Source organism: Emydura macquarii, unplaced genomic scaffold (assembly GCF_026122565.2).
Source record: "Emydura macquarii macquarii isolate MOO-44397 ecotype Brisbane River unplaced genomic scaffold, CSIRO-AGI_Emac_v2 contig_2768, whole genome shotgun sequence".
Classification (NCBI taxonomy): domain Eukaryota; kingdom Metazoa; phylum Chordata; order Testudines; family Chelidae; genus Emydura; species Emydura macquarii.
The window spans coordinates 16,112,392-16,174,994 of record NW_027132905.1 but is presented as its reverse complement, the minus strand read 5'-3'; the positions used below and the strand labels follow the sequence as shown (position 1 = coordinate 16,174,994).

The 62,603-nt window shown below is 40.4% G+C and overlaps 2 protein-coding genes across 4 annotated transcripts; both read left to right on the top strand.

Moving 5' to 3' along the window:
• The first annotated feature begins 3,655 nt into the window (after positions 1-3,655).
• CREBRF (CREB3 regulatory factor) lies at positions 3,656-45,445 on the top strand. Of its 2 annotated transcripts, none has more exons than XM_067566343.1 (9): positions 3,656-3,777; positions 15,082-15,270; positions 17,199-17,324; positions 18,314-19,379; positions 34,835-35,029; positions 37,512-37,701; positions 38,190-38,263; positions 38,564-38,686; positions 38,918-45,445. In XM_067566343.1, exons 2-9 carry the CDS (start codon positions 15,157-15,159, stop codon positions 39,031-39,033), a joined length of 2,004 nt encoding a protein of 667 aa, XP_067422444.1. In that variant the 5' UTR covers positions 3,656-3,777; positions 15,082-15,156; the 3' UTR covers positions 39,034-45,445. The 2 variants fall into 2 exon arrangements, with proteins under 2 accessions (XP_067422444.1, XP_067422446.1); XM_067566345.1 differs by having other exon boundaries at positions 3,672-3,777; positions 15,162-15,270.
• Positions 45,446-46,854: 1,409 nt separating this feature from the next.
• BNIP1 (BCL2 interacting protein 1) lies at positions 46,855-54,792 on the top strand. Of its 2 annotated transcripts, none has more exons than XM_067566724.1 (6): positions 46,855-47,440; positions 48,194-48,286; positions 49,074-49,165; positions 49,774-49,875; positions 50,658-50,776; positions 53,398-54,792. In XM_067566724.1, exons 1-6 carry the CDS (start codon positions 47,357-47,359, stop codon positions 53,592-53,594), a joined length of 687 nt encoding a protein of 228 aa, XP_067422825.1. In that variant the 5' UTR covers positions 46,855-47,356; the 3' UTR covers positions 53,595-54,792. The 2 variants fall into 2 exon arrangements, with proteins under 2 accessions (XP_067422825.1, XP_067422826.1); XM_067566725.1 differs by having other exon boundaries at positions 46,860-47,440; positions 49,052-49,165.
• The last annotated feature ends 7,811 nt before the right edge of the window (positions 54,793-62,603 follow it).

The following is a 62,603-nucleotide window of genomic DNA, read 5'->3' as shown; positions in this document are numbered from 1 at the left end:
AAGAATTGTTTGGAGTCAATCAACACATTTCATTTCAATTTTGACTTTAAAATTATTATATGATACAAAATTTAAAAAAGAAAAATCATTTCAAAACTAAAAATCAAAATGTTTTATTCTGAAAATGTCAAAATAGGACATTGTTGGAATTTTTTTCTATTTTTATTCTGAAATGAAATTCCATCAAAACTAAATCAATTTTGTGAAGTGTTTGACAGAACTACATATTCCTACAGAATGTCTCTTTCTCCAACCATTTCTACCACTCTACCAGATTTTGTTCTGTCTGCTGCTCTCTGCACTTTTCTGTCCTGTGCAATCCAGACCAGTGACAGGCTGTGTCACCCCTACTCTGTAACATTAGATGCCTCACAATGCTTTGCTGCTTGGGCTGCTCACAAACAGCATGTAGGTTCCACTCTGATTATCTGGTATAGCCACAGCCCTGATCTAGCAACTCTGAGTCCCCAACTACCTGTTAACAAACACCAGCCACACTCTGGCTTTCAGCAGCCTCGGTTACTACTAGCGGGGTGTACCTGACACACTCCCAGTCCCAGATTTCCCCCCTGTGTGTGTTTGGTACTGTGCAGCCCTCTCCTGGGTAGTCCAGATATTTTAGGTCCATTGTCTCTTTACAGGGATCAATGTATAACAATTTGCTACCATAGATGGAGTTATCCACACAGTTTAGTTTAAAGATAACACTGGATTAGTTTTAAAGAATAGAACAAGTATATTTAATTATAAAGAGATTTTAAGTGAGTACAAGTATAAGGCATTAAAGTCAGAATGTAATGAGAAATAAAGATAAAATGCTTTCTAAACTTAACAAACGAGACTTGGTTCAAAGTGACATTCTTACCACGTGCTCCCAGCAACAGGACAGAACAAATTTCAGGTCATGAACGGCTTCCAAAGTCCATAGACTTTCTTTTTTTATTTTATGTGGGAGAGAGAGATATGGATAGGGAGAGCATGGGATGTTTTTGCTCCTCACTTTTATAGTTCAGTCACCTTTTCAAATTGCACTTTCATGAGGGTTACCCCTAGATAAAGTTCATTCCTGCTGTAAGGACGGAGACTGGTGATGAGAGTTTCCATGCTGTTGTTTGCAAGGGCTGGTCTACACTACAGAGTTTTGTCCACAAAAGTCAGCTTTTGTTGACAAAACAGTGGAGGTGTACACAATGAAATGCTCCTTCTACTGTAATTCCCCTGCTATGCCAACATAATAAAACCACCTCAGTGAGAGGGGTAAAGCTTATGTCAGTGTAGTCAGGGTGATGCAGAGTAAGCGTAGACACTGCATTCTTTACGTTGGCTGTCATTCTTGCCAGTGGATCTGTGAAATTGGCAGGAAAGCTGAGCAGCTGGAGCCCAGTTGCCCCCTGCTGCCCTGTAGAGTTGAGTGGCTGGATCCTGCTTCGGTGAGAAGCCTTGGGTGGCTTCCCCTGGCTCCCATTGGTGAATGAGGAGGGGAGAAGCTCTGGGTGACTTCTGCTCCTGGCAGGGAATGGGGAGAAGTACAGCAGGGAACTGCCAGTGGAACTGAGAGATCAGGCTCTCAGCTTCCCACACTGCCCCTCTTAAGTCAGTGGAAGTGCTCCTGGTGAGGAGACACCAGCAACCCAAGGAGGACAGTGTGGACATTAGCCACCGCAGTAAATTAATATGGTGGCTGTAAATCAACCTAACATAGGTTGACTTATCTTTGTTTTAAAGGCCTTAAAGATGCAGATCTGTTTGTTCCTGGCCCATTTCATTTCCAAAGAACGGCCACTTGATAGGTGATTGCCCATCAGCTTTGGTGACATCTTGCTAGAGGTATCAACTTGTCCTTTGTCTTTGAGAAACAGGTTTACCCACTCCACAGACTTGTCTGGTAAACACACTTCAGTCATGATTTCACCTTATGTTCATAAACTTTACATATAATGTTGCTACATACACCATGATATGATTAACCAGCAAGCTATTAGTTTTCAAATAATACCTTTCAAGGCATATTTTGTACAAAGATTACTACAGTGCTGTGTAGGATGTGAATATATAGTCACACCAGCTCTACAGATGTCTGCTTCTCTCTGTGCTTCTTTCCCCTCATTGTCATCTATGCATGGAATGCTCTTCAGAACTGGTCTGCCAAACCACTAACCCCTCTTTGACATGTGATGAGGGAAAGGAATTTATTTATTATTAAACAGTAATTGTTTGCTCCATCATGCTGTGTATAAGCCTTTGCTGATATTATTGTATTGATGTAACTCTTCCACCCTCATTACTGATTAGTTACCCACCCCTCCATGTGACATTAGGTCCTGATCCAGCAAGAATAGGTAGGTAGACTGTTGCGCTCATGCACTGCACATTGCAGGACTGGGGCCATAGATTTTAAGAGCTTTAAGACAGGGACAATATCTTCCTGTTTTTACTGTGAGGCACCTAGCACATTCTGGGACAGTGTCAAATAAAAATTAAGAAGTATATTGGCCTATATTAATTAAGTGCAAAAGTAAACAGCAGTCTAAATAGAACAAAAGTAAGGTTTTCCAAATATGTTGGTTTTAATTTAAGGGGTAATTACTAACGTAGGGAAGGCTTTTTGAAGCTGACAGTTATCTTTTCACTATTCTTCCCATCTCATCTATTTAATAGACTCAGCTCTATATTCAAGAGAATGAAATTCATCAGTACTCACAAGCATCCACTTGCATCTAGGCAATAGGAAAAAAAATGAGTGAGCAGCCAGCACTGAGAACCAGAAATCGGATATGAGTGGATAAAGTGTATAATTTTGTCCATAGCTGAGTAGGAGTCTTTTTATTTGTAATTACTTGGAGAATGTACAATTTTTGGCTTAAAATAGTTTGGTCTCAAAGTCAGAGAGAAATGAATGGATGAAAAACTCTGAGGACTTGGTTTTGTTTGTTTAATGCCCATCTAGATTTAACCGGGTGGATGCCAGGAGAAAAATAACAAAAAACCCTCACTTATCACTGCAATGCACAACAGCTTCAGAGCCTTTCCTTACAGGCTCCAGCCGCTGCAGGAGCTTTAGCTCAGAAACACCACACAGAAACAAGGATAAAGAGAGTAGAAAATTTCAGCAAAGCTACAGAAATATGATTCTTAGGATTAAGATTTTCAACGACATAAAAATAACCCCCCTAGTAAAGTAACTCCCCGGAGCCCCCTAGCCCCGTGTACGGGGTGACTTGCCTCCGTAACGGCCAGAGCCCCCGAGCCCCGTGTATGGGGTGACTTGCCTCCGGTAACCGCCTTAGCCCCGTGCACAGAGTGACGCCCCCTCGCTCTAGTGACTCCCGTAGATCCCGCGGCCGCTGCTCCTTGGGGGGCAGGGGGGTGTAACTCCCCTAGGATGGACTATCTGTTGCTACCCTATATGGCGTATACGGTATTGGCAGGGGGAGCTAATCCCTCCCCCCTCACCCAATAGCACTCTAGCACTAGCTGACGTCCATTGCCCCGGCCCAGGTGCCTCTGACTTACCTCCGTCACATGACAGGGGAGTCCCTGCTATACAGCTTCTGATTGGTCCTGTGCATTGTGCTCAGTGATTGGCCTTCTTTCTGCTCCCCCCACTCCTCCCTTCCCACGTGAGGGGGGCGAGTCACGCGATTTCCGGGAACCCGTCAGGAAGAGACATAAACAAAACAAACCCTAAAGCAGCATGGAGGGTCCGGGCCGGAGCGGGACGGGCGGCGCCCCCAACTGAGACACCCTTCCTCCCCCGCTGGGTCGGGGGGACGCCAGGTGAGCGGTGGGCTGCTGCAGCAGCCTCTGGCAGCGAGGAGTCGGGGGGGGTGGAGGTAGCAGCAGCCCTTGGCAGGGCGGGGGCTATAAAGGCTGTTATCCTAGTAGACCATGGCAGCATACGGGCTGGGGGCAGCCGTGTGGAGGCTGGTGCAGCCCCTGCCGGGCGGTAAGGCTGTGTTTATTGCTCCCTTCATCTAGCAGAGGGGTACAGGGAGTGCATCCAGAGTATGTCAGGAGTGTCGCTGATACACACAAGGAGGGACTGAGGCCAGGACAACCCAAGATGCAAGAAGGGGTGTGTCTGCCGCTGATTCCTCCTTCTGAATTTGGAGAGGCGCATGGGGTGGGCGAGGTACCAGGCAGATAGAGATGTGGGGGGGCAGCAGAGGGACTTTGAGGATCCGACGCTTCCCCGTGCGCCTTCAATGGGGCGGTTGCTGTTAGTATGGTAGGAGCAGCCTCGTACTAGGCAGATGTCTGAGTTTCTCTGCTTCTGAGGTTTCTGGCCCGTTGGCAAGGTGCTAGTACTGCCGTAGTTTCTTATGCCTGTGATATGTTTTGAAATGAATGGCTGCAAGTTAGTAGCAGAAGGAGTTGAAAGAGACTGCAAATGAAAGAAGCAGCAGCAGCAGCATGTTGAGGGGCGTGCCCAGGGCTAGCACTGGACTGTCGGCTTCCATTCTTTCCAATCTACATCTGTCAGGAGGGGTGTGTGCCGTGGCAGGGGGAGCAGAGTCTGCACCATACAATCATAGGGATTAAAGCACCTTCTCTCCAGGGACATTGTGGGTTATGATAGTATGGGTGAAGGGGTTGCTTCGCTCTTAGTATATAAGGGATCAGTGCAAGTAGGGGAGATAGACTACAGTTGGCTCGGTGGGTTGGGTGGGGTGGGGGGGGGAGGAAATGGGTGAGGGAATTTCCCAGCTCAGCCCAGCCCTGTGACTTTATGTAACCAGTTTGGGGTTGTGGGTCGGGGGATCCGTGCGCTCATGGAGGAGTCATAGGCTTGTGACAGGCCTGGAAACCAGCTGCCATGCAGATCCGTCCTTATTTCCACTCCTGGAGGGGTATTTGGGGGGCGAGGCTAGCTGCCTGCGAGCCTCCTATCCCTCCCTTTCTCCTCCAGGAGAGAAGAGTGACTGCCTATGGGCACCCCAACGGGCGGTGGGGCGAGGGAACTCCCTCCATGCCTGGATGGTGGAGTTTGTGGGGGGTAAGTTCCCTTATCGCTTCCCTTCGACGTGAAGTAGCGCCCCCCCTCCCCTCCTTTCCTCTGGGAGTAGGGGGAGCGGCACAGCCTAGCTGAGGAGCCTCTGAAAGTGATTTGTTTACATGTTGCCTCACACTAACTTGAAAGAGCCGCTGGGCTTGTGAGTGGCGGCAGTTCGGGCCAATGGGTGCGGGATTGGGAGGTCGGCTGGCCAATTAGGTTGGGAAAGGGGTGGGGATATCTGTATCGTGGCTTAGGTTGCGCTCTGTGCTGGTTGGTGGGGCGGCCATGTTGGCTGGGAGGTGTGTTAGTGGGTCAGGAGGAGGGGGCGAGGCCCGGGCACAACAGGGTCCTAGAGGGGCAGCCCCCACAGAGCAAGGGAGGCAACGCATAGAGGGCTAGGCCGGAGGTGGGGAGTCAGGTGGGCTCAGCCAGGGGTGTTCTAGGAAGCTGCCTATCTGAGGTGGTGGGGAGAGGCACAGGTAGGGCTCCTGGACGATGTAGGAGGGGGAGCTGGCACTCCATGGAGGTGATAGGGCTCGAAGGTTGAGCTCCTGCTCTCTGAAGCTAAGGGGGTGTCAGGATGCACGTACTGAATGTAGTTTACAGAACTAATGAAACATCCCCTGCTGCTGTGACTACCCCACACATACCCAGACCAGTTCCCCTGCTTAGTCTTTGACCCAGGACAGACCTAATTTCTTTCCGGGGAGATGGACACAATGATGAGAAGTCCTGCGAGTGACTAATATTATTTGTTTGCATCAGAAAACTAAGGATAAAACATCTTCATTTATTGTTAAGGAGACAGATTCCCCGTAACTTGGTTCTTTAAAGTTATGGTCTCTTCATACTTAAATTCTCTGTCCTTCTCTCATGAGTCTTTTGACTTCTGGCTTTTGTAAATGAGGAATAATCATACACATTATTGATGCTCTACAAAAAACATTTGATCTAAAATTCAGAAAATGTCATAAACGGTTCACTAACTATTCTAGAAATGTGGAGTTTAATCCAGTATTAATCTGAATTACTTCCCTTTTCAGGAAAATTAAGGTGTTTAGCCAAGCATGAGATTTCTGATCATGTTTCCTTGCTTTCTTTTCTTATAAATAAGAAAATATTAACATTCCATGAGCTCATTCCTATAACTCAGGTCCCAGTCCTGTAAGGAGCTCTGCATTGATGGACGCAGGCACAAATAAGTGGATCTCCAAAGAGGTACACTTCTGCACCTACAAAGACCTTTGTTTACTTCAGTGGGTCTTTCAGCTGACATCTGCTTGTAGGGAGCTCTTTGTGTGATTAAGGCCTGTTTTGGTGAACTACTTTACTTTTCTGTCCCTTTGAGTTATGAGGCATATCCTAATCTCCTCTCTGTGATTTGACCGTTTCTTAATACAACTGTGCAGTGTGAATAGATGAGGCACATTGTATTATCTTAGAGGACTATTTTCGGTAACTGATCCGATAATTAGTGTTTTAATTTCAGGACCATAATTCTTCTAGCTTTTGTTCTGAACTAACCAATTAAAACAAATATTCCATTTTTCAAACTCCAGAACAAACTAGGTACTTTATTTAAAATTTCCAGCTGTGTGTACACTGAAATGTTAATTTCTGGATTGAAAGCACAGTGGGCCTGATTTGTTCACAGTGTAAATCAGGAGTAACTCCTTGAAGTCACACTGGTGCAAAACCAGTGTTAAGTGTGATCAGAATCATACAAAGTGTCTTTCAAGCTGTAAGAAACTTGAATTCAAAATAGAGTAATAAAAAAGTGGGCTGACATCTAAGCTGCGTATAGGAGGCAGCTTGCTTATGTGCACAGCTGAAATATCCTTGTGGGTTTTTAAAATTATAACACACTTCTTTTTTGTGGGGGAGGGTAAGAATAATAGATGTAGATACTGAAGGTTTTTTTTTGGGGGGGGGGGGGGAGGAGCAGGTGGGCTTAGTGCATCTGGTGCATATTCATTGTGAGTAGCCTTGATAAGGGGTGGCTTGATAACAGGTGGAAACATAGCTCAGATATTTTAAGTGATTGGTATATTGCCAGCTAACCTGGAATGGTTGGTGTTAAAGGAAAGTGGTTAATGATCACATGGCCTGTAAAACTCATTGCTTAATGTTATAAATCCTGGAGTGAGAAATGAATTAGAATTCTCATCACTTTTACAGTGCTGTGCAAACACAAGCTAACCTAAAAAGGATTGTTCTGTAATTGGTAGAGGCATTATTTAGTGGTCTGAGAAGTCCATCTCGGATACACCATGCCACTTAACCCTGTACCCCAGTTTTCCCAACTGTACAATGAAAAAATTATTTATCTTTATCAGAGGGATTCCTTGAGAATCAAGCATGTAAAGCCCTATGAGAGCTATTTATTTGAGGTAATAGGGAATAACCTAGTGGTTCCTAACCTGTGGCCTGCAGGGTCTTTCACAGTGGCCCGCTGCTTCCTTCCTGCTGGCTGCAGAAGGAAGCCGCCACCTAAGGACTCAGGCGGAGCGCGTTATCACGCAACTACAAGACTGGTGCAGGCTCCTTGCTACAGCTAAGAGAGCAAAATGCTCTGCCTGGGTCCTTAGGCACTGGGGTCACTGCTGAAGCCAGAGGGAAAGAAGCACTTATTTCCTGTCCCCCTGGCTGCAGAAGGGAGCCACTGCCTAGGGACCCAGTTGAAATGCACAGGGCTACAGGATGGGTGCAGTTTCCCTGCTGCAGCCAGGGGGATGGGAGATCAGCAAGGAGGCAGCCTCCTCACTGAACTCCTTCCGTCTGGCTGCAGTAGGGGGGAAGGGGCACTGCTGGTGGAGCAGCCAGCGCCTACCATGCTTGAGGAGGGGCAGGACTCTAAAAATCAGTGCCTTATGGTTTGGCCTGCACTTAGCAGACCACCCACCGTGACTTAGCTACCAGGCCATGTGCTTCAGTTTGTAGTGACAGTCACTCATCTATATTAGTGCTTTGTCTGTGATTGTGTGACATACTGTATTGTAGGTACAAAATAGTGAATGTAAAAATGAGCACAGTAATATCAAAATGTTTTCTTTAAATATGTAGTGATTTGTAGTCCTAAATGGTGTATACATCAATATATTTTTTATGAGTTGATAGACTGGTGGCCCTTCAGGGTTGTAAAAATGATATTTATGGCCCTTGAGCCAAAAAGGTTGGGAACCACTGGAATAACGAATATGCAGGATAATCCACCTAACGTATTGGTGCCAGGGGATGATTAATTTAATGCATTGCCTTAGGCTTCAGAAAGTAGCCTGTGCCATGATAACTCATTTTAAGAAAAAATAAACACTTCTTGTTTTGTTCACTTACATTTCCTATAGGTTTTTGGATGGGATGGGCAATTGATTATATTTTTATTAGTTGTTGTTTGTAAATGGATAAATTGACCATAGTTGCACACTTCTTGGCTATAAAATATGAGTTTGAAGCATTTTTTGTTGACACCAGTTGATATCAACAACTTTATTGTTTCCATAAATATAAAATATAATTCCACAATACACAAGGATTTAGAGTAAATTTAAATTTCCTTTCACCCAGGGGTTTTCTGAGCTTTTTAAGGATTTCTTCCTCCTTTGCACCCCTCAACACCAACTCAAAGACTCTGCCTCTACACACCCTGTACTGGCAGAAGAGTGGAATCAACTTCATATTCTACATCTCTACAGCATTGCTTATGCTAGGATACGCCTTCCAAAAGATCAGTTATATAATTACCTAGTTTTGTTTTGTTTTCATTTTCTCTCTTCATTGTTCTGTTTCTAACAGGGAATTCCCGTGATATGTAAGCAAAGGAAACCAGTTTAATCATCCATATTGATAACTCTTCTACTTTTACAGTAGTATTTTGGTAAAATCCATATACCAATTAATCCCTTTCACAAATAAAATTGATTTCTGAAAGTCTTAAAAGATCTTAGGAATTAATTGAAAGCTGTGAATAACTTGCCAGAGTGTAGCGCTTGAATGCAGATGAAAATACAAAACACTGCTTCACAGTTTCGCTAGATGCTATAATCCTACTTAATCTTCTGCAATTTTCCACTTGGGCTGGTGAGGGTTTTGGATTTTTTTTTTGGTGTTTTTTTTTTTTGTTTATTTGTTTTTAATAAGCTGTCCATGCAGCAGGTGTACAGAGGAAAGTGGTGATGGTTGTGCTAGAGTTTAAAGATAAATGTAGTGTAGTGATTAGAGCAGGGGTTATGAATCAAGATATCTGGATACTATCCCCAATTCTTCCACTGACTTGCAGTGACCTGGAGCAAATCATTTAACTTCCTTGTACTTCAAATTCCCTCTCCTTTTAGAAGAGGGAATAATTATGATTACCTTTTGAGATCCTTGGGTAAAGTGTTATTGCTTGAAATATGTTGCTATTAGCACTTATAGAAGGAAAACAGTAGGGTGGGCAGGCGGGGCTAAATGGTTTAAAAATATTCATTAGTCCTACATAGTCAGTTCAAACACCAGCTCTCCTTTGGCCACGCCAAAATGCGCAGAAAAGATAACATTTTATTACAACCGGGATAGGTAGTTGGAAGGTTTTTTTAGAATCTTAAGTACAATAGTATTGTTTGAAATCTCTTTGAAATACGACATGGAGTGGAAAAGCAATGATCAATTGTTGGTGTCTGTTAGGTTGCTTACGTAATATGCTGAAATGAAGCATCCCCAAGTAACCTTTGAGTTATTTGGCAGAAATCCTTGCATAAGGATGTGTGTTCAAACAAACCGTGAATTTAGTCTTTGTAATCTAGTACCATACTCCTCATGTTTGCTCTAGTTGGTTCTTGAAGTTATTAATAGTATAGATCACTTTTTAATGCAATTATAGCCCATTAAATCTTGTATAAAACACACTGGATGCCTGACTGCAGAGAAGGAGTTCTGTTTAATAGTACCACTTACAGGTCTTGAAGACCAGTCTGCTTGGGGCAAATAGAAATTTGACATGGGAGAGTAAACTCACTGGGTAGAGGGAGCAAAGCAGTTGGAGCTGCACTTTTCTTCTGAGGGAAAGAGGCAAGTCTGGAAGCAAAGTGATCCCAGCACCTACTATTCTAAGATGAAGATGGAAGTGGGAGAATTTGATAGCAGAACAGTTCAGGGAGGCAGCATTTTCTTAAAATGGGAGTAGATTGTAGCAGTAGACTGTCCTGAGTCATTGCTTACTTTTCAGAATGGGAGGAGAAGCCAAAAGGCAGAAGGCTCAGGTTGTGCTGCTGATGTTTTATCAGGAGCCTGGTGTTGGAGGAGGTGAGGGACGTGAGCCTCTGGACAGGTGCAGGTGGATACATATACAAGTTTGGCAGGGGGAAGTTTCAACATGTATTTATAGACCCATAGACTTTAAGGCCAGAAGGGACCATCATGATCATGTATTGTTGGAGGAAAAAATCCCCCCCCCCCTTCAAAAAAAGAGATTGGTCTTGGTGGTGGAGGAGAAAAATAGATGTGAGACATAAAATACAGGGGAAGAGGTATAGAACAGAACTTAATGTAGAGAGAGAAAAGGGTTCTCGGGGAGGTGGGATCTTGGGGGGTGAAAGTCACTACACTAAAAACAGTTATGAAGAGATATGTTGTCTGTGATATGAAACAAAGTAGAATAAACCCAGGAAGAGGAAAGAAGCTATAACAAAAACACAGGAGATAAATCCAGGTTTTTTGGGTTTTTTTTTAATTATTTAATAAAGATTGCTGTATTTAGCTCTAGCATTAACAATACACACACCTAGCACATACTGTTGTTCTTAAATTACATGGGCATAGTTTTGGGGGGTGTAACATCTCAGGCATTCTTCACCTCGGTTAGTTGGCTTATTAGTGTTTGGGGAACTTGAAACCATATTTCTTCATCTTCCAAGTCATGTATAAATATTAATATCAATAAAATATTGATTAGTATACATGGGAAATCATGACAGTATATTTTCTCCTCCCTTTCTTCTGGTATTAAAAATGCAACTTTAACATTAATAGCAGGTGAAACACTTTTCATGATAGTGAAAATGTAACTCTTTATGTAATGCACTTTAACTGTGTAACTAAGTGCTTAGCTTCTGTGATAATAGGCACTGTGCAAGTCATTAAGATAAAATATGTAGCTATACTTATTATTTTCAAACTGTACAAAATGTGCATCTAAAATCACAAACATGAAATAGCAGTCTTGCTTATAACTAACAAAAGTACAAAAATTCATATTGGAGATTGCGATAAACTATATATTGTAAAGCCATTCAGCTAGACTCTCTTGCAGTTGTTTGGAAGTTTGTCTTTCTCTCTGGTATTTCTTTTGAATAAATTTAATGCTGTTGAAAGGTGACAGATTAACAACCTGAGAGCATAAGATCTCTATTAAGAGATCAGATACAACTCAGGAAGTGGCAATGCAAGTGCTCCTGCACCATTACAGCAATGTAACAACCCTGAAATTGGAGGGTCCAGCTTGAAAGTTGTTTCTCTGGTTCATTTATCACTTCTATTAAGATCACCAGCAAGATGATCAATTAGAAAAGTGTGTTTATCTTCTAGGAACTGATTTTAGATTAATAACTCATTTCACAAACTCCACTGAACAGTTGTTGGTTGGTTATAATTTTATGGGCACAGCCCACCTGTGGCATGAGTGATTTAGAGGTGAAAGAATACCAGTGCCCAGTATTCTTTAATATTTATTTAAGGAATTAATAGAACTCCCTTAAAGGGCATGTGCTCCCTTACAACTCTACCAGTGTACTGATCTTCAGTATTATATTCCTATTGTAGGCCTTCCTGCAGTTCTTTCCATTCATTCGAATCTGTATTCAGTATACTGAATCTTGATCTGAAGCATTTCTAGTCTGGTCTGGTCTAGTGTGGTCTTAAGCAAAGACTGCTTATAATCATGAACAGTATAATGGATTTATGTTTATAAATGGGTCCTTTGAGATCCACAAACTCATTTTCCTTTCCAACCAGTTCAGATTTTAAACCCATGTTTTTGTAGACGTTGATTGGTATCGATTTCATCTACCAGCCTCAGAAAATGTTAAGTAAGATGAGTCCAGGGAATTCAGGAATGGAAAATAATAAAAGGTAGACCTTCTCTATAGTAAATGTGGAGAACACTAAGAGACTAAGAATCTCTCTAATAGGGTCATAAGCTTGGACCCCTCACTGTCTCTATCCGTGTAATTGTCTCCTCTCCAAAACTACCAGGAAAAAAAAAAGGTTGCCTGTAGAGCATGAGCTCTAAGTAAGATTGAAGTATTATTATAGAAGTGTTCTGATGAGATTCTGGACTAAGAAAAAAAAGAGAGCTATGAAAAACAGTGGTTATATGTCTCCATCAAACTCTTATAAATTTAAGTATGATGAGTTTGATGTGATCCTTTATAACTTTCATAACACTTGCAAATGCTGGAGATTCAGGAGCAGAGAAGCTTTTGGGAAGTGTCAGATGATTATTGAACCCATTGTCATAGAGCTTGAGCAAAATTCTGCCCTGACTTTATACTGTGTATATCTAAGGTAATGGGGTTGCATGGATTGTAAAAAGACAGAATTTGACTCTGACACTCCATAGACTTGCAGCTTCAGATATTATGGAGGCCCAAAATCATTAAGATGCTGGCATATTAAGTTTATAAAAGATAAGATTTATCCCGTTCAACATACAGAATTGCAAAGAGACCATGATGTGCAGATTGGTATTGAAAGATGAGATCCATTTCTTCCCCCTTTCCCCCAGCTGCAAGTATGGAAAGCAATGCTCCACAAAGAGTTCCCATACTTTTTTTTTTTTTTTTAATTTAAGTTAAAGTGCAAGGTTTTGCTCCTGGATTAGACTAATGAGAAAATTGATTTTTGTGACCTAATGTGAAATTTCACAGCACTGAGCAAGCTAGCTCTGTAGACGTCTCTTTTTTGTGTAGTTTTCAGTGCACTGAGACAGACAAGGGCTGCACTCTTGGTGCCTTGAGGCAATCTGCCAGAAAGTTTAAACATCAATTGACACAAAAATAAAAAAAAGGATTGTTGGAAATATGAGGACAGGAATAAAATCTTACCTCAGAAAGGACTAGTTCTTATTTGACATGTAGGCCCTAAAAGGGGTGGCTTCTTTGGAAGAATTTGTGTTGTCTTACTGAGGACCTGTCTTGCTTAGTTAAGGTTTGGGCTATGTGAAACTTCGTGAGTTTTTATATTTGTCTTTGCTGTTTATATTTGTGACTCTGCGATTTGAAAACCACTTTATTTTGCGGTGACACAAGATTTGTTTGCATTCCGTTTCACTTACCTTAAGATGCAAATGACTTTTTAAAAATACTAAACTCAATATACAAAATGTTAGACTAACTCTGTGTGAAGGAATAATTATTTAAAAATGAGAATAAACTTAAATAATCTGAGCAAAAGGCTTCACTTTTAGAAGGGAATTGTGTGCAAAATTAAAAAAGATTACATTCAAAGAAAGGAAGTATGTTTCAACTGATACACCTGCACTGTTTCAGGGTTGATAGCTGGGATTTCAGATTAATACTCATACAACACTGCTGCTGTCTGACTTATGTAGGCAGTGGACATCATTCCTTAAAGATACTTTCATGTTTTTGGAGGTGTGGAAAGGAAGGCCAATAAATATTTGGCCAAATTCGTCCCTGGTGTAACAGCCTTTGTCAGCGGAATTACAAGAATTAATCTGGCCAGTTAGTTCTGATCTATAAATCAGTCTCTCCTGCACTCATCATCATTTATCTTCTGAGTTTTTTGTCATGTTTGCACCAATTACTTTGCTTTTTCGTAACCTTGCTTCCTCATGCTGTTACTAATGCAGGATTGATCAGAAAGGGAAGCTGAAATGGAAGAGAGCCCTTATTTAGACATGCATTTGAACTATCTAAAGCAGGGGTGTCAAACTCATTTGCTATGGCGGGCCAGATTTGAATTAAATGTACTTCAAGTGGACCATGCATACCATAAATTGAAATACTAGGCACTTTTTTGGAGCGCTGTGCCTCGTGCACACAGCGCTCCATGCGCTGCTGCCAGAGTACACAGATCTTGTGGCAGCGCACGACGCCACGAGATCTTTCAGTGTTGTATCCCCTGGCGGCAGCGCAAACTGCCGTGAGATCTCGCAGCGTTGTATTCTTTGGTGGCATCGCGCAACACCACCAGAGAGTACAACGCCACGAGATATCGCGGCATCATGCGCTGCCGCCAGGGGCCAGACCAAAAAGGTTGGCAGGCTCTATCTGGCCCTTGCGCCAGATGTTTGACACCCCTGATCTAAAGGACTACAGAAGATGCTGAGTCAAGGAAATTGCTGTTGGATAAATTGGATCAAATTCAGCCCAGATACAGGCAAAAGTCAGTGGAAGAGTAACGAAATCGGCCCAAACTTTAAGCTCCAATAGGAAAGATTCCCTTTTTAATAGTGTGTGCGCCTGCTGCACTTCCCTTCTGCCACCAGATGTTACTGTATGAAAAATTGATTAAATCTTAGCTGGAGATGAATGGGGTGAACTTGTAAGAAAAGGAGGAATGCACTAAAACAGATATGCCCTCAATATCCACTTTAAAAAAGATGGTGACTACCTGATGATTAAATGAGTCTCATTCTAGAATGTATTGACTTTGTGATATTAAATCTATTAAGACTGTTGTTTGTATCAGCCTAAAAGTGTGCTGGGCACTTTCCAGACATGTGAAAAGACAGTCTCTAGCCTGTAGAGCTCACAGTCTAGGTAGAGGACATACAAACACAATGAGGCAAGAGGTAACAGAAAACAGTCTAAACTAGCAGCAAGGTTTGCACAAGTCTTGTTTGTTCCATGATTTCTCTAGCTTTTTCATTTAAACTAGGATAGGGGAGGAGAGGAGAACTAATTATTGTGGCGTGCTCCAGCAGAGGCCTATTCAGTTTTGAGGGGGATTTTGTTTTTGCTTCTTCAGAATTGATCATATTGGGGTACTAACTTTGTTGTTTGTGGGTTCTTTCTCCTTTTTGTGGCACTTAGCCTTTATTACACTACAAATTAACTTTTGGGGTTTGGTCTGTTCATTTTACACAGAAGTCTGCAAAGAGAGACGCGTTCCTGTGTATGAACTGAAGTTATTTTAGGGAAAACCTCTGTCTCTTTCATTGCATGAGTTATCTGCTGTCCACTGACACTGAAGCAAAGCTGGAAAGGAATCTACAAGTGAAGAAAACAAGAAGTTTGGAATTGGATTTGGGGGATCTGGGCTTGGAAATGCCTCAGGTAAGTCTGGTGTGTGTCATGGTTGATTTACTTATGTAAAGTATTCCCTTCATGCACATACGCTGCTGCACTTTTAAAAAAATATAGTTTAGCTCAAAAGAATCTTGTAATTTAAGAAGGAACCTTCAGAAGAAGAATATAAATTATAATAAGTGAGATGCCTTTCCCGATCTGCTGTAAACTAAAGCCCAGATGCTGGGTGGAGTCGAAACTTTCCCCCTTCTGGAGTTTGGCTTTATTTAATAATAAATTAATCAGCACTGGACAAACAAAACTAAAGCTCAAGTCTTCTCCTTAGGTTTGACTGCTTCTAGAGTTAACTCACGGCTTCTTAACGCATACCCTAGCTGCTCTTTCTAGAAAGCCACTTTTATCTCCCTTGTGTCTATGTGCTTATGAGCCACCTGTAGGGTGAGCCCGTGAAACACACTTACCATCTTCCAGCAAGATCATCCCTACTAGCAGATGAGTTTTCAGGCAAACATCACCAAATTATGACCTTTTAGTGTCATAATTCAGGAACCCTTTGTCCAGTCATTTCAAATTTTGTAGAAGAAATCTTGACTTCTGATTTTATCTGCCAGTTTGAGTCTAGCGACTTTTTTGTGGATTTTAGAGGGAGATCAAAAATCAGGTTCATAGCAGTAACTCATTTGCAAACTTAACTGCCATTGCTCCATAGTATTGTTTCAGTTAGTTTGCTTTTAAACTGGCTATTGGTTTTGACAGAGCATTATTCTCCCCCATGTTTTTGCGTGCACACACACAAATAGGGAGATAAATTAATTGGTCTGGTTCTCTGACAGTCTTGTATCCCACTGACATCTGAGGGAATACTACACTGCTATAATACATGTTTATCCTTGCTGCAGAAATTAGCATAGAAGTGCCAAAGAATTTCTTGGGCCCTGATGCTGGTTGAAGTGAGAACTGTGCTACTGCTGGTCATGTAGTCTTTGTCATAAAACAAAATTCAGCAAAATTGTCTTCCTGATAAGGATAGGTGCCTAGAACAGCTTTTATTAATGCAGTGATTTACATATCAGCCAACTCTAGCTGAGAGTGACTTTCAATAATGTAATGCTTCTTGCTCCTCAACTCCCAGGACTAATGAGTGATGTCTCATGATGACAGGGAGGAAACAGTAAAGCAGGATGAAAAAATAAGGAACTGGGGAAAAAAGCAGAAAGTACTCTTGTCACTTTTTATTTCTGTGGCCAGTAATCCTAACCTAATTGCAAAATATTTCTACACAAAGCTTCACCTATTCCTCCAGTAGATGTTCCATTACAAACCAATTGCAGAAATTGGTAAAATCATCAATCTGTACCCCAGACTGAAATAACTGAGAGGTACTAAAAGCTTCCAGGACTGGAATAGTAAGGCAGGATTAAGGCCCACTGGTGAAGCTAGAGTTGAAAAACTTAGATAGAACCTATTCACAAGAGTATTGACTTGAGCTTGGTGTATCAGTCTGTCAAGCACAAGCACTAAAATATCACTATTCTCACCAAACAACTGAGAATTTCAAATCAACAACAAAAAAAGAATAAATGAGCAACTATCTAGCAATTACGTGGTGGATACAAATTTTAGTGTCTCGTGCGTGAAAGCACTGGATATAGTTAACTGGCTGTTGCATCATAATTTCTCCTTTACAGAAATTATGTACTTGTTTATCTAAAAGTCTTCCAAATGCAAGTACAGAACAAGTTCAAAGCCTGTTAGTGCTAAATGACAAGTCCTGGGAAAACTTTATTTGTAATATGTTTTAGATTAAAAAAAATTGAAGTGATCTCTTTATGGAAGCACTGAGTCTTTATCTATGTTCAGTTGAGGTAAGTGGGTGTGGGGTGTGCATATAATATATGTATATATTTATATAACTTTTGTAGCTTGCTTAACAAAATCAAACAATTTTGTTGTAGCCCAGTGTGAGCGGAATGGACCCTCCTTTTGGAGATGCCTTTCGGAGCCACACATTTTCAGAACAGACTCTGATGAGCACAGATCTCTTGGCAAATAGTTCAGATCCAGACTTCATGTATGAACTGGTAAGTTACCTCTCCCCTCCTCCTCTCCCCCCCCCCCTCTCCTCCTCCCCCCCTCCCAATTGGGTAGCACCTTCCTTTCCCATGTAAAAGAGGGGATGGTCTATAGGGAACTGTTCAGGGAAAGCCAGCTGTCTTGATTATTCAGACTTAAGTCCCCAACCACCAGCCAACCAACTGTGATGTTTCACTTACAGGAGGCTGTTAAACCTATTCATCAGCAGAGGCTTTGGTATGTCTTGTGTTCATCTCAGATTGAGTAGATAGGTATATCACTGCTGGGGAATGTTGTTTGCAGACATAAGTCCTAAGCAGTATAGTCTCATCTAGGAAAGACATTACATCTCCCAAGTTGAGGATGAGAGAGGAACAGAACAAATGTGAACAAAGATTTGCTTATGTTTGAAATAACAAATTTTTCCTGTACCAGACACAAATGGACTAGGAAAAAAGATTGCTCAGATTCATTATTTAATTGATTTGGCTAGAAGAAGGTTTTTCAGGGTCAGGATGTCTCAGATTGGTAATGGCTGGTTTGTGGAGCCCTTCTTTTCTTGGTCACTGATTATAAATCTGATCCAGGTCATTAGGGAACTAAAGTAGTTTTCATCTGATGGCTCATTTATATGTGAAATGAATTGTTGGTCTTACTCGAGTTCCTAGAGGCCAGGTGTACACACTGCACAAAAACCTGTAACACAGTTGGCTGGTACCCTTGTTGGCAGTCTCAGCAGAGAGGCCCAGAATGGGTGGAGCAAGGAAACTATGCTCCCACCTTTCCCCTAAGAAGATTCTTCAGTGCAATGCTGAGCTACACTGGCTTGTGCTGTGCCTGGTTTTGGGATAAAAAGGCTTCATGTGCCATCAGGCTGATAAATTTTCACCAGCACTGAGTGTCCAGTTTGGGTTTGGTTTTTTTTTCAGTAGACCAGGGAGCTGGAGGGGAATATTTTCCTTAAATGTGCCTTGTTAACTTGTCTTATTGTACACAGGACAGAGAAATGGACTATCAGCAGAGCTCCAGAGACAACTTCCTTTCTATGGAGGACTGCAAAGATATTGAAAACCTGGAGTCTTTTACAGACATCCTGGATAATGAAGCTGCTTTCACCTCAAACTGGGAGCAGTGGGACACATACTGTGAAGACTTAACTAAGTACACCAAACTAACCAGCTGTGACATCTGGGGAACAAAAGAAGTGGATTACCTGGGCCTTGATGATTTCTCAAGCCCATACCAGGATGAAGAGGTGATAAGTAAAACTCCAACTCTGGCCCAGCTTAATAGTGAGGACTCTCAACCTGTCTCAGATTCACTTTATTACCCTGATTCACTCTTCAGTGTAAAACAAAACTCTTTAACTTCTCTGTTACCTGGGAAAAAGATCACAAGTAGAGCAGCAGCGCCAGTGTGTGCCTCAAAGAACATTCAGGCTGAGGCACCTTTGTCAGACTATGTTCAAAAGGCAAGCAAGCCCACTTCAAGCACACAAATCATGAAGACCAATGTGTACAACAGTGAGAAGGTGAACAGTCACGTTGAATGTAAAGACTATGTTAAAAAGGCAAAAGTAAAGATCAGTTCGTTACCACAAAGCAGACCAGTGTTGAGCCAGGCACATGCAGATGCGGCAAAGGAGAACACCTGCTATTGCGGAGCTGTAGCAAAGAGACAAGAGAGGAAAGGGATAGATTCCCTTCAGAGTCCGAGTACTCCTGTTTTGCCTTTTAAAGAGACTCAGGAGCTGCTCCTCAGCACACCCCAGGAAACACCAGGGCTAGTTGTGGGGGAAAGCAGCCTTTCTGCCAGCACATCTGTCTCAGATCCTTCACAGAAGAAAGAAGAGCACAATTATTCCCTCTTTGTCACAGACAGCTTGGGTGAGCAGCCAACCAAAGGAGACCCTGAAGAGGATGAGGAGGATGAGGAAGATATTGAAGACGAGGACCACGATGAGGGGTTTGGCAGTGAGCATGAACTATCTGAAAATGATGATGAGGAAGAAGACTATGAGGAAGACAAAGATGATGACATCAGTGATACTTTCTCTGAACCAGGTCTGTTACATTTTGTGGTGTATTAGAAGCTGGGCAACTCTGTATCTGCCAAGCAAGTATTGGGGGAAATATGCTTTGGAATGCTTTATAGATATAGATGGTAACACTTTACCCTTACATAGGACTTTCCACCCAAGGATTTCAAAGGCAAACATGAAGCCTCACAGCACCCCATAAGGTAGGTATTCTCCCCATTTCACAGAGTAGTTGAATGACTTACCCAAGATCTCACACAGTCAGTGGTAAAACCAGGAAGAGAATGTAGGGTTCTTGACTCCCAGCTCATTAGACACTACTACATGTATCTATCCATACCTTTCCTGGGATGTATTCAGTCAGTAAATTGATAGTGGGATACACAAAGCCTTACAGCTCTGCAAGAGGTTGCTTCTTTTAGTCTATCCGGAGAGTTTTTATCCCCCGTCAGTTGCCTTGGTAGCACATGTGAAATGAGTTGATAGTCTATCTAGATCCTATTGAACAATTGTCCATAATACACAGATCAGTCCTATAATTGTCCCTAATTGGCCTCCTTGTTGGCAAACTCAGAGACCAAGCATTCAGTGGGATTGTGGAGACAGAACTCTTCTCTAATCTGGCAGTAGAAAACAAAGAACTAACCCTCCTCTGGAAGGTGACAATGCTGTAACTATTACTATAAAGATAAAATATATGTGAAGATGCCTATAGCTGAGGGGTTTAGTTTTATTACAGTGTGTTTACATTTTACACAGTTTTCCAGTGTCAAATAGGCATTAACAGCTTGATAATATGTAACTTTGGGAGAAAACTCAAAAGGCAGTTTAAAATTGCCACTTTCAATCAGCAGTCTGAGTCAAGCATGTTTGTAAGGAGAAGTCATGAGTAGACCTTGTATAAAACAATGTATTGGATATTCAGTATGCTCTGTGTTACTTGTACGTGTACATTACAAGTCTTTTATTAACATCTTCTAAGCTTTCCCTCTTTGTTGCTTCTGTAGGAAATCCTCTCAACTTACTTTTCTGAAGCTTTGAGTGGCTTCTGTTATGCTTTTGTTTGGTATTACTTGATTGCTGTACTGTATAACTCCTGGCTCACTGCCACATTACTAGATTTCCCATGTTTAACAATATGTAATTTTAAACATTTCCTTTTTAATTGCTGGAATTTCAGTCAGTGACATTACATTAAACTTTCAAAAGCTTTTTCCGACAAGCAGTCCCTTCCACCTTCTATTAAATACAGCTGCTCCTACATGCAGCAGCACCGTAACTAAGAAACAAAAAATCCACTTGGCTGATAAAAGCTCACTGGAACTTTAAGTAAATAATGAAGGTCATATTTACTTTGTGTGGAATGAAAGGATTAAATCACCATATATTCTAATTTTGCCATATCAGGGTTTTGTGTTGCCTTTCTTTCTCCTTTTCTGTTGCTATAAGTACTACAAGAAGAGCCTGGAAACAAGCATAGAGCATGAAGACTTAACATTCTATTATACTAAAATCAAAGGTAGAAAGTTAAATTCAGCACAGATGTGCATTTCACTGAAAGGACAAAAAACATACTGTTTTTAGTGACCCCAGCATGTATATTTTCTACTTAGATTAACCATTCCTCCCTCACCCCAACTATATTTCTGTGGGTGTGAGAAGCACTGACTAATCTGAAACGATGAGAAATCAATAATCTACATGCTCCTTCATTATCCATTGTTTAAAGGACTTCCTAAAACTGGGTAGCCAATCTCTGTTGAGCAGCAACTGTTCTGAGATCTTATCCTCCTCACCTGGTAATTGCGAAGGCACATTTTATGTGAACTGCATCTGCAGCTGAAAAGAGAGAGAATCTAATATTTAAACAAAAAATGACACTTTGGGCCAGGGATTGGTGACTCCGTCTACTTAACTACACTCTCCCTTTGCCAGTCCACCATTGAGTTGCCCTACTGTAATGGAGGCAGGAGTTTAGTTAATGTATGTTAAGAGTGTTAGGAGTCCAGACTTCAGCAAAGGTCAGTTGACATTGCATGGGATTCCAGGTGGTTATCTAGGTTCTCTCAGACTAGCTAATGGAGGACCAACTGTCTTAAAAACACAATTCCTCTCTTCCTTTTCCATTATGCAGGTAATAGAGCTAGTGCACTAATTCCTAACTTGGTATATGTACCATTGTTGGGCATTCTAGGCTCTACTTCCCTGTAATACTGAGATTTGGTGCAGCACTACTCTCTCCTTCTTCCCATCTAGTTGTATTTAGGCTGTGATACACTATGGTATAGCCAAAGCTCCATGCTAGATGAGAATGTTCAGTAGAATAAGAGGAGGCACTGGCTGGTTCATCTGAGATCTCTCTGGTAAATTGCTTAGAAAGGCTGGGAACCGCTGATTTTGCAAGATGTCAGGGTGGATTGATTTAAATCACCAACTTCAGTCATAATATAAATCAGCAAGCAGGAAACCTTTACTCTTGTTCTGCATTTGTATTCCTTAGTTATTTTTCTGAAGAAAGTTTGATTCTTATTAATTGTAGACCAACATTTTTAATGGTTACCAGCAAGGCTGGCTTTAGGGGGTAGCAATCAGGGCAATTGCCTGGGCCCCCACACCAGAGAGCGCCCTGTGAAGCTACAGAGTCACTTTGGGTAAATGTAATACAAGTATTACAGTAATTTAATCTCTAAAAGTGGACATAAGTCACACTAAAACAGAGGCTTTCAAACTGTGGCATGTGCCCTCTAGCGGTGGTGCAGAGGAACTTGGGGTGGGGGGGGGCAGCGAGCAGCAACACCAGATGGCTCTGGCTTCGGCAGCCGGGGAGGGGGCGGCCCACTCCTTAGTTTCTGCCCTGAGTTACTGAGTCTAATGCCAGACCTGGTTACCAGTTAAATATAGCCATTATATTACATTTAATAAATCGCTTGGATAACCAGAACCATATATTATACCTATACATATATGTTACCTTATATAATTGCTTAAATAAATATATTTATTCAGTATCTTAATTCTTACATTTTGTTATGTTAGAAAATAGTGAATGACAAATTTATTATTTACTAGATTAATTTTTTATTCATGTTTTGTGTCCTGCTGCATTTGGCTGGAAATAGGAATTCAACTAATTCAATTCATTCAACTAAGAATTCAACAAAAACTGCATTTATATTTTTATTATTTAAATAAAACCACTTAAAATGTGGTGGGTACATTAGAAAGATTTATGAAAACATGTTTTGATATTTCAAACTGATTTATTAAATAACAGAAGTATTATCTGTAGTTAGTGGAATGAATTGATTTTCTTGTCACTGTGTTCTTCAAGATTTTAGAACTAGTAGATCTCATTCAACTCCCAGTCAGTTTCTTGACTTTTAATGAGTTAGTCACTGAACTGAAGCTGTTGAACAAACTGAAATTAAAAAATATTCTCTCTGCACCTGCAGAAGCTAAAACTGGTGTCAAATGCTGGGTTAGCACTTCAAATTTAATTTTAAATAAGTTTATTTTTTAAATTATGATTCAAATACTTTTTTTGAAATCCATCAATTTTTATTCACCCTGCAAAGTTTCTCAAACTCCAAAATGTCTTCTCCAGAAAACCAGGTCCAGATGGATTTCTGCAGACTTCTATACCCTTTTTCAAATCCTTAAACCCTAATAATATTAGGTAGTTACAGGGAAACCAAATGGGATAGGTCATAGAGTTCTATTTAAATCCTAAACAAGAGTGTGAGGATCTTTCCTTTTCCTTACCCTGAACAGTGTGTGCTTTTTGGGATTATGGTGATGGCTCATGATGCTGTTCAGGAAAAAATTACCAGCCATGTATGTGTCTGAGTTTTTTGTTTGTGGACATTTTTGTTTTAGTTTTTTAAATCCACAATTGATGCTCAAGAAATCATGTTCTGGCTTAAACACTGACTTTGTGTGATGTTGGGTAAATCACTTAACTTATCTGTGCCTCAGTTTCTGTTATTTGGAAAATACTTCTCTAACTCAATATGGTGTTGCAAGGCTAAATCACTTAATATTTGCAAAGCTCGTGGAGACCCTCTGAGGCAGAGGTTTTCAAACTGGGGGTATGCCTCTCTAGAAGGGCATGCAGAAACGTTTGGGGAGGGGCGAGTGGTGACACCAGCCCCATGTGGCAGGGCTCGGGGAGGGAACATTACCATCACCCCCTAACTCACCTCAGTGGGCCACCCAGCCTGTGGGTCAGTGTCAACATCCACTGCAGCCACGCTGAAGTCCCCTCCCAGCACCCTCCGCACCCAGTGCTGGCTTTGCCTCCAGAGACCACCACATGCACCTTCCCACTTCCCCAACCCTGAAAACCCGAAGGGGGAGGGGCAAGTATTGTTTCTATTTTGTAACCCAAAGGGGAGTGAGGGGCTCATTTGAAAAAGTTTGAAAACCACTGCTCTGAGGAAAGATGCTTCTCTTGATTATCGCAGGTAGCTTATCAGATGCAGACTCCCTTACTTTTGCACATAGGATGTAGCAAAGAATGTATTTGGTAGGATTGATCATATTCTTAACTTTCAGTACCCATTTCAATTACTAGACTCTAACCCTAGGGCCCTTGTGTTGATAGCTGCCCCTCTGGAATGACTTGATCTAGAGGTCAAAAATCAAATAAGGTCGTTTGCTCTCTCTTCCCTTTCCTTCTCTCCCCACTGGCCCCAATACATAATCTTGTAAAGCAACACTGTTGAAAAGAATGGGTTCAACTAATTAAGAGCTAATAACCCACCTGTATACAGAATGCCCTGAATGTTTAATATCTACCCAGCCATGTTATCACATGGAGGACCTATGTTTGGTAATTTTTTTGTTCCACTTCAGTCTTGGGATGCTGTTCTAAAAGGGGGACAGCTCAGTAGTTTAAACTTCAGATTTTAAATATCCTTGGAATCATAGTTTGAATTCTGTTCTGTATTTTGATGCTCCTCTAAGCCTTTTAAGGTTTTTTGTTTTTGTATAAAGATGTATTAATTTAGCTGGAATAAAGGTGCCCAAAGAGTCCTAGGTGTTATAATCCAGTCACTTGTTCAAAATTAAACAGTGTTAAGCAAGGTTCAGGGTTTGATGTCAGTCTGCTTAGTACTATGGCAAACACACCATTAAAATCCTTTTAACCTTTTGTTAAAGATACAGAAAAAGAAGGAAAAACAGTTAAAGCATTTCATATGAAAGCTTTACTTAATACTTTACATTATAACAACATCCTTTGTTCCCTTTCCTGTTAACCATAGAGAACCTTCAAAGGAAAATAATCTTTGATTGAGAGTTTCTTAGGTGGTATCAAAGATAACTGTCCCTTTTGGAGAGAAGAGGTTAGTTGAAATGGGCTGGAGCTTTTCCTAAAAGACGAAACAAGATGAATGCACACAAGAGGGTAGAGGAAAAAACAGCAAAGATAGAAAATATAGTTGCTGTCTCTTTCGCTGATTCTCACTTGTGCTGGAAAAACACAAGCACAGCACATGGTCTTAGCCTCTCTGAACCTGGCAAATTTGTACCAGCATTGGGCTGTTTAGGGCATTGCATTTAGCTGCTTTTCTGTTCACAGATTTATAGCAGTGTTGCAAAATATGCTGTCTTGGCTGGCTAAGCCAGACTCTTATTAAACAGAAGGAAAAAGGAAAGGGATAGGAAAGAAGAAATAAAGTGGGTAAGAAAAAGAACACATTGGGGTGACACAATCTCATATCTCAGGTGGTGGTTGAGATTTCACCAGAGCCAGTAGAGATGGAGATGGTGATCTAGGTTCCTCTCTCTGGCCTGGTCTGCTCAGAACATCTCTAAGGATTAGGACTAAAAAGATCTGGGTCCTAGGAGATTGTGACACTGGCAGCTATGCTGGTGAAGCTCGCTCCTTCCCCTTCTCTTGTTTTTTAGTCAGCCAGCTTTGTGGTAACAGCTTCTCCCAAATAAGTCACTCCCCAAAAGCGAGTGATGGGTAGATCTCTTATAGGCCGTCCCCTGATTATTTCATTAACCAATTAAGCCTAATTTCTGACACACCAATTTTGGTTTACTGATTTCTGGTTCTGTTTACCAGGCATGGAGTTTGTCTACCTTAGGCCTTGTCTGAAGTACACAGTTTTGTTGACAAGTCTGCTTTTTGTCAACAAAACAATGGAAGGGTACACACTGAAATGCTCCTCCTGTCAATATAACTCCCCTGCTATGCCAACATTATAAAACTACTTCCACGAAGGGCATAGAGCTTATTGTGATGTGGTTAAAGCGATGCAGCGTCAGTGTAGATACTGCACTTGGTTATGTCTCCCTAATTGGCCTCTAGGGAGTGTCCCACAATGCCCATCATGATCATTCTGGTCAGCAGTTTGAATTCCGTTGCCCTGAAGGTTCACAGGTGTGTGCTCCTCCCTTGTTTCAAGGCCCAGGAATTTTTGAAATTCCTCTTCCTGTTTGCTCGGCATGCACAATTCACACAGCATCTTCCCAGCTGACCATGCTGGCTTTATGCAGCAGACGCTCTCCCGCGAGGAGCACAGAGGGCTGTTATATCTGCTGAGTCTATGGGGAGAAGAGGTGGTGCAGTCGCAGTTGCGCTTCATAGGAATTTCGATATCTATGACTGATTGCTAGTGGCATGCAGGAGAAGGAGCATGAGAGGGACACTTAGCAGTGCCATGCTAAAATCAAGGAGCTGAGGCAGGCAAGGGAGCAAGGGAGGCCAAACTTCGCTCCAGTGCAGTGCTAAAGATATGCCACTTCTATAAGGAATTGCACACCATCCTCAGCAGCAACCCCACTTCCACCATCAGAGCTCCATGGATACTTCGGGGGAACTGGAGGCAGTGGCCAGCAGATTCAACTGCGATGACAAAGTGGTGGATGAGAAAGTAGAGCTGGAGGACTGTGTGGAGCATGCGGCAGGGTCATCCAGTGGCATGATGAGTCGGGACCTCTTTTCTGTTCCAGAGGGATCTAGCCAGTCCCAGCACTCCGGCTCTGGTGCACAGGATGCAGGAGAGAGGCGTTCCGGTAAGTGCTCATTTTGCTTTGATACTGCATGGTGAGAGGAGATTGCGCTCTCATGAACTCTGTTATATGGAAGAGAAGGGATAAGGGACAGAAATTAACAACAGAGCCTGTCCATCTATGCAGTGTGGCCACGGTGGAAAAGTTTGTTAATGTGTACGGGGATGTCCCAGGAATCTTCCATAAAGATCTCTGGGAAACTTTCTTGTAGGTATTCTACAATCCTCTACTGTGCTGCCTTGTTTCTTCCGCCCACTGTAGGAAACTTTGCCGTGTGACCCGGCAATTATTTCTGCAGGGACCAGAGCAGCACCCAAACAAGCAGCATATGGTCCTGATCTGAAACCACGCACATGCAAGAGATGCATTCTTGCATCCTGAGTTACCCTTAGGAGTGCGATATCGGGTTCAATTACCCAAGCCTGTGGAAAAGGGTATCAATATTCAGAATAGGCTCCCTTGCTGCTTGTAGTAACGCCCTTTGCAAGTCACCCTTTGTCCCTTCTTTCCCATTCCACCTGGCCCACCCCATTCTCCCCACAAACTCATCATATTTGGGACTTGGGGGGGGAGTGTGCTGACCTGTATGCTAGCCAAGGAACAGTGAGGAAGAGGTGTGTGTAACTTTTTTGTGATTCATGGCTGGAAGCACACTCACAATACTGTCTCTGTTCATTGTTTCGTTGGCTTCTGCAGATGTGCCCTTGAGGACCCACTCCTCAACACTGGTGGCGCGCCTCCATCAGATAAGGTGGCGAACCAGGAGGAGTAAGAAAAATATGTTTTGCAAAGTGCTGCAGTCAACAGATGCAGCACCTAACGAAACAAGAGTGTGGAGGGAGACAATTAATGAAAGACTGAGGCTGAAGAGCCTGGAAAGGACACAGGGGCAGAAGTCGGATGATAAAGCACCTGGAGGGCCAGACAGAGATGATGAAGTCCCTCATTACCCAGTAGTCTGAGCACATTCATGCAGCCACTACAGAACTCCAGTCCATGCCCTCCCAAAACTCTCCCACTGCATCTTCGCGTGTTCCTGGTCCCTCATAGTACCCTGTGCACTCCACGTCTAGGGACTGGTTTCCCAATGAAAGTGGGAGTTAAACTCAGCTGTCAGAACCATAATCATGAGACTGTTACTCATTGTCATGTCCCCTCTTTGATCAAAAATGTGTGTTGTCCTTTTAATAAACTTGAAAGTTTGAAATAAAATGTGTCTTTTTGTGACATACATACATTGCTCATTGCTACTGTTGACACACCGTGGATATAAGCAGGAATATCTGCAGTTAATGCACAGGAGGCAGGCACTACAGGGTCATTAAAGGCGGCAAGTAAACATTGCCTGGCTGAATGCATCACATAAAGACAAAACATTACTGGGAATCATTGTCAAAATGCTCCTTCAAAGCCTCCCTGATTCAAATAGCCTCCTGCTGTGACCCAATTGCCTTTGTATCTGGCTGCTCAAAATCAGCAGCCAGCTGACCAGTCTCAGCAGTCCATCTCTGGGGAAACATTTCCCCCTTTGCTTCACAAATATTATGCAGAGTACAGCAGGCCACAGTGACCAAGGGAATACTTTCCTCACTGAGGTCTAATCAGCAAAAAAGATAGCATAAGCACCCCTTTAATTGATAAAAGGCACGTTCAATGGTCATTAGGCAGCTGCTGAGCCTGTTGAAGTGCTCCTTGCAGCTGTCTAGGTTCCTGTATAAGACTTCAGGAGCCAGAGGAGCAAAGTTAGGTGGGGTCTCCAAGGATCACCCATTGAAATCTTCTGATCTGAAAAGAAAGTCCCAGCATGCAGCTTTCTATACAGTCAAGTGTTCTGAAAGATGCATGCATCATGTACGTTCCCTGACCACCCCACACAGATGTCAGTGAAATGGCCCCAGTGATCCACCAGCACCTGCAAGACCATGGAGAAATAACCCTTTCGGTTGATGTACTCCATCGCAAGAAGTTCAGGGGCCAAAATTGGGGTATGTGTCCCATCCATCACCCTGCTGCAGTTAAGGAATCCCATTGCCTCAAAGCCATCAATTATTTCCTGCACAATACTGAGAGTCATAATCCTTTGTAGCAGGAGGTGATTAATGGCCCTGTACATTTGCATCATTGCAACCCCAATGGTGGACTTTCCAACTTCAAACTGATTCACGACTGACTGGTAGCAGTCTGGAGTTGCCAGCTTCCACACAGCGATTGCCACTTACTTTTCTACAGCGAGGGTAGCTCTCATTCTCATGTCTTTGTGCCACAGTGCTGGGGTGAGCTCTGCACAGAGTTCCAGGAAGGTGGATTTGTGCATCCAAAAGTTCTGCAGCTACTGCTCGTCATCCCATACATGCATCACAATATGATCCCACCACTCAGTGCTTGTTTCCCAAGCCCAGTACCAATAGTCCACCATGGCAAGCTGTTGCATGAATGCCAACAGCAATCTTGAATTACTGGTTTCCATGGCTGACTGCATGGCAGGCATCACCGATTCATTCTCTGTTTCACAGCTCGTGAAATGTTGCAGGACCAGCTGGGTTGTGTTGATAAGCTTATCACCAGACTGGTCAGCAGCTCAGGATCCTTGCTGTCAGGCAGAGATGGCGGGCATACAGTTTACAAGGGCTGTTCAAAACCGGCGTGAAACAAAATATGAAGCGCATGGAATGATGGGATGGAAAGAACTGCATCACAAGACAGCAAGCAAGTCCCCATGATGCACAGTGAGTTGTTCCCAGAGCTCCCAGCAGCAGATGGTGGCAAATTGCACAGTGGGATAGCTACCCACAATGCAACACTGTCGATGCAAGAGCAATGACTGTGGATGCACTCCACCGACACAAGAAGCATTGTGTGGATGTGTTCAAGTGATGTTATTAAAGTGACATGATCATTGACATAAAGTCAACTCTGTAGTGTAGACATGACCTTAGAAACACTATAATGGCACAGCTGCAACTGCGGGTTCTTCTGTCACTGTACTAAATCCACCTCTTTGATTAATGGCCCTAGGTTGAAGGAAGAAATCTTCTGTTGATCAGCAGTGTCGACACTAGGGTTTAGGTTGGCTTAATTACATTACACAAGGTGTGAAATTTTTCACATTCCTGAGCAATGTACTGACCTAACTTTGTAGTATAGACCAGCCCATGATTTTAACACAGTCCTTGAATTATATCAGTAGTCCTTTTTTTGTTTGGACCAATTCAGTTCTTTCTGGCTTTTATTCATTTATTTATTTATTTATTTATTTTTGCACCTATTCCCATCAGCACTTGTTATAGGTTATTGTGACATCATATGGACTTTCACTCACTTCTTACAGTTGAGCTCACAATTACAGTAAATTTGCATGCCCAATTATCATAACAGTTCCTTATATTTTATGTAGCTTAAATAAAAGTCCACCCTTCCCTCATGACAGACTGAATTAGGAATATGGTGACCATTGCTGAAGTGCTTCAGTCGTTGCTTTGGGGAAATGCTAGAGATCAGTGGAGACTGGTTCACCATGAAGGAAAATGGCTAGGTCTTCGAGTAGTGTCCCTGTGGGTGCTCCACTTGAGATGCACATGTGCCTTGATCAAAAAATGTTTTGGCACCAGTGCCTGTTCAACCTGTGCATGCATCCTATACACCCTCATATCCTGCACCTAAGATAGCGAGGTCTGCATGGGTGAACCGCCCACAGTTCCTTCTCAATCACTTCAATTTGAGATGGAGCATCTAGCATGCCTGCTTTAGTGTTGGTCAAGATTCCCTTTACAATTTAGTTTAGTTTTATTCTTCAATTTAGTGTTTAGTGTAGTTGTTTACTTATTTCTTATTTTCTAAGGGTCATTTACTTACTTACCTGTGTCCACCCACCCCTGCTCCCGGGAGGTTTTTCCCTTGGTTTGAGGAAGTATGCCAGGATCTCCAGGATGTAAGCTTTAGCTTATCTGCTGGGACTCTATCCCAGTCAGTAATGGTCATTCCCGGTCTAGTCATTGTTTGGAGAACATGCGCGTCCTGCAGAAGTACAATATTTGCTCAACCTTTATAGAACAGAGCTAGAAAGAACTGGCGGACTTAAATTAGACTTAAATTCCTTATCATGTGGCGTTCTTTGCACCCTGCCTCAGATCCAGGCCAGGATACCACCTCCCTTATACATCGGCCTCTGAGTGAGCATAGTACCCTTGCTACCTCGGCACCAAGTTCCCTCAGACCTTCAATGTAAAAGACAGCAGAATGTACTGGAGGGCCTCTAAGAAAAGAAGTTCTAGTTCTCACAAAAAGCCTGCTTCAAAAAGGTACTCTTATGATGAAATACAATCACACCAATTATTCCAAATTCACCACATTTATTGAACACCTTCTGGCAGAACATTGCAAGCAGTTCCAGGTCATCATAGCCGAAGGTCAAGTTACTGGATAGAACATCATTACAGACCTCCCAAGATGCAGCTGCCATTGCTGCTCATTCCATCTCCATGGCAGTCATCAGGCTTCCTGGCTCCGACTCTCCGGGTTCCCTAGAGGAGTCAGAAATACCATTTAGGGACCACTCCTTTGATGGATTGAAACTCTTTGCTTAGACCACTGATCCATCATTGCACACCCTGAAGAACTCCACGACTACCTTGTGATCTCTTGGATCTTACATGCCTGTAAATAAGCAAAGATTTAATAGATTACAAATGGTGCAGATATTCCGCCCCATCCAGTTTTCTGTTTTCCAAAGACCCACTGAGCCACCTAGAATAAGGCTATGGAACTAATGTATAGCCGATCACATCCTCATTTCAAACGCTTATCTTTTACAAAACACACTTCTCCCAAGAGTACAAATGGGAGTGCACTTGTAGACTCTCAATCTCATTTTTCTGACCTGGGGACTTCCAGAGGTGGACCTCTTTGCTACCATTATCAACAGAAAGTGCAAACAATTTTGCTCAAGGGAGGGATTGGGCTCTCTCTCGCTCCGTCGGAGATAGTTTCCTCATTCTATGGACAAGAGGTCTTCTTTATACGTTTTCTACAATGCTTTTGATATGGACAGCGGTAAACAAGATCACACAAGACAGAGCTAGGATCATTTTAATAGTTACAACATGGCCCAGGCAAGCCTAGTACCCTTCCTTACCTGACTCATCTTGCTGTTTGTCTAGTGATGAGGCTTCCCTCTGTTTCCCATCTTCTTTCTCAAGATGCTGGTCAAACTCTTCATCTCAACCTGAAAATTCTTAGTCTCAAGGCTTGGTTACTTGATGGTTTGTAGGAATAGAGACTTCCTTTTCTGCAGAAGTACAACAGGTATTATTAAACAGAAGGAAAAGGTGTACGCGAAATACTTATCTTCAGAAATGGAAGAGATTCCATAATTAGTGTTTCCAGCGACGTCTTTCACCTGTTCATTCTTCCTTCCCTGCTGTCCTTGACTATCTGTTAGAATTAATGTCGGGAATATCTGAGAGTTCTATTAGGTTTAATTTGGGGGCTATGACAGTCTTTCATTCCTCAGCTGAGGGATTTTCAGTGTTTGGCTGATCCCATGACACTGGGATTCATGAAGGGATTGAGATGGCAACTTCAGATAAGAGAATCCACTCTTAACAGAAGGTGTTAAGAAACCTTCTGTTTGGGCAGAACCAAATAATTTAGAAAGTCTCCCAGGCTCTCAATTGCTGACAGGTCCAAAGGGTCCACAGTCTCCTCCTGGAGGCTCTCGAGGTGGATTTCTGGTTATGTTATTTCTTGTTATGAATTTGCCAATATACACCCTCCTCCTATAGTGTGAGCCCATTCTGTAAGGTCTCTATCTACCTTTGTGGCATTAGTTAGAATCATAAAAATGTAAGGCTGGAAGGGACTTTGAGAAGTCATCAAGACCAGCCTCCTGTGCTGAGGCAGGACCAAGTAAACCTAGACCATCCTTGACAAGTGTTTGTCCAGCCTGTTTTTAAAAACTTCCAATGAGGGGGATTCCGCAACCTCCCTCAGAAGCCTATTCCAGAGCTTAACTACCCTTATCGTTAGAAAGTTTTTCCTAATATCTAACCTACATGGAGAACAACTGATCACAGTCCTCTTTATAACAGCCCTTAACATATTTGAAGACTGTTAACAGGTCCCCCTTCAGTATTTTTTTCTCAGGACTAAACATGCCCAGTTTTTTTAACTTTGCTTCACAGGTCAGGTTTTCTCAGTCTTTTATCATTTTTGTTGCTCTCCTTTGGACTCTCTTCAATTGTCCACATCTTTCCTACAGTGTGGTGCCCAGAATTGGACACAGTACTCCACCTAAGGCCTCACCAATGCTGAGTAGAGTGGGACAATTATCTCCCATGTCTTACATAGAACACACTTGTTAATATACCCCAGAATGATATTAGCCTTTTTCACAACTTTTTCACATCTATTGTTGGATTTAGGGCAAGTGCCCTTAAACACATTCCGATTATTGAGATCTGCAAGGTTCCAACTTGGACTTCGATAATATTTTTTCCAAGCATTATGCAATGCTTCATTCTTCTAGATCAGATGCTGCCTTTGGGAATGCAATCTTTTCTTCAGTGTTGGACTTTGCTCCAAAGCTCCCTCCTCCAATGAGGAGACTGCTGAGAGGTCACTTGAAATAGAATACCCATAGGGACACTACTAGAAGAAGGAGAGGTCACTCACCCTGTGCAGGAACTAGAGTTCTTTGAGGTATGTGTCCCTATAGGTGCTTGACTATCCACTCTTCTTTTCCTTGGCTTCAGAGTTTCCTATACGGGACTTTGTGGTGAAGAAAAAACTGGGGGTTGTTTGCTCATGCAGTCCTAAGTATCTTCAGTGTAGGGCACAAGGATGTGTACAGGGTGCCTGCCTGGGTCAAACGGATACTACTGCCAAAAGTCTCCAACCAGAGTTATGTGAGGCGCATGTGCCCTTGAAATGGAGCACCCATAGGAAAATACACCTTGAAGAACTCATCACTACACAAGGTGAATAACCTTTCCTTTAGAGGCAATAGGGTTTTGACAGCAATGCTTTCCCTGTATTATGATACACTGAATGGTATTATAGTTGGCTTCAAAAGGGACCAAACTTGCCAAATCATCATGGGAGTTTACCAACCCAGGCATAATATCTATATTCTTACATTTACTTTGATAGTGATGGTGGGGAAAAACCCTGATATTTAATTCACATCCTCCTGTCTTCCAAAAAGGAAAATAAGCATTAACTAACAAATACAATCCCAACTTTTGCTTACTTTCTTGGTGCATGAGAAAATTGAAGTGAGATACCTTCTCTGTGCAATAAAACCACTAACATGTTTACTTATTACATCACATTATTCCATGTCTTGTTCCAAATTATCCATTTTTGTCTCTGTAATTTGTTTTAAAGTAACGCTCAATATTTCGCTTTTCAAAAATGGGCCTGTTTAAAACTGCTGTGAAGAACTGAGTGCATAGAGACTAAAATATAACTGAAATAATCCATTACCAGCGCTATAAAATTGTGGAGTGAAAACTGTGTGTCTATTTGGTAACCTGGTGGTATAGGTATAAAACATATTTTTAAATAATATATTTCACACAAACTGCATCCTAATTTAACTCTAAAGTGTCTTATCTTTATAATGGATTATTTATCTCTTCCCTTTGGTTATTAAAGAGGTGCAGACAAGGGATCAAACTGAATGGATCTTAGCTCAAACTGTTTGGATGGGAGGTGGGGGTTGGTGACAGATAGCACTGAACAGAGGACCTCCTATACTGGAACTCTATCTCTTACATTGTTGTGACAAAGATGACTATTGCAACCTTCAGGGCATGCTGCAAGAATGATCTTTTTTCCCAAGCTTTTGAGGGTATAAATGAGACAAAGTTATTGTCCTGGACTAATTTGATGGGTTAGGATCTTGCTGTTTGTCCAGCTTGCTCTTTTAGGATGCTTTTTTGGGTTTTTTTTTAAATTTCTAGATTTCTGGATAGATTCATTTAAGAAATGAGGGAGACCTGGAATGTGTTTGAGAATTGAAGGAGAAAGTGATGAAGCAGGTACAAGAAGGCTGTCCAACACGTTGAGAGTTGTAGAGATAGCAGTTCTCATATTGTGTGGTGGTGAAATTGTGGGAAGAGGAGAGCTGGATCAACAGAGACTTCATCAGTAGTTTAAGAGGAGAGAGCGACTTTGGATGCAGTGGGGACTTTCCCCAATTCAGCATTCATTGCCCTATCACAGGTGCAGCTGCATCAATGGTTGTACATCTATTGCTGGATTTAGGGCAAATGCCCAAGTGGCATATAAGGTGGAAAAGAAAATTCATTAGATAGCACAGAGTAAGTCCATTGAGCGTTTTAACTAAAAGTCTTCTCACTTTTAGTTTCTTGAATGCTTGGTTTGGTATCTGTAGATACATTAGAATATTTTTCAATCTTGAGTTTATAAGGTGACCTGTACAATTTATTCTTTTAGGATATGAAAATGATTCGGTGGAGGACTTAAAAGAAATGACTGCAGTATCTTGCCGGAAGAGAGGCAAACGAAGATACTTTTGGGAGTATAGTGAACAACTGACACCATCACAACAAGAAAGAATGCTGAGGCCATCGGAGTGGAGTCGAGATACGTTACCAAGTAACATGTATCAGAAGAATGGACTCCATCGTGGTAAGAGTAGTTTTGCAGTACCCAGTTATCGTCTTTGACACTCTCACCTTCAGATACCTATGCTCTCTCTGACTTCACATAAGGGAGCTCTTGTTTTGCTGTATGAGGTGGAATCACTGAAACAGTGTAACTGTTACTTAACTATTTGGATTCTGTAGTGCAGTGGATCTCAACCAGGGGTACGTGTATCCCTGGGAGTATACAGAGGTCTTCGAAGCATGGGGTACATCAATTCATCTAAATATTTGCCTAGTTTTACAACAGGCTACATATAAAGCACTAGCGAAGTCAGTACAAACTAAAATTTCATACAGACAACGACTTGTTTATACTGCTCTATATACTATACACTGAAATGTAAGTACAATATTTATATTCCAATTAATTTATTTTATAATTATATGGTAAAAATGAGAAAGTAAGCATTTTTTCTGTAATAATGTGCTGTGACACTTCTGTATTTTTATGTCTGATTTTGTAAGCAAGTAGTTTTTAAGTTTGGTGAAACATGGGGATATGCAAGACAAATCAGACTCCTGAAAGGGGTACAGTAATCTGGAAAGGTTGAGAGCCACTGTTGTAGTGCATCCAGGGAAGAGGTAGTGCATATACAGTAGTAACCTTCAGTATACTTTCCCTCCAGAGTAAAGTGGATGAATTGAGAATTATAACTCCTGAAGTCCCTTAGTGGGAATACAGAGATTTTAGAACATTCGGTGCAAAACTGTTAATGTCACAAATTAGTCACAAACCTGATCTTTGCCCCTCAGTACTGGGAGGCAGATCTAATGTTGCGTGCAGTAGAGTCAACCAATACATGGTACTGAGATGCATTTTAAGTCAAATGTCAATTAAACAAAAGTCAACAAGGTAGAGGTCTCTCTTGCCTGGCTTCTCCTCGTATACTCTTTCCACCCTTGTATATGTGGCAGGTTTTTTAATAATACCTTAAGTATATTTTTGAACTTCTTTGTTACACCCTCTTTTTCCATTTGGTGAACATATATAATATTTCCCTCCTATGACTTTTTTTTTTTACAAGACAGCTTTGCTGTACTTTGAATATTGATGCTGTCAAGGACAAACAGCTTTGAAAATAGTTTGTTCTTCTGTCTTGTGCCCTCTATTGGTAGGCAGTTCCCCATCTGGTCTTGATTCTGAAGAGACATTGAGGATAATGAAAGAAACAGACTTCCTTAGTTGTGTTCTTAACATCCTCTTGCACTATTGAAATTAAAAACTTTCTCTTTGTCATTTATATTGATAGTTTATTTTTTATAAACAGAGGATTTTAAACGTTACTTGCTGTTCTGTTTGAGGTGGAAATCTTTAAATTCAATTAATGGATTTCTGTCTACTTAAATGGGGGAAAACTTATAATTTGCAAAAAATAGCAATATATCTTTATCACTAACAAATATAAGTATGTATGTGTTCTAGATTGGGATTTGCACGTCTGTTCACTTTTATCAGAAAGTCTTCAATACTTTTTTCAGAGGCACAACTTGGCAGGCTCAATCTTGCAAGCCCTTTGTATATAAATTTCTATAAATACAAATTCAAACTTTGTATATAGAACTGCTCTTTAGTCAATGAGTTCTGCATGCAGAAGGGCTTGTAGAATTGAGCACTTTGTTAGCATCCAAAAATTGCAGAACTTAATGCGTGTAAAAGGCCAGCTGATGCCTCGTGTCAAGCCATTTTAGTTATCAGTTCAGCTGAGAAATGTCTCTGGGCAAAGTGTTTGCCACATTTTTATTACTAAAGATACTTGCATGAAAATAGTATCTTTGCTTTTTTAAGTAAACTTAAGAGGGGGAATGTGCATCAGGAACAGATACTCCTAAGGAATAAAGATCCTGATTTTCATGCACTTATCCTTAGTAAAACCAAACTAAGAGAAATACAGGAGATACATGAATTGCATACATTTATAAACCTCAGTCTCTATAAAGAAATTTCCTCAAAGATATCCACAAGGAGTTGACTGAAGTGTAAATTGGTTGTGCTTAGATCAAGCTGTCTTTTATTGTAATACCAACCCTTTACTCTCACCTCATGAAGAAAGGAAGATAACAGAGTAATGGAATGTTTTATTTCTTGGTGTGTTTGGTGATCGTGTAAGTGAGATTAATGGAATGAGCTACAGTGGGAAGGTGTATGGACCCTTGCTGTTTACTTCAAGATTGGCTTGTAGCATCTACAGTTCAGGGAACATCTTACCCACTGCTGCTAGTGCATCTCAGTCCTGACCTATAGTGTGTGCTCTTCTGGTTCTAGACAGATTGTCAATAGTGCTGAATTGTGTGGTGGTCGTGTTTACATTGCAAAAGATCACAGGGACCTAACAAATTGCATCCAGGTCTCCAATGATGAAAAGATAAGCACAGCCTAGATCCCAGATGCAGTGTAAGAATATTTTTCAGACGTATGTCTCTGTATTCTAACACCCTTCAACCCAATCATCTGTGTATTCGAATAGGAAAATATGCAGTAAAGAAGTCACGGAGGACTGATGTGGAAGACCTGACTCCTAACCCCAAAAAACTTCTCCAGATTGGCAATGAACTAAGGAAACTGAATAAGGTGATTAGTGACCTGACACCAGTCAGTGAACTTCCCTTAACTGCCAGACCGAGGTCAAGAAAAGAAAAGAACAAACTAGCTTCCAGGTAAACTTTAGATGGCTTTTACCTGTGTGAATTAATCTTATTAGGATTATTCTAGACATGCTGTACAAGTGAGACCTCTTTGAATTTCTTATTTAGAGAGAGGCTGCTTCATCCTTGACAAGCATTGTAAGGTTAGTATTGCTTTAACAAAACACAAAAGAAAAAAAAAAACCAGGGCATCTGTTTCACATAGAAACAGGCAAACTAGATTCTACTTTCTTCCCATTGGAAGCAGGCCTAGCTGATCACAGGATGGCCTTCTGGGCCTGTGCCAAAAATCTAAGTTAACAAACAGGAATCTGCGATTCTACAGGCACTGGTGCCATTTAGCATTTCTTTGTGTGTACGAGTGATATCAAATACAAGCAGCGGTTATAGTGAGGATGTGGGAGCAGATAATAAGCCACAAGCTCTGGCTGCATGGATGGAAGTTAGTGATAACAAATGTTCTATAGTGATCAGAGGCATATTGACTTTCTCCACTACAGGGCTTGCAGACTAAAGAAGAAAGCCCAGTATGAAGCCAACAAAGTGAAGCTATGGGGTCTAAACACAGAATATGGTAACTAACTTTTTTTCACTTATCACAATTTTTTCTTTGTCTTAATACAAGCAGTTGTATGTTTTGTATTTTCATGTCACTTAAGTCACACCTTGAACACTTTTTTATGTAGAAAAGGGTGTTGGTATTTAACTTGTAGGTAGTGTGTAAAGATGACTTGGTTTGCATGTGATTAGTTATTTGTATTGTGGTGGTGCTATTTTAGGGCCCATTGTTGTAAGTGCAGTACATACACACAAGGAAACACAGTTCCCGTCCAAGAGAGATTACTATGTGATCCAATGTTGTCTTTTCCTGTAGATAATTTGTTGTTTGTGATCAACTCTATCAAACAAGAAATTGTTAATCGAGTGCAGAGTCCTAAAGATGACCGAGGAAACAACATGGAACAGAAACTTGATGTACTTATTAAAGATACCCTTGGTAAGGAATAAACTTAATCAACCACATATTCCAAAACTGATATGTAACAAGTGTTAACTGACCCTTCAGCCAAATATTTCTGTTGGAGCACTTGCTGAATTATAACAGAGCTTTAGTCCTTCTGCTTGGTTACTGACCAACAGCAGGAATTCTGAGATGTTTTGAATTAAAATATGCACATATGTGGGAATAATAGTGATCCTAAAGTACATCCCTAACTTTCCTTTCCAGGACTACCTGTAGCTGGTCAAACATCAGAATTTGTGAACCAAGTTTTAGAGAAAACTGCAGAAGGAGACCCCACTGGTGGCCTTGTAGGGCTGCGAATACCAACGTCAAAAGTTTAACAGACATCATTTCACCTATTTACATTGGTCAGAGCTCTACCTGTGTTAAGTACTCCACTGTAAATTTCATTCTGGTCTGCATGTCAGTTTATCATTATGTAAACACATAAAATTAGGTTCCATAGTTTTTTTAATAACAATGTAGTAGGATAAATAAACACACGATATAAAATGCTTAATTAGCATTTTTGGAGCATAAACCATATAGTATTAATGCTGCTTCAGGCACAAATATAAAGATTAGGTATTTTTAAACCTAGGACCAGGTCATACAATTTGCTTTAGAGGCAAAAACACATTTTGTGCTAGTGAAAATGTTAGCAAAATGCCAAACATGGTGGCAGGTTTATGCTCTGAGTAAAATAAAAATTAAGAGGAAGCATTTTTTGTAAACTGTCAAAGTTTAGGGTTTTTTTTAGAATTACTGCTTTTTTCTGTTTGTTCTTCTAAAAAATAAAACCAGTAAGCTTTCTTTGCAACCATTAACTTGTACATAGCACACATGGCACTAGAGCTAGTGTGCCATATAAGACTTTAATTTTCTGAGCTTAATATGGTATTTAAATGTCTGTGAACGTAAGAGGAGAAAAAAAGTATATTCTTTGTGCCTTGTATTTTGGGGGAGATCTATAAATATAAGCTGGTAAAGTTTTTGTACGATGAAAACCCTGAGGAAAAAACAAGATGTATAGATGGTAAAATTATGGGGTTTAATGTATTTTGTTCCAGCTCTTAAAATTTTTGAATGTATATAAGAATATGTTGAAAATGTAGATATATGCCACAGAGTCTATGTATTGTATAAAAGATGGCTCTAGAAAATTCAATTTCGGTACTTGGCCGGAAGAAAACAAATACTTGCACATTAATGCGATTGTTTATTTTTGTACCAAAGACAAATGCAACTGATATGGCAAACTGCCAGTCTAAGTAAAGTTTTGCACAGCTTACATGATACTGTACTGAATGTAAAAAAAAAAAAAAAAAAAAAAAAAAAAAAATTTAAAGGTCAGGGTTAGGGATCTTACTGAACTGTGAATTTTTTTTGTTGGGTCCAATTATCTACAGAAGGAGCATTCATATATAATATTATTTTGCTGTTCTTCTAGTTCGCTTCCATAGTAGATAAGTTGATGACCATCTCGGAATCTTTAAATCTTTTTTTTTCTCTGCACTTACTGTAGGAAATTTTAATATATTTGGATTTTAGTAAGCTATTGGAAAAATAGTTTTCAACTTTGAGAATTTAAAAATAATTATTTAGCTTGTTGTAGGATACTTCCACCAAACAACCAAAATAAAATTATTTTTATTGTAATATGTATATATGTAAAGAGGAAAAAGAGCTACCAATAATCTAATTCCTTAGTTGCCACTTTTCCAGTTGATGTATTATTATGCATGTGATGTTTCAAAGGATCAGCACAGGCTTAAAACGAAACAAAAACAAAATTTCTAGGTTTTTTTTAAAAATATTTTTGTACAGGTATTTCAAAACTAGCTTCTTCAAACTTATATGTGACTTATTATTCTTAATTCAGTAGTTTCTATGACTGAGGAATATTAACACACACAGTTCATATAGTTCTTATTTGCTCTTCTGCTCATAAGAGTCGGCTTTGATAGTCAGTGTTTAGAGTACAAATGAAAAGCTTTATCTCTTGACGAGAAAGTCCTTTATGTCAAGGCAAGATCATTCTCTGGTTTCATGGACCCCTTTTTCTCCCTTTTCTTTTTTATTTAAAGATAATGACAAAACACTGTCTACTGAGAATAGAAATACCAAATACATTAAAATGTAGCTGCTGGGAAAATGCAAAAAAAAATCCATGAAGGTTTTCTTCCCACTCCCTTTTGGGAATCTCTCTCCTTCATGTAGTTTGTCTAAATTTGTTTGTACTGTGATTCCTTTTATGTATAAGTAGAATTATTTTTATACCTAAGCTTTTAGTGTAAGAAGGTCTGTATCAAAAGTAGCATAGTAAAGAGTGGATGATGAAAATGGCAATCCTGCCACGTGCTTGTAGTGTGTCCACAACGTATTCTACATCTTAATATTTTGAAAAATTTAAAAGGATGGAGGAAGCCAAAATACCACTAATAAGCTGTATCACAAAGTTTTTCTTTCAAGACTTGTGAAAAAATACCCAGTTCTATCTAATCAAAGCTTAGAAAATCCACTTACAGGATTTGTAAAACTTGAGCAGGGGACTGTCTGGGGTTTGTTTGTTTGTTGTTTTTATGGGTGAGGCTTTTTTTGTGTGTGGTGGTAGTTTTTATTTTTATGTGGTGGGAAGAGAAGCACAGGTTTGTAGCTTCAGAACAGAACATAATGGGTCAGATGCATCCCTGTTGTAATTCTACCAATACCAAGAGTTATACCAGAGATGCATTTGTCCTTGATAAAGAGTGTCAACGTCGTGTAAATTTAAAGTCATGACTATACTGAGATTTGAAATAACGTTAGTCCTTTCTGATATTTAAACAGTCTTCATGCTAGAAAGGTGCAAACGCTATATCAGAACTGTATAGCCAAGGCAGTTTTTCAAAATACAGTGACAGCAGTTTTGCAATCAGGTAGACATACATGACAAATTAAACTGACAATAAGGTAGAAAAATGTCCTTTTCTAGCTGCTCAGGAATACTGAGCTAAGATTGCTTTATAGCTTTTTATTTTGTCTGAAAACCAGAATATGATTTTGGTCTAGCATTTCAAAAAAAGACTTTGAATCTCTTTAGTGGATTCCATACCCTTGCATTTCAGTGTTTTCTATGTATTATTTTAAGTTAAATAGTTAAAAGCTTTTAAATAGTTGAGCTTTTTAATGTTGACACTTTATTTTGTACCTATTTATATAAGTATGTATATCTTAGAAAAGCACTTTGTTTAAAAAGAAGAAGAAAAAAATTGCGTTTTTATATGATTCCTGCCATTTGCTGCTAACTCTGGGCTGGTCAGAATGCTGCAGCGATACTTGATCTAAATAAAACCTGGCAGTAAAATGTAGAGTAAAGTTAAGACCTTTTGCTGGTTTAACTTTATCATAAAGATGACATAGGCAAGCTGTGCAGCTTTACATTTTAACCAGGGGACTCTGTGGCATTTAAACCGTCTAGAAATGGTTGTACTTTAATGCCAGTAACAATCTGCTTCCTCTAGTGTCATTAAAATATATACGTTTAGTGTATTCTTATCACAAACAAATCTTATAAAGGTAAAAAACAAATGTACATGTTCTGTTTTTTGGAAATTGTGGCATGCATTTTTGGATGATCTTTGGAGAAGAGCTCTCTAAAGGCTTTCAGCATTCATACATGGTATGTGGATCTTAATGAAGTCCTTGAATCTTTTTGAGTGTAGGCATTGTGAATATTCACTTTAATTCTGTCATCCAAAACCAATTATACATTTTGATTTAATAAAAACTAAAAGCTCTTCCTTTTTTCTGATACACTGGATTCTCTAGAATTTGTTTTCATATTAAAGCATGCTGTCAAACTGCTCTTGTTAATATTTTGTCAGCCTGAATTTGGGTGCCACACTTCTTTGAATCAATATGATGGACTGCTTGTTCTACTGTACCATGTATGATTCTTGTCTGTTCCTATTTCCTTCATGCCAGATTATGATGTGGCTTTATATTGTGCCTTACTTGTACATTTAGAACTAAATGTTTATTTTTCATTCCCCTGAACCTGTTAAATCCTTTGACCCTTCTGAAAGCAAAATCAGAACTATGACAAAAGCATCATGAAGGAATTTCAAATGGATCTGAATTCAAATCCTCTTAATAATAGTCACTTTGTATTTGTATGGAAGACCAGTTTTGAATGGCCTTGGGAGATTGAGGGTGCTAGGGCTAAACAAATCAAATAAAAAATAATTTCCACTATGTCCCTTCAGCTAATGCTTTCTCTGGCTTTCATGAGTTTATCAAACAAGTTTTCAGATTTATTTTTGGGTGTGCTTATTAAGTCTCCAGTTAGATATGGATGGGCTTGCTTCTCCTCTCATGCCAGTATAAATCAAGAGTAACACCCTTGACATCAATATTGCACAATGATGTAAAACTGATGTGAAAATCAGGTCCAGGTGTGCTCAGTTTATCAGCTTGAAGTTTAGTAAGCTCTTTTTCCAGTTAAAAAAAATATAGCAGTAAAGAGCAAAATTCTTCCTTTCTAAAACGCATCACGGGTCTTTTAACTAATCTAAAAAGGACCAGACATATTTCTGAAACACAGTGCTGTCAGTTTGGGTTTCATTTTTAAAATCTATACCATTTTCTGATGTTTGCCTTCATTTAATAAAATTGTTAGTTTATTCACAAAAATGTCAAGAATGGATGTGCTTTTATCTTCCATAAAACTTTTAAACATAGAGATATTTTTTTAAAAACTAAGATTTTCACCTAGCTACTTTGAAAGGGTTGTGTACAAGTTGCCTTCAGCAGAAATAGCAAATATAATTTTGTTCCTCAAATTTGCTTCGCAGTCTTCCTGAAATTGTGTTGAGGCGTACTCCAATTATGTAATATGAATGTTAATATCTTAATTTGGCCTTGGGACCTGAATTTCAAGAATGTGTCTAATCATGATTTTTTATTTTAAAGTTAAAGGTTTCAGTTGGGTACCATTAGTTCAGTATGCTACCAGATGAAGCCTTGACTTATTCATATTCATTTTGTTTACCCCAGGGATCATGCAAAGTGCATTTCAAATAGTTACTGCTGAAGAGGCTGATTCTTGTTGTAACCATATTAAGGGCATTACCATGTTGAGAAAACACTCTTTGAAATATCTCCAATGTAAACTGGGATGTTAAATGTCAACATTGCAGAGGTGGTACTCTAGAGTATATTTTCTTCACTACATCCAAAAACTGAATAATATCTTGCTAATGATGTTTGATTTACATTTTACAATAGACCATGATTTTTTTTAATGGATTTAGCATGGTAAGATGTGTGCTGAATTTAGACTTGTCAGCCTCTTAGACTTTCATGAACTTCCACAAAGACACGTGCTGTATATGCATGTATTTACTGTCTTTCTTTCTATTGAACAATGGAGCCAAAAATAAAGCCAGATACGTTTCAGACAAATCTCAATTTTCTTTTTAATCTGGACAAAAATCTTAAACTCTTTATTTTAAGCAAGCAGAATTTATACTGTAGTACTGTATCCGCATTTGAAGATTGATTGAGTTAGGAACGTTGGAGAGTCAGACATCTGGATAAGGCAAATTTGGGGCGCATAAAGTAGTCAGAGTAGGAATAACTCTTAGCTTTGAATTTGTAATTACAAATGTTTCTTCTACTCCAAGGCTTCCTCCCCCCTTCCCTCCCCCCACCCCACCCCTTTCTCCCCTTGACGTTAAGAACCAAAAAAAAATGTAGTGGTATAAACGTAGCTGCTTTTTGAACCTTTCTTATAACACTATATTCCACTAATTGCATTTTTGTTGTTTGAACCACCCCTTACCCCTATTCCTTTTAGAAAACTTCATCTGTCCAAAAGATGTCCTGTAGCTCAGTAATTGTGGCTAAGAATGAACTCTAAGGCTGATAGCACATGATGAATTTAGTGAACTGTTTGAAAGGCAAATTTTAAAATAATTTTTAACAAATCATGGCTCTGCTCTGCTTATACTTGGGGTCATGTTTGTAATGCTGTCCTTAATATTCTGTAGTTAATTTCCAACTGGAGCTCAGAAAAACTTACTGAAAGTCTTGTGTCTCTGTCAGAAAATAATTTTACCTTGTTAAAAGCATGATCTGTTAGAGTTGCAATGTTTAATGTTGGTTAATAGTTGTGCAGTTTTTTTTAAGAGGCACAATTCAAATATTGATTTTGTTTACTCTGTCACCCTGGAGCCCTAGCACTTCTATTCAGATACAAACTCATCAATGTATGCAACATCCCTTTGTAATGTAAAATAAAAAATTGTGGAGAAAAAACTTCTCAAATTCTTGTGCTTCCAGTGTGGTGTGTTCTCTCCTACAGTGCATCAGCCATGGCATTGCTTCTGTAGTTCTTGGGTAAAATTACTTGTGTTTCCCTTGTAGAATGTTGTAATGACATTGCGGGAAGCTTGAAACCCTCCTTTTTCTCCCCATAGAACTGGGACATCACAGGCATCAACAAGGTGAGCTCCCTCACATTGCCTCATTATCATGCCTCAATCTTTCTCTTGGCAGGACCATTGCTAGAAATGAGGATAATTTAATCTCTATCCCCATTCAGTCCTTGGCATAGTAACAGCAACGAGCTGAAAATGTGCTTGAGGTGATGTGGACAGTTCTCCTGTAAAACCTAGACGGAGACCACCAAGTTATTTTACAAAAGCTATGGCAAAAGCTATGACATGGTCCCTGTGGACTTTGGTCTCTGCTGCCTTTTCAAGGTATGTTTGGGAAACTGCATGCTTTAGGCTGGGAGGAACCCCTTTGTGCATGCTAGTATGAGGTGGTGAAAAAGCAGGATCCTGCATCAACACACTCTTCTCTTTTTATATTCTCAGGTGGAGGGGGTGTAACTGCTTCTATCCCTTCAGGCCAGCCAAGAAGGGATGGGTCCCAGTCTGCCTGGACCCTGTCAATCAGCACTACTCTGAGCAACAATCATCCCTGCCAAGATCCACATTATGATATCCACCCTCCCATCTTCTCTCCATTATTGCCATCATTATACCCAGCCTGCCTCTGCCTTACATTGAGCAATACCTCACTAGTAATGGTTCCTTGAGTTACCTGGAAAGTCACAATGTCATATGTTTTCACTCCCTGATAGTGTGTGAGAGGAGTGTAGTGGGACTTGAAATAGTCCATTCCCTTTGGTGAAAAATATTATTGTAGTCCCTCTTCTGCACAGAAGGTAGCTGAGTTCATAAAGGGTTTAAACGCAGCTCCTGCTGAATAGACCTAAAACAGTTTGCCTGACCTTCAGAAACTCATTAAATCCAGGGCTCAAATACAGATTTGACCATAAATTCTAATCTACCTTTTTTCCTCCACACCAACCAATGCAACCCTATCCATGGTTTAGTGGGTGACTATCTAAAACATATTAATATAGTACAACTTTTTGTACAAAATGGGCCAGAACACTGAAGCAATAACATAGTAAGCTATAGCATTGAGACAGTTACAGAATACTTCAATAACTTTAACCCATCGTATTTTTCCATTAAATTACTAAAGAACCAATTACTGTGGTTCTTTAGACACTGTAAGGAAATGTGTGTATATGCAGTGACATTAACAGAAATCCTGCAAAACATCATACTACTTGAGTAGTCCCCAATGAGACTATTAGAGATTTGTAAATTCCTAACTCAGACTGTAAACTCAATCATTCTGCAACATATCTATAGAAGGGGGAATACTCCTGCAAGACAAATATGTAGTATTTGCAGGATTAGACTCATAGTAAATAAAGTGACAGGAATACTGTTATGATTGTATCTAGCCAAGGATTGCAATAATTTTATATATATATATATATATATATATATATATATATATATATATATTTCTCAGTCTATAAGCCACTTCGTGGGTGCAATGTTGTTAAACTTCTGAAATCCATTAGTGCACCAGTGGGTGCCATGACTATTTTAAGAATTTTTAACACTGTTTCTTATTTTCATAGAGCTGGAGGCCAGAAGACCTCAATCAGGATCAGGTGAATTGGGCACAATGGTTGAAATTCACTTCCACCAATAAGCAATAAAACCTAGCAGCCCTGTGCTCACTGGCTCCTCTGAGGGGCTAATGTAGAAAAACCCCTGCGGCCGTTCCCAACAAGTTTAGCATGAGCCTTGCAATCAGTTGTTGATGTTTTTCAATTGCTGGAGGAGGGAGGAGAATCCCAGCTTTCATTTAAAAACAAATATGTAGTTCCAATGCTCAGGGTTGTAGAGAAAAGCTCAAAACTTAAAGTAACAGAAAAAGAAACTGCCATTTTTTGTTTTGGAAGCCAAGCCCCTGTCCTTGGGGGGCCTGACTCATGATTGGCCTGCAAATGCCAATATTAAGATTTTGAAATGTCAGTGTCTGGACACAAAGTGGCACCAACCCCCGAGTTTTTGAGGGGGCTGAATTGCAACCATTACTATTCAGTATCTGCAGCTGCCTCCCACAGCCACAGGGCAGCGTTCATCTTAGATAGCCAGTACCTCTCAGAACCCAGGGGAGCCCAGGAGGGGCTCTGTGTGCGCATCCCGTGCTCGGTGCCTACAGGGCGCTGCCACTAGGTGGCGCGGATGCCTCCCTAGGCGGGCGTTTTGTTTTTGCTCCCTTTTGCTCCCCGTAGTTCGCAAGATGGCGGCGGCCGGGGACGTGCCGGTGCGGGTCTGTAACCAGGAGATTGTCAAATTCGACTTGGAGATTAAAGCGGTGGTGCAGGTACTGCTCTCTCCCTCACCCCCGCGGGGTCCCATCCTCGCCCCGCCTGGCCCGTCGCCTCCTCAGACGGTCCCTCCCTCAGGAGAGGTCCAGGCCCACTGTCCGGGCAGATCCCCGCTCACGCGCCCTTCTCTCCCGCGGCCCCGGGTGGGTGTGGGGGGGGAGGTGCAGCTGGGCCCAGAGCTTTGCTCTCCCGCCACAACCACACCCGAGGGGGATCCCCTCTGGGGAGCTGGCCCCTTCGAGGCTTCGGAGAGCTGCCCTCCAGGAGCTGCCTATGTGGGAGGGGAATAGAAATGCGACCTGGGCCGTGTTAGCAGCTTAATTCTCCGGTGTCTGTTCCTCAGACGGGCCCAGGCGAACGGAAAGTGCCAGCGCTGCCCGCACTGAACGGTGAACAGAGCAGTGCCGAGTCGCCGGCTGTGCCTGTGCCGTGCCTAGTGCAACGGGCCCTGTGTTCCAGTCAGGGCAGGGGCCTTCTGGGCCCTGCTGGAAAACAAAACGACATACTACGGAGAATGTTTTCATCAAGCCCAAAGGGGAATTCTCTTCTTCATCTTTAATCACATTGCAAGCATTCAGATCCCCCCCAGATTGAAAAGTCCTGTGTTTCTGCCTGCGTGTCCTTCCGCAGAGACACCCTGCCTGCACCTTCTCAAAAATGAACTAACTAAAGCAATAAGCAAATTCAATTGCATTCCCTATCTGCAGCTCCTAACCTAGCATGGTGGTGATGTCTGTTCTTTCTTTTAGGATATCAGGGATTGTCAAGGGCCCTTAAATGTGCTTACAGAATTAAATGCAAGAGTAAAGGAAAAGTTTCAACATGTACGTCTCAGAATACAGGTGAGGTAAAAAAAACATGACCACAAAAGTGAGATGCTGACAGATAATAGCAAGAGTGTTAATGGTGCTTGTAATAGGGGTAGACTGGGTTTTCCAGAGAAACAGAAGTCTTATTTGCCTGTATATTAGGTAGAATGAAAGTTAAAATGTACCAGGGTATTACTGCAGTACTAAGTGTCTTGAAACCATTTATGAACTGTAATATTGAGAATTTCTAGTTGTTTATGTACTGAGCATGATCATTAAAGATACTTGTGAGATGAAACTCCAGAATTAACTATGTGTCTTGCAAATATATTTTCCCTGATAATTGATGGAGTCTAAGATGACAATTTCTGCGGAAATTAAATTTACGTTTAAAAACTAAATTCCTAAACACTGTAGTTATAATGGTAACCTTCCAAATGGGCTGCTACTCATAGCTTTCTCTAAAGTCAGCAGAGGGAAATTGACGTGATTCTTGTCACTTGTTGCCAATAGCTTACTAAAAAGCAGCAATGGAGTTGACCTGCCAGCCTACTTCGTTCATTCCTATTGCTCTGTATTCTCTGGTTCATGTGAGCGGGAGTTGATTGTTGTCATGTTATTGGGGACCTTTCAGAACTAGCTGGTTAGGGTGCACTAGTGTCATTCTGTGCTAACCTAGTTCTAAACCAAGGGTATCATAAGTATCAAGTTACTTGATAATTTACTGAATCAGCTATCCTCTCTAGTTGAGAAAAAAGTAATGATTGTAGATGGTGACTGCTTATGTTCATATTTTAGTGTGTTTGCTTTTATATCGAAGGAACTTGAGCAGATGGCTAAGGAACAAGATAAAGAATCAGAGAAACAAGCTTTACTCCAAGAAGTAGAGAACCATAAAAAACAAATGCTCAGGTAGGTAAAGATGATGACAGTATGTACAGACCCTTCATTTAATCATACACACTTAGGATCTCAAAGCACTTTACAAAAGTGGGTGAGCATCATTATCCTCATTTTACAGAGGGGAGTCACATAGGTGAAGTGACTTGCACAAGGTCACAGAGTGAATCAGTGATAGAGTCAAGAATAGAACTCAGATTTCCTAAAGCACCAACCTTTGTTCTAATCTCCCATTTTGTTTTATGGATATATTACTTTTCTGTCAAATGGAATTGTGTTTGAATAGTTATTTCTGATGACACTCAGAACAGGGTTGGAGTATAACCAGATTTTCAACAGCTTGCATGATATTCTTCCTTGTCTTGCTCTCTAAAACATACAGAGGAGGAGAAATAGATGAGGGAATGGGATATTTCGGCTCTTACAATGATGTAGCAGTAGCTCACATAATATGGCCTACATATTGATTAATTATTACTGATAAGCGTGTGGAATGTTGTTGGGCTGCAGTATTTATTTGTGTCCAACTGTCTTATGACTATCTGGCTGTCATCTGAAAATCTTTCTAGCTTTGCAAACGATCACCATCATTCTAAAATATTGTACACTTGTGATTTCAGCAATCAGACAGCTTGGAGAAAGGCAAATCTAGCTTGCAAAATTGCTATTGACAACTCTGAGAAAGATGAACTGCTGCAAGGAGGAGATCCATTAAGACAAAGGTACTAAATCTTTCCTTTGTAATTAGAAAATGTAAACAATAGATGCTATATCTAGTTGTTCTAAAAAGAAATAGTAACACGTGTATACATGTACTGTAAGATAGAAGGTTCCATTTCAAAAGTGGGTCTTTTATCAGCACCTGTTATCTTCAGTGTAGGTTAAAATGTGGTTGTTTTGTAATATTCAATTAAACTGTACATTCTGCCACTTTGGCTTATTAGGAAGGGGGAAAGTGTTAGACTGCTCCAAAATTTGTGTGGTTCACATTAGGTGTATCGAAGACACAAAGTACAAGTTACAAATCTGCCTGCAATCATTTCACACCAAGAACTGTATTCAGTTTTATATAATTTGTGAATTAAACACTTGGCTTATTTAATCAGTGAGGGACATCAAATTAGATATACAAGGTAACAAAGTGGTAATTTATAATCAGTGTTTCCATATTGTGTCATGAAATTGTACAGTTGTAGATCAGCATCTGATGACACTTGAACCCCTTCTCTCAGCCACTGCCTAGCAACTGTCTTAAGGGCTGCTGCTCTAAAATTTAGTGATTTTGGTCTTTAGTGAGGATTATGGGTGCACACCCTAATCTAATACCTCATTGGAATGACCATGTTAAAAGAATATGTTTATGTCCTTTGCACATCTGAAGGCAGCTGTGTTTGGTGCCAAATTCCAGCTCTAAACACATTGTTGCTGTCAGAAGCAGTAAGCACTAACGCTCCAGAGATGTGATTTTATTCCTTGCAATTTTATTTTTCCTTTTCTCCTTCAGAAAAACCACAAAGGAAAGCCTGGCAGAGAATGCAAGTAACATTACAGAGAGCCTGATGGGTATTAGCAGGATGATGTCTCGGCAGGTCCAGCAGAGTGAGGAGACCATGCAAACGCTAGGTACGGATGCAAGTCTTTGATTGCAGATTAAAAGATTTTGGTTGAAATTAAAACAAAAGAAAGTACTTCTTCACACAACACACAGTCAGCCTGTGGAACTCATTGCCAGGGGATGTTGTGAAGTCCAAAACTATAATGGTGTTAAAAAAAGAATTAGATAAGTTTGTGGAGGATAGCTCCATCAATGGCTATTTGCCAAGGCGGTCAGGGATGCAACCCCATGCTCTGGGCATCCCTAGCCTCTGATTGCCAAAAGCTGAGAGTGGATGACAGGATGAGTCACTTGATGATTATCTGTCCTATTCATTCCCTTTGAAGCACCTGGCATTGGCCACTGTTAGAAGAAAAGATACTGAGGTAGATTGACCATTAGTCTGACCCAGGATAGCCGTTCTTATGTTCTTTTGGATAGTATTATTGCACTTTTACCTCTGGAGACCTGGGTTCAAACCTGTTTTAAAGGAGAATGACCCTCTACTCCTGGAGGTAGTTCTTCCAGGATAGGTTGATGCAAATTGGCAGAGTGCAGTGGAAACTTGTATTGCTTCAGCCTATGATGAACTTATTTTCAAGTTACATAGAGGACTTCTATTTCCATGATTTTCTGTCAGTACCTGTCACCAAAACTAACATCTTCTCACAAAACAGAAAATAACAACTAGCTATGGCTTGGAGTTGTATTTCAGACCATCCTCCTGACTCGTGGCAAGTTTTGTAAAGTCGTCTAAGAAAAAGAAGAAAGAGGAAAAGAAGCTCATTAGAGACTCTTGATTCTGTGTAAAATCTTTTCTGTGATATGAAATCACTGGCATTCCACAGCAATTTTGATGAGAAAGCAACAAGTTTGGTTAGTGTTTGTCAGGTTCAGTTTGTTTGCCATTATTTTACAATATTTTCCTAGCATATATGGTATAATATCAAAGAACTTTGATGTGTTTGTGGGTGTGTCTGTGTATAAATAGACACATACCCACAGGCAGAGGGAAGTTTAACATGGATACAAGAAGTGCTTTTACCCAGCCCTCCAGCTGGGTTGACTAAGGCTGAAGGAGATCAAGTGATTTGTACCCAAGGTCACATGCTGTGTCAGTAATGCATCTAGGACTAGGAAACCAAGATTTGGCTGGCTCTTTGCTTTAGAATCTAAAACGATAAATCAAGTGGGCTGTCAAAATTGGTGATTCATGAACCATTTAGAAGTCGGATGTCTGCCAGCTGGGCCTCTTATTTGCTGTGCTTGGAGAGAGAAAGAAAGAGAGTGGGGTTAGATAATGCAACTTTCTCCCCCTCATCATGTACACCCATCTGGGGATGGCAGCTGTGCACAGTTCCTGCATGCAGAAAAAGTATGTTTCTTTTCCTTTTAAGTAAGACAGTTTTGGCAGTCACTCTGTCACCCATTTTCTGACTGAACAGCGCTTACAGTTTGTCATGGGAGCAACTATCAAATATCATCTGCTTTGAGAAAACCAGCTGTGGATTTTGAGGCTGTAGTTAGAATTCTAACTTAAAAAATAACAGTCCTTTTTCTAGTATTTGATTGTGGAGCACGGAGCCATGGTTTGTCACTTACCATAGGAAACAACAACAATTTTCCCTTTGCCACTTGGATCAAGGACTTTTCTTTAAGGATGGGACATCAGAGTTTGTGATGTGATAGATTATGATAATATTTCTTTCATAAGATATTACGTGCTCATACGAGTGAACAGCACATTTGGAGTTTGACCTTTCTTTGTTCATTTAGAACTGTACAAATTTTTCTGTATTTTCTCAATTACAGGATGTGGATTTTGTAATGCATGAAAATGGAGACCTAGGCTTCTGCTTTTCTCATTTAGCAATTTGAAGAGAATTGTTTTGCAAAAACACAAAGCTGAAAAGCTCTAATATGTCATGTCATTATTTTGGCATATTCTCAAATGAACCCTTTGTTCAGTGGAGTCCAGATAATCATCTCCCCCCCCCCCCCTCTCAAATTTAGAATTTTTGCAAAGAAACTGTACTTTTAAAAAAAGAAAACAAGCAAACAGCCAAATGTTAAAATGTTTGGAAGAAAATCATTAAGGGATCCATTGTGGTGCTGACTACTTCATCACTCATCTCCCCTTCTGACTTACGTTGAATTACTGTCCTGGCTCAGAGGGACACTTTTAGTGATGAGAGAGCAATTCATTTTCCAGGACCATCCTCAGATGCTGGCCTGCACTGAGGTTGCCAGCAATGGTGCCAGTTGTGACAGCAATTTCTGTCTAGTAGGACTGGAGCTGAATCCATCAAATTTGTTTCACATAAGCTTCGAAAGGCAATGACTTTTGTTCACAATTCTTCTGAACTAGATTTGATGATCCAATAATCTAAAAATGAAAGGTCCTGTATCCTGTTACCAAATATGTAAACCATCCAGCCCTCCTAGTTTATTTTGCTTTATGTTCTTTTCCAAAGCATATTAGGGCTCCTCTGTGGTGAAAGATTCTGCAGGAACATGATCTGCATTCATGTTATCCACTAGTCAGACTAACTCATGGGGGTATCACGATCTGTAGGTTCCTGTATGCATGTTTCCTTTGTAAGATGTTTTGAAGCACACTCAGCTGAGACTTTACACTTTCTCATTTCAGCCAATTCTTCACGAACCATCCTGGATGCGAATGAGGAATTTAAGTCCATGTCGGGGACAATACAGTTGGGGCGAAAGCTCATTACAAAATACAACCGCAGGGAACTGACGGATAAGCTGCTCATTTTTCTTGCCCTTGCCTTATTTTTGGCCACTGTGCTCTACATCCTGAAAAAGAGGCTCTTTCCATTTTTGTAAAATTCCAGAGCACATGGACCACCAAATATTATGCAAGATCAGAAAGAGAGATGGGGTAATAATAATGAGGTTCAATGTAAATGGTATCCGGCACTGGTCTAGCTGAAAGAGGGTTAGAGCAGACGACCGGTCTTTATATTGTATAAATGGAGTACGATATCTGGCTAAAATGTCAAGTGAGCTTGCTTGCACAGATAGGGGCAGGAGCAGAAAGAGTGAGGTGGACAGAAGTAACACCCTTCTCTCTGCTGGGTTGGGGAAACAGAGAAGCATTTGCTGATCCAGACACTCCCAGACAGGTGCTAGTCTTATCTTCAACCCCTCTCCTCATCTCAGCATAAAATTACCTGTCACCTAGAGATCTGATCAGGAGATGCCTCATCAGCTGTATATAAGATGATGAGAATTAAGCTGAGGAAGGTGAGAAGAGGATGGAAGAAATAAACAAAAAACCTAAACTTAGATACATTCCGTTAATAAACTATTTATCGTGTGTGCGTAAATTGAGTCTTATTTAAAAGGAGGAATTACATCTCAATTGAAAGAGACTGAATTGTATATACAAGGTCTGTCTATCTTTAAAACTGAATTTGCCTTTGACTTACAAAGATGGCTGCTACAGGAGTGCAATGAAATAAGTGACTTTAGAAGTAAAATTGTCAGGCCACCTTTTTGCAAGGCAAGCTCCAAAATTTAGAGTCTTGTAATATGAGGAATACTTTTGCCTTCTTGAGGCCAAAGTTATTGTGTTTCTTTGAGAATGTAGTTCAGATATGTTCTGTGGCTTCATTTCAGGTCTGCCCTTGGAAGACTCCAGTTGACATTTGAGTAGAAAGGGACATTGCTTTGATTCAGCACAGCTTTGTGATTCTGACATTTCTTCACTGCTGGATAGGGAATTCCTATCATACTGTTACTGTAAGTGGCATAGGAATGTATTACGTATTATAAATTCCTATGGAGTACTGTAGTTACAAAAAAAGGGATTTCAGTGGAGAATACAAAAAGAACTTAGAAAAACCACAGCAAAAATTATGCATTTCTTAACATGAACCACTTGGAGTAGATCTTTGGTCATCATTACCTCTCAAAATTTAGAAAAATTTTTTGCATTGATCAAAAGACCAAAGTAAACAGAAGTCTCGATTATAGTTATTCTTATTGGTGCAATGTTTTATTAAAAGCACATTGTCAATTTTTTCTCTCGTCTTTTGTCTTCGTTTCCCTTTATACATTTCCTCTTAATATTTACATGTTCAGAGTGCTGCCAACTTGCACATTTGAAAATGTTTCTTCCTTCCTTATACAGTCTGACTTTTTTTGATTGACAAACATGAGTTGCCTTCCCCTCCCTTGTGTTTTGAATGGAGCAGAACATGCCTGTTTGGTTTAATAGCACCATTATCAATATGCAGTACTCTGTGTAGCACGTTCTTATACCAAAAGAACTGTGTGCTGCACTTTCAACTGATGTCTGGGTAGCTCTAGGGAAAGTATTTCACTGCTTGCACAACACTACAGGAACAGCTGAAATGCAGTTTTTGTGCAGTGGTGTCTGGGGCTATTTTTTAAAAAAATCAGTTGTTTAGAAATTAAGTTAAATAAAAAACAAGTCCATCCTAAGTAGAATCCAAATGATGCTTCCAGTTACATTTCAATATTTTAATGGATGTCAGATTTTGGGCTAAATCCATTATGACATCCCTTTAAAGGTTAGGTTCCATTTGGGAGACTTTGAAAGAGGAAGTGGCACTAACTCCTTAAGGTGGTCCCATCTTTGTAAAATTCCCTTACCAAATCTTACCAGCTAGCATAATTTCCCCTTTGTCATCAACTGCAGGCATGGGTTTGAATTTGGTAAGAAATAGCATGTAATGAAGGTGGACCAAAGTATATTATTATGATTCAAGCCAATGCCTATACACAGTTGCCAGGGTAAGTAGGTACTGCCAACGTGATATAGGAGCTAGAAGCTTTAATCAGCAGCTCCAAAAATAGAGGCCTCTGTGTGGTGTGTTGGAATTCTTCATGGGGTAGAAAAAGTGATAAATATACCAACAGGCCACCTGTTAGATCCAGTAGAGGGCAGTGGTGTGTGCACATGAAATGAGCCTTTCTAATGATGGGAATCCTGAAAGAGTTACTTTTTTTTCACCCATTCAGGTTCTTTTTGTATCTTATCTAGGCATTTATACAGCTCTCATCTATCCAGTGTAGGATTTTCTATATCATCCCTCCCTGGGGTAGCTGAATTGAAGCTTCCCAACTATAACTCTGCATCCTGGGGGTCTCAAGGTTTAGAACAAAGTGATAGTGAGAATGTTCCATTCCTGAATAAAGGAGGAAATTCTTCATTTTAATCACAATTGGATGTATTTATTTTATACAGTAAATAGTTAGAAGTTCCATGAGGCTGCCTTTATATGTTTTATTAGGGGAATTCTCATGAGCAGATTGAGATTTGGTTCTTTTGGGCAGTAAGGGAAAGCATGAACTATTATATTCTGTATGCAGAAGCATAAAAAAAGTGTACAACACCACAAATAAATGAAAGTGTCTCTGTCCTTGAAGTTGAAAAGTACTGCTTAAATATGGAATAGTCTAGTTGACCCTCAGTGCAGCGGAGTCTCTGACTTCTGAATTAGTAATGCAATACCATCTTATGCATATTTAAAGAAGTCAAGAGAATTCTCCCTTCCAGACTGCTAAGTTTCTGGACCAGCTGGAGCAGTTTTGCTTTATGGATTTGACTTGTCTTGAGGGAAATGGTCTTGTCTTCTAGAAGCAAAATGCCTGCAGGTGGTCAAACATTGCAACTGAGTCAATGTTTCCTCCCTAATGTGAGGGCTGTATAAAAATAGATCTCTCTTAATCTATGAGATAGTGGAATGCTGAGCAGATGGTAGAGCCATGTTGTAAGTAATGATGGAGTGTAACTGTCTCTGCAGGAAGTTTCAGTGGTTTATCTGCTTTGCCCTCTCAGTTCAGAAGATAAATTTATCTTATAAAAGAAATGGCCTCCACAGCACACTGTGGGATTCAACAACTTTTGTTTTATCAGGAGTTCAGACTTTCCTGATGGGGATTGAAAATGTAGCAATTTAGTAAAAATACATTATTAAATTATCCTTTTCTTGTTTCTCTGTTGGCTTGATGACTTGATATTATTGAGTTATAGATTCCAGAAGTAGGCATGTTAGAAAATCATAGGAACAAAAAAATGGATGACTCTACAGTTATGATCTCTTTCCATAACATTAGCTTTCATTTAAAAAAAAGTTTCTTTTCTTTTTTTACTGTGAACATAGTTGCCTTCCCTCTGTACATCAGTATTGGATTGGTAGTCCCCAGAAGCAGGGGGATTTATGCTATGCTAGTATGGCCATGCAGCAACTATGAACTAGACCCTTTGAGAGAGAGAGAGAGTGCGAGCTTTTGACCATCTCCTTGACCCAATTCTTCTCCCATTTTATTCTGCAGACCATCAGGAATAGTGCCAGACCACTAATGGTCCACAAACAATACAATAAGAATATTATTGATGTGATATTAAGGTGGAATGTAGTGATTTTCAGAAGTGCAGAATTAAGTCAATATATTCCATATCATCACAATTTAGGTGACAATTAAGCTGCCCATGTAAGAGGTACAGTGACCATTTGGTTCAAGAGGTTTTTTTGAGGAGGCCCTTCCCCAATAACAAACCTGTGGAATAGCTCAGCATTGGCTTTCCAGAAGGCTAATACTGAATAATGACACTCAAGATAGTGGAAAATTAAATCCTTTTTGAGACATAAATTGTAACTGACTTACGCTCTGTATATGGCACCTGGTACTACCGTGATGGGCGTTTAGCAGTTCAAAATAAAGAGATATATGTAATAGAAGTGGGTCAGGAGCACTTCTGTATTTTAGACTGTCTGCCACAAGATATGTATCAATTCACTGTAAGCTGGCAGGATGATTCACTGCAGTCAAGCTTTTTTTCCCCCCAAGAAATACTGTGTCTAACAAAAAAAACTGAAGCCAGTTAACCTAAGCAAAGAGTAAACAGAAAAGCTCCTAGAGTTTAACCTACTCCTATGGTCCTGGCTATGGAGGCCTATCTGTTCAGAGACGTCTTTCCTCAGTGTAACAGGGTGACTTGTGATTGGACTGGAGACTCAGCCTGTGGCTAAGCCACCCCTTACAAGATGAGCCTCCCCTGAGAGGAATCTGGAGATTCCAACTTAAAAGACAACAAGAAGATTCAGAGGAGAAGTGTGACAGAGAGGGTTGTTGAGGCTGCCCGTGGTAGGAACTGGGAGAGGCTCAGGAAACAGAAACCTGAGGAGATATACCTAGCAAGTTTGGCTCCTGTAGAAACATTGAACTATGACCTAGCTCTGGGAAAGAGGGCTAGAAACCCCTCAATTGAGAGAGAGAGAGACACCCTGAACTGGGGTTGCGGTCTGGAGGGTCCAGTGTATATCTGAGGAGTAAATAAATTGGAGTCTTAGTGGGGAATGTTTAAATTTTCCTTTGGACTGTGTGGACTTTGTTTGAGGAGATGTGTAAAAGAGAAAATGGGTGGGGTACTGTAGAGATACCCTGGTCACAAGGAAGTGCTTGGGAGGCAATAAGCGCCCACACCACAATACATTGTGTCCCAAGCTTTTTTTATGCACACCTAGGGGAAACTGAGTTGAGATTAAACCCTTGTTCATGAGGGGCCTGATAGTGTCTATATCCTGTCTGAGTATTTGTTTATATAGTGCTAACTGTATGATCAGTGCTTTGTAGATGGGTAAAAAAACATGGTTCCTGTCCTGAAACAAGTAAGGTGTCAAGGCAGAGACTGGATGGGGGCAACAAAAAGTCATGGAAGTTGCCAGTGGGATTTTAAGCAGGTGTCTTGATGGCAACACAATTTTTGTTTTGTTTGCATTGTTCTGTCTAATAATGCTTCACTGCAGTCAGGTCTACAGTTAAAAAAGATGTAAGTCTTACAGATATCTCTGGGCTCCTTTATTAGCAAAATAGTGTTCAAAGCTAATTAATTGCCAAGCAGGCACAGTACTGTAAATGATTATTGACCAAAAGCTGCAGTTTCATTTAGAGCTATGTTCTGCTCTCTCTTCCCTAGTATGCTTGTCAGAGGGAACTCTACACCTCTAGTCCTAACATGGGCAATTGCAGAGTGAGGAGAGAAATACCTGGGAATTTCAATGAATATGTTGCACCAAGTATTGAGGATTTATGGACTTTTTCTAATTGTAAAAGCTCATACACGTAGGCTGATCCCTGCTGTCATGCAGAGCCTAAATTAACTTCAGTGGTCTCTCAGACAGACTACTGCAGTTGGCTTGCAAGATCAAGTTATGTCTAAGGTGCTGAAGAGAAGGTTGCATACAGAGGGATTTATCCAAAGGGAAACTGCTTTGAAATAGCTTTTTCTAAACTACTACTGAAAATCTGTATGTTTCCATGAGGGGTGGAGCGAACTTTGAATGGCTTCCTAGGAGACTGCAACTGAATTAGAATCTGTAAGCAATAAATAGAAATAGTTCTAATATACAATGTAGCTATTCTGAAGAGCCTGAAGTTTTACTTGGTTTGTAAAATCACTGCATCTGAAGAATTATCTGACTTCAGTTATAGAGTAGACTGATATAAAAACAGTATAGGGATAAATCTGTGCATGGAAGTAAATAAACTATGTGGAAAGTGAATATGATTTTTAAATGAGTTGAAGGAAAAATTTAGGTGCATATTTGAACTGTTTTTTAAATGCCTTCCACATAACTGGCTTTACCAAATGGAAGAGTGAATACATAGCTCAGAAGTTACTAAAAATGTCATCACTAAATGTGTGTGGCTGCTATCACATGCAAGTGGCCCAGAGAAACATTCTAGCAGGGGAGAGCACTGGGCAATTCGGGCTGGAATCTTTGGGGACTGAGAATATCCAGGATGCATGTTCAGTCTTGTCTGCAAATATGCAGAACTCCTTTTCAAGAGAGAGGGAAGGTCAATGCAGCATCTTGTTTTGACTCCATATTTTGTTGCCTGAGATCCCCCAAACTGGGGGGGGGCGGGGGAACCCCAGAAGATATTGTAATAGGTTATGCAGGGTCTTTAAAATTCTTTGTAGCTGTGGAAAGCACCTAGCCATTAATCCTTTTGAACAATTTCTAGCTGAATTTTTACCAAGTTTCTAGCTTTTGTGAACTACTATCTAACCATTCACACATTCATAGTACTGTGTGTGCAGTGAGCCAAATACATTGTAAACTCAAGGTGGCATCTGCAGTGATGGTCATTTGGAGGTGATTAGAGGTATAAGCATCAGGGGTTTAAGACTCCCTTCTAATCTTTGTGGCATTGATGCAGTCCTTCATCCTTCTCAGGTAGCTTAGATAGGAAGCTCCAAAAGAAGAGAACTTCAACATTCAGTTACAGGGCACTTACAAGAAGTGTGGGTGTTCTCCATTGTCTTTGGACAACATTTCCCTGACCTCACTGTTGACATCTGTTGGTGTCACCTTGGCTGCTGCTGTGTGGCTGCATATCAGTAGTAGGGAGGGGTGTGTTAGATATTCAGTAGTTGCCCCTGGGCCCGAGCAGTTAGCCAGTATTCATGGCCTTCCTGGATTGTTTCTATTAATGAGAAATTGATCGTAGGGGCCAGGTATTTCTTTGGTCAAATCCTGATTATTTACAAAGAATGTACACAGAGTCCTGTTTCTCTTGGTACAATAGCAACAACAGCAGGCAGTTTCCTGCTCGTAGTTTCCAATCCTGTCTTTCCAGGGAGACCTGTGCCCCAAGATGCTCTGTTTTTGTCTGAGCCATGCTTACAACTGCTTCTTTGACTTTCTGCCTCTGACACATGTAGACACAGACAGGTGCAACCAAATAATGCCCCAACTCCTGCACTTGTAATCAGTCTTCATGGAAACACCTAGGCTCACATGGCATAGCTTCCAGTTAGTTTGCTGTGCTTTGGATGGTGACTTCTGTTTTCACCTCTTTCCACACAAAAGGGCACTTAATTGTTCCTTCTTTTAGCCTGACTGAAGGAGATTAGTACACCTATTGACTCTACCCGGGTCTGTGATTGATGGAAACCATTAAGAACCAGCTAGCATAACTACATATATAAAATTATATAGTTTGTAAAGTGCTTTTGAATCTTTTCAATTGAAAGATGCTATGTGCATGTGAGATACTATATTCGGAAACTTAGCAACATACCTGTAAGAGTGGAAGAAGCTGTTCTGTTCACTTAGCTCCAGAGCTGCATGATCCACACCAGTTAGCCTATCTACTTCTGACTATGGTTCAAGAATGTTGGTTATAATCAATGAAGCTCTCAATCAACATTGCAAACTGTCATGAAAATGTGTTTTTACCACAATAATGATTTAAACAGATTATTTTAAACTCACCCATTCAAAACCAAAAAACAACCCAACCAGAGCAAATGGAGTAGAATTTTGTGAAGCTGCCTTAACTATTCTGGGACGGCCCCAGTTACCTGACAGAGCCATGCTCTTCCTGCATTCTGCCACGGAAAATGAGATCAGTAGGGCTACTCCTTGCTGGCCTCAGGTTAATCTCCTCACTGCCTGCCAAGGAAGATGTCGGTGAAGGGTCATGCCTCTGAAAACTGCTTCCTCTGGTGGTTTGTTAGAGCCTGGGTTTGGTGAGGCAGGGCATAATGTAAGTTATTTGTTTGGCTAGGAGTTTGATTATTTATTATGATAAAGACTTTTCTTTTGGTGAATAGTCAGGAGCTTCATTATATTCCGCTGTTACTGAAGAGAAAGCATTTAGATGCCAGAGCAATGACTGTTAATATACATCTCTAAATAGATAGATATGATTTTATGAATGTCTCAGTAACCTGTATTTTAGGGCTACAGATTTGTTCTCAGAGCTTTTTGGCTAAGGTGCTTTTTGGACTAGCGTAAAAATTAATTTACAACCTAAGGGAAGTGGTGTGGTCTAGTGAATTGAGCACTGGACTGTATTTCTGGAAAGTTGGGTTCTATTCTTGGCTCTCCACTGACCTGCTGGATGACCTTGAATAAGTCACTGAACTTTTCTATGCCTTCGTTTCCCAATCAGTATGAGAGAGAATATCTACTTTGTAAAGCATATTGAGATTTATGCATGAAAAGCAATATAAACAAGATGGGCATTATTTATTTTATGGGTTATACGTATGTATATAAAGTGTGTGTATCTGTCATCTAGAATCTGTTTGATTGATTAAACATACAAAAGTAGAAAACAGATTGCAAAACATTAGTGGAAGAGTTCAGATGTGCAAAAGAACTTCTGTGGCAAAAATGAAACATTCACATAGGTAAAAATATTATATGCAAGCCAGCTGTTATGAATTAGATTTGTTTTCCCTCTGGCATCTCTTGCAAGTCCTAAATTAATATTGAAAGTGTAAAAGAAGTGTTGTCTGATCAATTAGAAGCAAAGCACTTTTGCTTTGTTTTAAAAACATTCAGTCTCTTAATAATTCATTTGCCCTTTGATGAAGGAGCATATTTTACACTGGATACATTTGGCAGTAATTTGTGCTATGGAGGGCTTTCTTTTAATATTCATCAAGAAATGTCCAGTTTAAAAAAAACCCAACTCTCTCTAAATATTGTAGGAGTTTTAATGCAATATTTAGCTCTAACTTCCTTTTGACTGAACAGCTCATATTTCATTAAATATTGTTCAGTCTTGTCAATCTGGAGACATGTTTATTCAAGAAATAATAGAATCAGTTATCGAAAATTTAGTCTTGTTGCAGTTTAGACCATTGCAGTTATAGAATCTTGCATTCTGCAAGGAACTAGTTGGTTCAGATTATAGCTGAGCAAATAATGGAGAAAATGGTTTGCAAGTATGTTTTGATTAGAAAATGAATTTTATAGACAGTTGAGTTTATATGATTCCTGTTCCTCTTTGTGAACATTTCAGTGCTCAAGGTTTGCTAGCACAAATATTTGTGAATAGTGA

Bases quoted from the DNA above. Each gene is read 5' to 3' on its own strand.
- CREBRF (XM_067566343.1), top strand. From the start codon at position 15,157: ATGAGTTATCTGCTGTCCACTGACACTGAAGCAAAGCTGGAAAGGAAT. The intron at 17,325-18,313 runs GTAAGTTACCTC...TATTGTACACAG, and splicing joins CAGACTTCATGTATGAACTG to GACAGAGAAATGGACTATCA. The intron at 35,030-37,511 runs GTAAGAGTAGTT...GTATTCGAATAG, and splicing joins GAAGAATGGACTCCATCGTG to GAAAATATGCAGTAAAGAAG.
- BNIP1 (XM_067566724.1), top strand. From the start codon at position 47,357: ATGGCGGCGGCCGGGGACGTGCCGGTGCGGGTCTGTAACCAGGAGATT. The intron at 48,287-49,073 runs GTGAGGTAAAAA...TTTATATCGAAG, and splicing joins ATGTACGTCTCAGAATACAG to GAACTTGAGCAGATGGCTAA. The intron at 49,876-50,657 runs GTACTAAATCTT...TTTCTCCTTCAG, and splicing joins GGAGATCCATTAAGACAAAG to AAAAACCACAAAGGAAAGCC.